We start from the raw sequence: 72,089 nt of genomic DNA, 5'->3' as shown, positions 1-72,089 counted from the left end.
ACAGGGTCATGGTTCGGACTGGTGGTTTATATATGTGTGTGTATATATATATAAATATAGCAGTAGATACATTTCTTTTAATATTTTAGATGGTTATTTGCATTAAAAACATCCTAAAAAAAAATACTTGAGTCTGTTTCACTTGAAAACTAACTTTTGAATTGTCACAAGATGGGCAAAAGAGGATCCTTTGTTGGGAATCAGGGCAGCTCTTGGCTCCCACTGGAGAAGGAGGCTGGTTTCAGGTTCAGAGGCCCCACCAGGAGGAGCACTGGGGATAGACCATGTCCAGCAAAGAGAAGTGATTCTCTCTGGACATCAACAAGGAGACAGAAGATACACAGATGTACATATATATATGCATGCATATACAGTATATATGTACATATGTGTATATACAAGCATACATACACACATATGTGTGCATATATATGCATGTAGATAAGTATATAGGCATATATATAAAACCCACCAACATGAACCATGATATACATATATATGTAAAACACACACACGCACACACTGAAGGTGTGAGCATTTATACTTGGAGTATACATAGCTGGGGGATACCTCTGACCTGGGGCTGCTGAGATCCCTGATCCTTGCTGTGGTTATTTGTATTTACCTGTCCTGTAAAGCACTGCCACTCCCCTCCTGTCTTCTTCGTTGCATGCTTGGGCTTTCTACCCCTATTTCTCTTCTCTCAGCTCCAGGTTATTTTTTATAATAATAGGATAAGGAAGTTTAAGGAGTAAATTGCAGGAGAAATACCCTCAATCTGAGCATCTCATGTCTGCAAACAACCTTGAGGGCAGTGGACCTTGATAAAGTCAAGAGGGAGGAATCCAGGTCTCATTTTAACATGCTTAGGATTAACAAGCCACAAGATATATGCTGAAGTGATGCTCCGGCACCCTTCCAGTCTGCAGTAGTGAGGCAGGGCAGGGGCAGTGTTGTGCGGAGAGAGAGTGGCTCCACGTTTGGGTACCGCAGCACATATGGCGAGCCTGGCCACACGCTGCTCCGGAGCCGTGAAATCCGGAAGCACAAGGGCACACGCTATGGAGAAAATATCAGCTTGGATCTCTAGTTAGCTCTGGGGCTTTCTGTTCAGAGTCACAGCATTACCTGAACTAATGGTTTTTCACAGTGGAAAGGGTTTGTTTAAAAGCCCTTCTCAAAAGAGAAGAAAATAAAATCAGTTATACAAGAGGATGCTGACTGCAGCAGCTACTTGCAGCAAAAGGCTTGTGATTTTTAGGTGAGATGGGAGATGCAGTGGGCAGGGGCTATGGTGCAGCAGTGCCAGCACCCCAGAGAAGTCCAACCATGCTGTACCACAAAACTGTGGTATTTTCTGTTTCCTTGACAAAGAACATCGCTTCTCTTCACTGGACACACTCAATCCCCAGTTTTCCTCATGCTGGGGTCCCTGAACCTGTAACCAGCCTTTTTACTCCAGTGGGAGTAAGAGCTTCTCTGGTCCCCATCAAAGAATTCTCTTTTACTCATCTTGTGACACTTTAAAAGTTAGTTTTCAGCTGAAGCTTACTATAGTAATTTTTAAAAACTATTTTTTAATGCAAACAACAATCTAAAATATTCAAAGAAATGCATCTAGTGCTAACCCCCATGAGTCTTATTTGAGGAGCTATTCCCAGTCTGCACAGTTTACCTGGGTAAAGTAAGTTGTCCCCAATTTAATTGTCAGAGCATCAACAAGAAATTTCATTGTTCTAATCTAGCATAAAAATACATTAAATAGCATTTAATTTTGCCCTTTCACAGTATTAAGTAACTGCAAGAATCTTTTCAAGAGCAATTGCCCACAGCTTTTTGTGCAAATATTCGCTTTACAAAAATCTCATGATGATATGGGAGAAGCAATAGGGGAAAAATGTTTCACTGACAGAATAAAGGAGAAGTCTAGGGTAATACTCAATGCAGCCTTGTTTATCCTGTAACTAATTACAACAATAATCTGTTGTATAAGGGGCGTATTTCAATGTTAAATTTCATAAAAGAGATTAACCCTCAGAGAAAGATGAAGCAATGGAGATTGGGGAGCATTGCAAGCACCCACAGGCACCAATCATCCTTCCTCTCCTCCAGGTGGGAGACTTCAGCTCAGTCCCAGCCACACTCCTGGGCAAAGGGCAAGTGGATTTTGGACTGGCTGATAAATATCTTTGGTTAGTTTATTAAAATCATAGAATCATAGAATGGTTTGGGCTTGAAGAGACCTTTAGAGATCATTTAGTCCAACCTCCCTGCCACAGGCAGGGGCATATTCCACTAGACCAGGTTGCTCAAAGACCCATCCAACCTGGCCTTGAACACTGCCAATGACAGGACATCTACAGCTTCTGCGGGCAACCTGTGTCAGTGCCTCACCAACTTCAGTGTGGAAGATTTCTTCCTCATGCCCTATCTAAAATTAGCCTCTTTCAGTTTAAAACCATTGCACCTTGTTCTGTCATTACTATAAAAAGTAAAAAAGCACCTTGATAAAAAGTTCATCCCCATCTTTATTGTAAGCTCCCTTCATATACTGAAAGGCCTCAGTAAGGTCTCCCTGGAGCCTTCTCTTCTCCAGGCTGAACAACCCCAACTCTCTCAGCCTGTCCTCACAGGGGAGGTGCTCCAGCCCCCTGATCATCTTCATGGCCTCCTCTGGACACGTTTGAGCAGGTCCATGTCCTTCTTATTTTGGGGGCCCCAGAGCTGGACACAGTACTGCAGCTGGGGTCTCACCAGAGCAGAGAGGGAGAATCACCTCCCTTGACGTGCTGACCACACTTCTCTTGATGCAGCCCAGGATACAGTTGGCTTTCTGGGCTGTGAGTGCACATTGCTGGCTCACAGCCATCTTTTCATCCATCAGTGTCCCTAAATCCTTCTCTGCAGGGCTGGTCTCAATCCCTTCATGCCCCAGCCTGTATTGATACTGGGGGTTGCCCCAACCCATGCAGGACCTTGCACTTGGTCTTGTTGAACTTCATGAGGTTCACATGGGCCCACTCCTCACATAATCACACCAGACCTGTACAATAGTTTTGAAATGCTTCAACAACCAAAGTGTGAAATGATGTTAAAGCATCAGTTTGACAGGACTGCACCTTGTTTAGAGGGGAACAGGTTTAAGAGAGCAGCTGTTACTATATAGCAAAGCTGTTTAAAAATGAGAGCCACAGACTGCTTCCTGAGTGAGGACCTTCCCCATCATTCATTTGTGGCCCCAATATTTATTCACATCCCTATGAGTTTAGTAGATGGTCATTCTGCAAGAACCAACTGAGTTACCAGGTAAGAAATCAAATCGCCTGTTCTGAAAAAGAGGTACGCAATATCAGTGTGGTTATTGCTTATGCAGGCAGAGACCAGAAATATTCAGGTAACACCTGTGGTGTTTTCCTAACAATAATGAGAAGGAACTGTGTAGTATTGGTCGCCTGTCAGGTTTACCAAACAGGAAATTTGCTCATAACCTTTTTGACATGTGTTCCCAGAAGCTGAGTGAAAAGGATGCAAGTCCCAAGAAGACTGTCTCTGAGAGAGCCTGTTCAATTAAATCTTCCTCAAGACGTCAATCACCTGCTAAAGGTAACTGCTCCGGGCACAGGAAGTGTAAACCAAGAGGTTTAAATGATCTGGGAAGAGTCAGAATGCAGCAGCTGGAGTTGCTCAAGCCTCTGCTGCTCCAGTGAACGGCCATGCCACCGAGGAGTCATGTTAACAGCCCAGAATGAAACCAAACTAATGCAAATCCTGTTTCCAAATGATGGACGTCCTCTGAACTCTAGCACAAAATGAAGCACTTACACTCCTTCAGATGATGTACTCAGGGATCTATAGGCACTGGATTTACGTTTTCAGGTATTGAACTAATTAGTTGAACGGTGATGCTGCAGAGACCTTGCCAGGTGACCTTGGAAAAGAGCAATGGCTCCCATTTGTTGTTTGTAGCTTAATAATAAAAAGTAGATAACAGCCCCCTTCTCCCATCGATCTGACTCTGAGGATTGAGAGCTCGTTAGGATGAGGAGTACTATAGTTTAGGCATAGAAAACACCAGGTGGTATGATACCTGCATGTTCCAGGACTGCATGAGGCAGTGGCATAATGATGATGATGACTGCAACAACAAGCAGGTGATCAGGGAAAACCTTTTTCATAACACAACCAAGCAATTAAGAAGCATTTGCTCCAAAAGCCTTAATCTATGCAATTTTAGTCAAGACAAATTCTTGTGAAATCAATATTCAAATGCTGTCTGTGTTCTAGAGGGTGAAAACCCTGCCTGCACCTTCTTTCACCGTCACAGCTCTCCAACGTCTTTGGTCTCTACCTAAAAATAAAACCCTAAGCAAAAAAGAACAAGCCCCCCACCAGCAGCCTGGCACGGAGGCAGAGCACAGGCGCTGCCAGGCATGTGGTCTCTTTGTCCTTACAGGTCAAACCTGGAATTGAGTTAAGGATGCCAAGTCTCCAGATCAACGTTTGGAGTCAGAGCTCCTGCTTGCCTGTCTTCTGCCTGTCCCCTGCCCTGCAGCCTGTGACCAGGAGTCCTGCCTGGACCCCTGCCCAGAGCTCAGCCCCACAGAACCTGGTGCTGAGGTCGAGGCAAGGTCTGAGGACATCACTTGAGTTGAGAAGTGCCCTTTCCCCTTTGCCACCATGTACCAAAGGAAGGCAGGAGCAAAACCAGAGCATTTTCTTTGCCTCATGGCCCAGCAGGATTCTCACCCACACCCGTGAAAGTCTGGAAATTGTGAGACCTCGACTCCAGAGCCAGCCCAGGACAAGTGGAAATACGAACTTCTCTTTGCCAATGTTTTCTACTGCGTCCACTTGCTGGCTGCCCGGGGAGGGAGCCTGTTTTCTCAGGAGGATGTGGGAGGGAGGGTTGGCTGGGGTCTGATCCCATTTGCATCCTCCTACTTCCCAAAATCCAGGATAAACCACTGCAGTCCCAGCCCATCTGAAGCACAGCAGAACTATAAAAGCCACGTCTGAGCTTCCAAAGTGGAAAGCCTGAAGTCATCTGCTCTCAGGTGGTCCCCGTTTCATGTCAGGACTGTGCCCTCAAGTCCAACTAGCACTTGATTTTTGTTGGCAGAGGGAGGAAAAGGGAAACTAAAACCCCACACAATACAAGATTGAAAGAAAAAAAGAGAAATGTTGAGGTTTCACATTACTCCAAATCGTCACATAAACAGAGCGTCATTAAAACAACATTCCTGGGAAACTGACCTCTCAGCCATCCTGTTCTGTCCTACCTTGCCCCTGACTCCCAAGTCAAGGTGTTGAGAAGTTACAAATAAAACCGTAAAGGAGAGAAGCTTTGACATGGCTTCCAGCAATTGGGATTTCTGCTCTGTCTCAAAAAAAGTGGCAAATCTGTCACACGGTGCTTACAGGTTATCCTTGGTGAGCTCAGGCATAAGCCTGGTGTGTTTATTAAACCTGGGGCCTGGCAGAGGGAAGATGTCTGTCTGAATTACAATAGAGTTGATTTTAAAACAGTTGGTTTAAAACTCTTCGTCTTGGTTTAGTGAATTACTGAATGCCAGGATAAAGTGTTCAAACACAGTTTCTTGTGTCTAGGTACCAGGTGCCTTGTAGACAGTTCTGGTCACTTCAGCAGACACTTAGGGCTTTGGTCTGACTTTTTCTGGATGATGTAGCATAGCAAAATAAGATGGTCCTGTGTCTGTCTATGAATATGTATGTCTAGATGGATAGACATGTGCACCGTGTAAATATATATAGATATGTTAGGTTTAATTATGTGGGGCTGGCTTTGCTCTCAGTCCCATTCACTAACCTTAGTACCAGCAACCGTCCACACAAGTCTCAAGCCTTCGTGCGGATCCCCTACAAAATTGACCTGTAGAAAGAACAACACCTGTCTTGGTCCAACCAGACATTCACCTCTGGGCCAAGGCTTTCTAGGGTCCCATGGCATGAAGAGGCATGTACATGACCTGAAAACCTGACCATGTTCTTCAGGAAGCACAGTCTGGCCAGCCTTACTTTTAACCAACACTGGGCCGAACTTTGTTTCTGGCCAACAGCAGAACTACAGGAAAGACACTAACAGGAACAGATCTGCTGCCTGCACAGCGAGGAGTTGTAGAGAAACATCCAGAGCCTGCAAAGTTCGGACCACTCCAAAACCTGTCTGTTTTCTTCATCTGGGGAATCAGATCCACAAGAGTCAATATGATGATAAACACATTTATGTGGAGCTTAGTTTTGAGGAGCCAACATTGTTCTTTCCAATATTGTTGTCGTGCTTTCAAAGCTGAGGTGACAAATCTATATATGAAGCTATGGCCACCTGCTGTCAGTCCATGGTCTTCTATGGAGCAAGCAGAGAGTTATCCAAAGGAGTAAGTCTCTTCCACAGTCTTTGCAGAAGCCGTGGTTTTGCAGCCTGAGGGGACCAGAGAGATGCCAGTGACTCCACTCATGTCCATTCACCATGTCCTCGTCTCAGACAGCGTTTGATGTGAATGTCTTCTGTATCTCCAACACATATTGCTACTGAGGGGGCTACATCAGGCACAAGCACATTTAAATCACCTAAAGCCCATACAAAGCCTAGGAGTTGGGCAAACTGGGGAAGTGCAGAAGATAAATCAAATGTTTTGCCATTTTCATGTACATCTGAGCATCTCTGAACTGCCAACCAGTGGTGGCAGGACTGAGGTACCCATAGGCCACTTCATGGTGTTTCTGAATAGACCCTTCCAGCACGATGAGTCTGCTCTTCCTGGGTTCTGAGTTGGTGGGATCAAGCCTCCAGGCAGTCCTCACTAAGGCCAGGTCTGTGTATTTAAAGGTGCAGAGGCAGTAACTGCTGAGGCTTCACAGCGACTCTGGTAACACCATGTATGACCTTCTCCGCCCTGGGGAGAAGGATCCCCAGCACAGAGGAACCATTGCAGTTCAACAGCCTGAGCAATACAAGGGTCTGTCTCCGCACTGCTCAGTGGCAAGTTTTGCCCCTCTTTGTGCCCTTCAGAGTCCCCTCCTTCTTGCCTCCCCTAGTCCAGCACTGGGCCCCATTGCTTCCCCCTCCCTTCCAGCCCCACACCCCTTCCTTTTCCCCATCTATGCCCAGCTGGAAGGCTGGAGGAGACAGCCTTTCACTGCAGAAAAACTTTCCTGTTTATTTATGTTTCCCTCCTGCCCACGGAGATCCCACCAATCTCTGAAAACTGTATGAAGTTATTTGCTTGAGCAAACTGACAGCAGCCTCCGGGCTAAACGTTTGATCCGTCAGTTTTCTGCCATCTTCAAAAACCACCACAGCGCACGCGCGTGCACCGCTGGGCACAGGCAGCAGCGAACCTGCGGCAGATGGGGTCGGCACGACTCACTGCAGGCAAAAGGAGTCAGTGGAGGTGGACTAACAGTCCATCCTCCTGCATGTTATATCTGTCTTGGCAGCAAGGGCATGGCTGGTGTTATCCAGTCCCCAGTGTCCAGGCGCCAGTCTTTCCATCTTGGCATAACAGGAGCAACCAGAGAAAGCACAGAGTGGTTCTGCTGTGGAAGGAAACTAGAGCTGCAGGGGCTTCAGATTCCTTTAATGTCTCTCTTGGTCTTTGGGTCCCAGGAAACCTCCTCCTTCTCCTGTCCCTCATGCAGGGAAGGAGCAGGAACCCATCACCCAGACCTGCCCAAGATGAAGTCTTTCTAGCGCTTGCTGGCAATGTTCCAACTGACTCCCTTCTCTTCTGTGAAAGGTATATTTGAGTGCATATCATCATCTCATACTCTGAGGCTTTTCTATGCACTCACAGAAATTCAAAATGATCACACTAATGCCAGTGCTGTTGTTTCAACACTTACACCTCTGGGATGAATACCGTAAAAATAATGCAGCATAATAGACTTAACTGCAGGGAAGGAAGGAGACAGAGCTGGGAAACTGTACGGTAAGAAGGCTTAAAGTCTACACTGAATAGACAAAACTTTCCAGCCCAGCTTCTTTAAGATGCACATAGATTATCATGCTGTGAATCTTTGGTCCCTAATTGAACAGGATGAACCAACATAGATGAAACCACAGGTACTGTGCATACACAGGGGTAATGAAAAACACATCCATTGTCCAGCTGATACTGAGACATTACATGCTGTACCACAGAGACAGAGAATATGGGTATATTCTACTCTGGAAAAACTTCAATATCTGCTGACTTCAGCATATGACTCCTCCCTGACTGCTGGATCTCGCCCTTCAGCAGCGAGGACAAACTGCCCAAGGGAAATGCTGTTTGTGGTTAGTAGACATGTGAACTTGGAAATGCTCCAGGAAAAGTTATACTTGTAGGAATCAAGCACAAGATCAGGTAAAAAGCCACAGCAGTGAAGAACATTGTCCATCACAAACTCTTTGTTATGACTGGGATGTGGATGGAAGTGTGTGTAGGGGATCCCCCAGCTGATACCGTTCCTGTTGGTGAGCATGACAGCAGCATCAGGAAATCCCATTGGAACCAGCCATGGGGGATGCTGCACAAAGACAAGGGAAGAAACTCTGTCTGCCCCAGAGAAAATTTCATCCTGGCCCCTAAAATGGGCAGAATCTGGGTTGGCATCTTGTAATGATCCTTGTCTGCCATTCTCAGATGATGCCTTTCAGATGGCCAGATTCTGAAGCCATTTCTCAGTCTTTGCTTCTACAGACTTTGGAGGCAGATGGGTCTGGATGACAAGCAAATGAGAACAGAAGATCTTCAGTCATGAAGAGGGTTAGATGTCTACTCCACACTTAAGGATACAATGAGTGGCCTGATTGTCAAAGACATCGAGCATCCAAACTCTGCACAGGGTCATAAAAGAAGATGGACATATTTTACAAAAATGAGCTTTCTAACAGTCTCGCTGGAGAATTTTAAACCTGATTTGGCTGTCCACAACTGTACAGGAAAATCTGTAAATCAAGAAGTTACTCCAGGCAAGATTTAAAATGCTCTAATTGCTTCTTGGATTTATGACAAAAGCACCACAAGAGACAAACTGGTTTCAGTACTTCACTGATATAACTTAGGGAAAAAAATATATTTTATTCTGTAATAAATCATTATTACATTAGGTTTAGTGTTCAGATTTTTCCCATTCACATTGCAGCATTTTATACCAAAAAATGTGTGTATACTTGATAATCAAAAGCCCTCGAAGATCAGAAAAATACAATATTTTAGTGCAGTGAGCTTAAAAAACAACTGCAAAGTGAGACTACCATTTGGGCTTTTGCTGGGAAACATGATGGGGGGTAGATAAACAGCCAAGGCCACTTCTTTCTCTTGCTACCCTGATGTAGTTTGAACTGATCCTGTTTAAACACAGTGGGTTTCAAAGGGTTGGCCCAATATGTTTTTTTAAATGTAGGTTTAATATTTTATACAACTCCTACTGGTGCCCATCAGCCTCTATTATTAGTTGTATTCACATCCACAGAGTATGTTGCTTAATCCCATCATACTCTTATCCACTTTTATAGCCCATTCTCAAGTTACCAAAACTTTAGGAAAACAAAAAAGTGTGGTTATGAACTCCTTGGCAGGTACGATCTCCATAACCTCAGACATTGCCAATGTAAGGATGCAGGACTTGTCCGTAACCAAGGGAGACAAGCAGTGACCGTGGTGGTATGTGGACACCCAGAGGAGCTGCCTATGGGGGAACCCAGAGCTGCGTACCAGCTCTTGTGCTGCCTCCTCTAGATTTGAATAAGTCTTTTGAGCCTGTACAGAGATGAACACCCTGACCAAAGAGAAGATTGTGAGGGCAGACTACATTATGTCCCTGGGTTTCCCAGAAGACATCATAGGGCTCCAAAGGACACCCCATGGGTAAGGAGCCTGAAAGAAAGAGTACTGTGTGCTGTGGGGTTGGGGCTGTGTGGCTGTGAGATGGTGTGAAGGACTTGGGGATGGACCTATGCCCTGTCAGGTGTCCCCTCTTCCTCTCCTCGGGGAGGAGGGTGAAGGTTGGGAGAGGAGAGTGAAGGGTGTAACAGAAGGGTAGAAGATGACAGAGGATGCTGAAGCAGCTTTTCTGATACAGCTATTCCTGAGCGTATTATTCTAGCAGCAGGAAACCAGTCTTCATACCATGTTGTTGCACAAATGTAAGCCTAAACCTGCAGAAAGTTTCTCTGGAAAGGCCAGATTCTCACAGGGCTCAGTAACGAGGCTTCACCGATGAAAGTACCTAGTGCTGGTTTATAGCAGCTGTACGAAATCAGTGTAATGTAAGAGTAACCAGGGGAATATTGACTTTAAATACACTGACTTATTTTGGTTTTAACTGGTATTTAACTGGTTTTAACTTTGGATCAAGAATCTTAAAAGAAGATTTGACACCAGCTTTTATGATAATACTTTTCCCTGATGATACCACACCTTTCCCCCAGTCACCACTAGAAGTAAAACTAAGAATAAAAGCATTTTTTTAATCTTTACACTTTATATTAAAAAATAGCTCTCAATAAACACCTTCCAGGATCACTTTTGACATTAAACATTGATTTCTATGTCTGTTATAAACCTTGAAGAATTGCCTCAGGCACTTGTAATAATCTAAGCATTAGATAGGAGCATTTTCACTATCTAATTATTACCCAGTTTAATACAAGCTGCACTGCAAAAATATTTGAAAAAATAAATTATCTTAAAAAAAGGCCTGTCCCTCAGCAATTCCACTGTTGCTGTTGGAGCCAAATGTGGTACACGCCAACACAGGGAATACAAGTCAGACCACCCAGTAACATGACTTATTTGAAAAGACGTCGCAATATATACAGAAATGTCAGGGTCTTATTCTTTCTAAACAGGTAAAATCCTCTCCCCATTGCCCTTATTTCCAAGAGGAATAACATCCAGCTTCATTCTTTTCTGTTTCCAAAACATGCCTCATTGCTGAGCACATTTCAGACACAACATTAATGAAGCAAAGGGGTTTCTGCAATCCCATGACCAAGGCTGATTCCTGCTAGTTTACATTTGAGAGCCATCTTTTTTGTTGTTGTTGTTGCATTTTTCTCCCCAGAACATGGCTTTTAGGAAATGAAATCTGGGAGCATTCTCCCATAATTCAACTCAAAGGACACCAGTAGTGTATATCCAGGTACATCACCGAAAATTTCTGAAATAACCCAAATTTAGTGTCCTCTCTACTTCATACAGCTGTTTCCATGATTTATGTGGACTTGTTTAATTTGGCTTTATAATTCTCACTCTGAAAAATTATAGAGGAATAAAATACCCAACATAGGAAGTAAAATACCTGAGCTTGGATTAATCTCATCACATGTAATCACATATACTGGAAACAGTCACCCTGAGCTGTCTTCTTGGTGCCATGGAGCTTGCAGTGCTGCTCATTTCCCTGTAGGTATTTGAGTTGAGACCAAAAGGGCTTGTTTCTCTCCACTGACCCTGCAGAGAACCAGAGAACCAGGGTGATGAGTCCACATGGAGACACATATACTGTACAGAGCTACAGCTAAGTGGAGTGAATCCACCTTTCCAATGTCCAAATGATTTAACAGAGATGAAGCCCCAGAGTCATTATTGAAATGAAATAAATCTGCACAGAAATGATTGCAATGGTGTTTGGGAAATGGAACAACAGTGTAAACCCTGAAAGATATGGGGTCAACAGAAATCTTGCCATTCTCTGGGGAAACCTATATGACCTTTCTTGGGCAGGAAAAAGTATATGATGGCTGCATGAGCCATCACTGCTTGCTTGGACCCTATCCTGAAAAGGCTTGTAAGGGCAGCTTTGGGTACAGGTGGCTTTCCTGGGAGCTGCAGAGACAACCACAGGATGGACACACCAACTCCTGCGTGTCTTCCCAACCCCTTCACCAAGGTGAGGGGAGATGGGATGAAGATCACTCCTTCATCTGGGACATCTGCAGGGGAGCTCCTCAGCTGAAGCATTCACAATTGCTGGAGCGAAACCAGTATTTCTGAGGAGTCAGCTGCTTGAGGTGCTTTTGGGGAGGGGCTTCACTCCCAAGAAGCACCCACATCTCTCCATGGCTGTAAGGGCAGTCCGAGTGACAGGCTTGGGTGTGACATTTGCAATGCTTGTGTCCACACTTGGGCAATGCATCACAGCCATCTGCTTGCAACCAAGTCACAGCAGCAACCCCGCCACAACTGGTGAGTGAAAGGCTTCCCAGGGACGGAGACTGTAGGTAAGGGAATACCTTTTATTACACCTGGAAAGGTAGATGAGGTTGTATTAGAGCAGGAAAGGTAGATGAGGTGCATTGTACTCATGCTTTCCTTCAGATCTGAAAGCTGCAGACCCCAAAGACTCTGCTGTATGCAATTACCCCAATTAACCTAATGAAAGGTAGTATTCTCCCCACAAACCTTGCCTCATTTAAATGCTTCAATAAGGAAGAGCAATAACCACTATCACTACAATGATGTTTTTGATACAGCAGAAAGATTTCAAGCTCTCCTTACAGCAGTGCAGCCCAAGAAGTATGAGACCGTGAAAATATTACCTACATTTTCCCAATATATTGCCACACTCTATGCAAAAAGAGCTAAATGTGATTTGGGCTTCAGCTATTGGCAAGAGGATACAATGGAGAGATCAGAAAATATCTCCCAGTGGAAGGCATCAGGTTAAAAAAGGATAAAAGGCTTGCGGAAGGATGGGGTTTAAGATGAATATTATAGAAAAATCAGAAATTCGTGATGGAGGTGTAAATCTCCAGGGGTAAATCAGCACATCTTTATGGATGCTCGTGTTTGCATTAGCCAAGGATCTAGTCCCATGTGTTTGATCAAACGTGGTTTGGTACAGGGAAATAAAGAAGTGTTGCAGAGTGGGAGATAGCAGCTTCCTTCTCTGAGGGAGAGCAGGAATGCAAAATATGCCTAAAATAATACGCTATCCAAATAGTCTTTCAGCCTTTCCCGAAGGAAAAATACACTTCTCTACAAGGAAAGTGCCACATATCTATACAGCCCCAGGAAAAGAATGAGGTCACATCTTTCACTAAAGCTGAAAGAGGCTTTTTTTTTTGGTGCCGCATTTCATCCCCTAACTAGACATGCCTTGCTGCAATGGGGTCCTCGGTATTCATCTTCTTTGGGGCTCCTCACAAAAAAAGTCCAATCCTCACTCAATCTGAAGGGCTAAATCCTGCACCACCAAAGCAACACTGCTATTACAGAGGAAATGGATTTGCCCTCTGCTTCCATCGGTGTGGATTGGGAGCAATTCTCCTCAAGTTGAGGTGAAAACTGTCCCATTGACTCCAGCTGCAAAAGGGTTTCTTGCATGGGAATGAGGGAAAAGAAGCCAGCTTTATAAACCAGATTTTGGTCTCTTTACACAAGGACAATTTGTAATAAACCCTGTGGCTAACATGAAGTTATTGCAGATTTGTACTGGCATGAATGAGGTCAGAAACCAGCCCGGGGTGGCTGGGACAAGGCAGCACAGAGGTGTTGGAGCAGAGAAATTTGCAGTTTGACTTCCTTCAGCCCCTAAATGATCTCAACACGGTGACACCCCGCCTTTGATGTATTTTGGGTCAAATTGATGAGTGTCACAGCTCAGGACCGAGCACATTCAACATGGAGAAAGCCATGCAGAGCATGTCGGAGGGAGCCAGCACCGTGTGCTAATTAGAGCTGTCTGCTCAATGAATTTAGCTTTAACTGCTCGCAGAGTGTCTGCAGCTAGATTGGGATTTCCTCAAATTGATTTGTAATTTGAGGTTACTCAATTAATTTTTCTTTTTTAAAAATTTTTTTATTTTTTCTCTCTGGCTTAATCGCACAAGTGTTTGACTCCCTGTATCCACGCCCTCCTTGCTTCGACGGGTGACAGTGCTCCCTGGCTGGGTGCCCTCTCCAGCATCGCAGCCCTGATTTGGCCACCAGCGGGCCAAACCTCCCAAGATTCACCTGCCATTTAGAAGGAGGTTTCAAATAAGCAGGATAGAGGAAATTCAAACTTTTTTTTCCTTTTCTGGGCCACACAAGCCTTGCCCAAGGCATTATTCATAGAAAAATTAGGCTGCTGTAAGATTCACTGGCGGGGTGCAGAATTTAAATAGAATTTTTGCTTGTCCCAGTTACACAAAGTCAGCCTGATTCCCCCATCCCTTATGCTGGTGTAAATTGGGATTAATTCCAGACACGTGGCTGGGATTTACCACCCACTGGAGGGTCCAGCCCCAGTCATGCAGGCAAGCGGAGAGCCAGGGCGGGTGCTGTTTGTTGGAGGCATCGCGTGGCAGCTGCTTCAGGCAGCCGGTCTCAGCCCCAGTGGTTTGGGTCCTCGCTGCATGAGCAGCATCTTCCTTTGGATGTGAAAACCTTTATGGATGCAATTCAAATTATTTTTTCCAAGCATTTTTTGTGGTCAAGCTTTGACAATTGGCATGTCTGGAGGCAAGAAATGTGGAGGGTGTATGCATGATTGCTGCGGAGTTGTGACCCTGCACGGGCAATGTTTTATGGCATTTATCTCCCACAGCTTCTGACGTGGAGCAACCAAAGGACCTGCTTGCCTTTCCAGTCTTTCATATCTCTCACTGCTTTCAGTTTCACAGGTCAGAGTCATTGTTCTACTACAGTAGTTTTATGCCAGGCAAATTTGGCTCACTCCAGGGAAATGGCACTGTCCCAAAATAAGTGAGGAAACATTTGGGTTTGGGAATAAAATTGTGGTTCCCATACAGAGAGATTTGCTTTTGCAGAGGCTGTACCCAGCAACACAAAGAGCTGAACCTTGCAAGGCTATGTGATCCCTTTGCTGCTGCTGCTCAGCCTTGGCCAATTTTTTTCCAGCACTCAAAACCAAGCATCTGCTGGTGGGAATATCTGGTGCATCCTGAGTTCAATGAGCTTTCCTTTCCCCTTAGGATTGTCCTCCAAAACATGTAAAACAGCCTGGAAAAGGTACCAAGCACTACCTGCCCCCCCCCCCCCCCCCCCCGTAATATAGTTCATAATTTATGCACTTTAAAATGCCAGCAAAAACATTTCTGTGATATTATGGGATTTTTACAATAAAGGTGTTTGTTCTGGTTTCCGTTCAGCCTCTCCCCCATGGCACAAGTGCCCAAAGCTGTTGCTGCCTGTGGCTCTTCCTAGCGGGAGATCAGACCTGGAGCCTCCTCTTGACTTGAGATTTTCAATCAGAGCAATTCCACTGACTTCAGAGAGCTGCTTCTCATTTCCAAACATATGCTTAGGAATATAATCAGGCTTACAAATCTCTGCTGACGGCAAAGCCGAGTGCCAGCTTCCCTTAACGAGTAATGCAAAACGCTGCTGGTGGAGGAAAGCAGCCTGCACAACCCCACCCAAAACTCAACAAGCCCAAAGCCAAGCACAGTCCTGGCTTCATCCTTGGAAATGAGCATTTTATGGGCAGGATTGGAAATTAATTGGTACTTTGGCACTGCAAGAACATGATATACCCACAGAAAGGCCACATTGTGGCAGTGCCAGAGTAGCTATGCTGCCCGTAGGATAGGAATGGGTGTAGGGCAGGAGTGTTTCTGCAAATAACCAAACCCAAGAAAGGAATTGTGTGGACTTCACCAGGATAACTCATGGGAGGTGAGGGTTTCTCCCACCCACCTCTGAGCAAAGGCTGTCCCTGTGCTTTTCCTCACACAGGAGAAGGTGGCACAACAGGTCTGAGCCAGCAGATGCAGTAATAAGCTGCTCTCACTGCTCAGCGTCATGGTGTTCCAGACACAAGCCTCTGCTGACGGGGATCACCGTGCTTGTCAATAAAACGATTTGTCTGCTACCTGGCTGCTGCTGGATGTGGAGAAAACATGGCTCAGACTTTTGTCAAAGTTGCAGACACTCTGGGCAGGATTTAGACTGGTGTCTCCTTGTCGGGGTCTATGTGTGAGCAAAATGCACAAGCTGCAGCGGCAGATAGCGGAGACCAGTGCCAGTGAAAGTGTGTCCCAGGACACCCATGTGGTGATGGTAGATGTCACCAAGGGCCTACAAAAGACCGATCCTCTTCTGGACCAGCAGCTGGAGATTGAGTGGGACTCCATATGGGGAATCCAGAGCCCAACCTCATGTGGATGCCCACATCCAGACACTAGTATTTACAGATCCCTTCATCTGCCAGTTGTTCCCCTGTCCATGGTGTTTCCCCAAAGACAATTCTGACCATTTCTTACCACTCTTACCATTTCTCCCATGAATGCTTGGCCACTGTTCGCAGCCACCACAGTGGTGCACAGCTCCAGAAGAACAAGACAGTCCCATCTTGTTCAAAATTCATTAACACACACACACACACACACCCCTGCCCCGTGGAAATGGTAAATCATCAGGGTGGACCATAGGAGTGATGGAGTGGTTCTGCTCTCTTCAGAGACTTGAGGAGAAATTAAAAACATTCAGGATCACTCATGCGTGTGGGATATTCATTCAGTTGAAGCTTGCTGGTGTCTTTGGCTGGACATCAGAGCACGGTCTGACTCAAGAGGGAAGTGTGACCCCATGGCACGTGTCTGCTCCATGCTGGGTGGTGACTTTTGGGGCAGGGCACATCTGTGTGCAGCCAGGCATTCACGGCAGGATATGGAAGGCACCAGTCAGGCACCAGTGTGCTCAGGCACAAGCAGGACATGACATGGGGTAGCTGAGGGGGACACATTGGATTGGCTTGTGTCCTGGGAGGGTGGCACTGGGCAGCACTGCATTGCCTGGGGTGGGAGCAGCACAGCATAGTGCAGCACAGAACTACCCAAAAGCTGTGGCTGAGTCCCCAACAGGTGCCAGCATGCAGGGCTGCTGCTCTCCTGGTTGTACTGGCACCATGTCCCCCACCTGCACGAGGCTGAGCGCATCAGCAGCACCTCCGAAACCACCAAGACCTGCAGGACCAACGTCTTGGCTGTGTGATGGGCCATCTCACTGCTGCCTCAGGGCACACCAGGGCCCCAGGCTCACCCAGCCCTACTGTACATCCTCTCCATGTCCCCCTCTGCCCCTCTCCTCCACTGAAGAAAATGGAAGTTGCCTTTTGTCTGGCAGGGGTCAGACAGAGCCGGTTTGTTCGATAAAGCTTTAACGCTTTGTGAACACGCAGAAAAGCTCAACCCAGGGCCCTTTGACAATCTCCATTGTTTTGCAGCTAGGAAAAAAAAAAAAAAAAAGAAAAAGAAAAAAAAAGAAAGGCTGGTTCGATTTAAAACACCAAGTTCATGGCATTTCAAAGAGAAATGATACACAGTGTATGGATTTGTGTGATACGGTGAGATAAAGCGGGGAATAAAATGCCAGGCAGGAGCATTACAAACGCTGCTCTCGAGGGTGAACCTGGTATTTTGCCATCTGATTATTTTAAGAGGTTTCTGTCTCCACAACAAAATCTCTGGCATTAGCTTCACATCCCAACTCCCAGCATTTAGGGCAAAATCTGGGAAAGTAAAAGGTTTGAAAAAGATGAGAGAATAAGCGATACTTTGCCCTAATGTCTAATGCGCTGGAGAAATGGCTTGTATATGTGTGTACAGTCCGCTTCATCCACACTGGGGTTCATTGTCTGCAAAATTCTTAAGGCACATAATGCACCAGTTGTGAAGCAAAGCTGAGATATGGGAACCCTCCCCGTAGTTTATTTAAGTAATAAAATAAAATTAAAAAAGAGACTCCTGAAAGAATCATACGAGCTGGTGAGGAGGTCAGTTGACTGAATATTTAATTTATTGAGTGTGCAATTGCCAAAATAAATAACTCAGGGAGGAAAGCAATAGCCAGGAAATTGTGGTGGTTTTTTTTTTTTTGTCTCTGGTGAAGTTTCCCTTGAGTGATTTCCTTTGGAGGCTGCTGCTGCCGGTGGAGCGCATCCCACTCCTCCGGCTCCGGCGGCAGCCCAGGCACTGGAGACGCACTCCTCTCGGCCAGCCTCCACCAGAAGAACAAAAATGTGTCATTTTACTGTCCTTATAATGCACGGAGGAAATGGGATTAGGTCCAAATAGCAGCAAGGTAAGTAGGATTAATGGCTGGTTTAAATAAACTGTGCCATTCTTTATAATGCTTCTCGATATTGTTTCCGCCTGGTTGTGCTGCACGCAAGGCAGCGCGTTGCCGTGCCCAAGAGGTGCACACATAGACAAGGTCGGGGGGATTGGAAATGTATACTGCTTTGGGGATTTTTTTCTTTTATTTTTAATAAGAAATCTGACTTTTGCTGTTGTGAGGTGCTGAAACCCCTGCGGGAGGGGTGGAGGCAAGGAAGGATGGATGGATGGATGGATGGATGGATGGATGGATGGATGGATGGATGGATGGATGGAGAGATGGAGGAATGGATGGATGGAGGGATTGAGGAATGGAGGGAGGTAGCCTTTGTGAACGCCTCTTGCCCCCTGGCGTCCCCTCGCTGCAAGGACAGCCGGGGCCGGGGGGGTCGGGAAGACCAGGGAGGGGACCGGGGAGACGGGGGAGGAGACTGGGGGGACGGGGGAGAGGATGACACCGGCCGTCTCCATCTCCCATCGCCTCTTTCTCCAAAAACCCAACCAAAAAAGCCAACCAAACCGACCCAGGCGACACCCCCGGGCAAAACTTGTTTCTCCCTCCCCAAAGCACGTTGTAAAAATAAAGAAAATCCTGCCTAGTTCCTCAAAGAGAGACTGGGAGGGCAGGAAAAGGGAGGGGGGGGGTGGGGGGGTAGGGGGGAAGAAGCAATAAATTTAAAGAGTTGGTTGCTAGGAAGGGAATGCGGTGGCTTATTTGGCATTTCTATTCTCTTTTGCATAGTCTCAGTTTCAGCTGGGAGACCAGGAGGTATGTGGTTGCCTCCATTAAATCTGTTTCTCATTGCAGGCTGACAAGATTTTAAGAAAGGTTCCTAATGACCGATGCAGGCTGGCATCGCAGCTGAGTTTTGTAATTAAACGTTACTGAGCAGCGGCAGAAGCTGGGGATAAATGTCAAGGCTTTTTTTTCCCCTTTTTTTTTTTTTTCCCCGCGATTTTCAGAGGAGAGGCTGGATATGTCACACGGAAAATGCAACTGCCAAAACAATCTACCGGGAGAACATCAATAAAAATAACTTCCACAAACTTCCCTAGTGAGACAAGGAAATGACACTTAGTGGCTCACGATGCTGAACATCTCCCAAATCCACCCAAAAGCTGCAACTACCAACAGCCCCGTTAAATCCCCCGTCCCGCTGCAGCAGGACCTGGGGCGCTGGGTGCATCTTGCGGTCGTTAAATTGAATTTTACCGAGAAATGATGCTCGGTTGGCAAATTGACAGGAGGGAAAAAAACAAGAAAGGGAAAAAGAGAACTGCGAGTGATTCGTGTGTGGGGGAAGAGAAGCGTCAGGGCAGGAGCTGCGGTGGCAGTGTGGTGTGCGCTGCCTTGGGGTGGGTGCGCAGGTTGGGGGGGGGGGGGCTCTCTCCTCGGGACTGCCACCTCCTGCCCTTGTGCCCCAAACCCTCCGTGCTCTGCCGAGGTGGGATCAAATCCTATCCAGCTAACTTGGCTGCTGCTTCCCTTTACGTCTCTCTTTCGGCTTGCTTATTTGTTTTTTCTTTTGGATTTTTCTCCTTCCTTCCTTCCTTCCTTCCTTCCTTCCTTCCTTCCTTCCTTCCTTCCTTCCTTCCTTCCTTCCTTCCTTCCTTCCTTCCTTCCTTCCTTCCTTCCTTCCTTCCTTCCTTCCTTCCTTCCTTCCTTCCTTCCTTCCCTTCCCTTCCCTTCCCTTCCCTTCCCTTCCCTTCCCTTCCCTTCCCTTCCCTTCCCTTCCCTTCCCTTCCCTTCCCTTCCCCTCCTTTGCCTGCCCCTGCCCCCCCCCCCCCCCATCCCCTTGCTCAGACCCGCCTAAATTCAGCACCGCTCCCGCGTCCCTCCGCAGCGCTCCGCGGGCCTGCGCGGTGGTCTCGGCCCCCCCGCACACCCGCGCATCTCGGCCGGCTCCCAGCCGCAGCCGGACGCCGGGGGTGGCGAAGCACCGCGGTTCTCTGCTCGGGCGCGCAGCTCCGGCCGCGGGGCAGCGGGCTGTGGCCGCCGGTGCGCGCCCGCGGAACCAGCGCGGCGGTTCGCCGGCAGCGGCACCGCCTCCCCGGGCCCGCTCCACCGCCCCTCCCCGGCCCTCAAACCGTGGGAAACAGAGGATTTTCCGCCCCCCTCCGCGCCGGCGAGAGCAGCGGCGGTCGCCGCGGTGATGCCGGGGACTCGCCACCCTCCGACAAAGTTACCCCCGGCCCGGCTGCGCGCAACCCGTCCCCTCCGCGCCTCCGCGAGGAATCGATCCAAACTCTTATTAATTTATTTTAAACCGCATTAAAACCATTTCCCTCGGCTGGGTGAGAGCTTGGGTTTAATTCATTGAATATGCATGCGAAAAGTTTAACGGCGGCAGCAGCCAGGGGTTCAAAATTGCGAAGTTAAATATTTGTTTTTAATTTTCTGGCTCAAAAATTTTAACTAACAGGCAGGATTCCCGCCGCTCTAATGTGCTTGCATAAATGGCTTTGTTATTACTACTTTCCTGCTAAAACAACATTTGCTTCTCGTCCTGACACATCGTGTTTGAAATCCGGGCAGGCGGGCGAAATCTGCCATCTAATATGTAAAACCTGAAATGAGCCTGCCCGGCCGCGGAGCCGCCTCGGAGCAGCGCCTTGCCCGCGCACTGCGCAAAATTAACAAAACGTGGCACTCCTATTAGTTTTTAATTAGATTTTCTGATTATAGACATGTTTAAAGGACAAGATTGCGTGTTTATGGAGGGAGATTTCCTCAAGAGTCTATTTGATTAAGCGTATTTACAATAACTCCGGTGTTTAAACATTGTCACATTTTAGGGGACAGTTTAATGAAAGCATAATTTTAAGACGGGAAAAAGTTGCAGAAAACCGTGCGCTCCAGCCTAGCTCGGGCTTATTTTATTTTATTTTATTTCATTTTGTCTTATTTTATTTAACCTTATTTTACCTTATTTTATTTCAGTCAGACACTACAACCAATAAACCACAGAACCCCGGGCCGGTGGCCCAACATCCAGACAAAAGAGTCTTTGTCACCGGATCCCCGCGGACAGGAACCCTCAGGCCCCGCGGAGCGAACGCGCAGAGCCAGGGCTGAGGGTGCGCACCCGCGCCCCGCGTCCACGGCCACACTGCGCCCGCCTGCGCGGGGGAGCCGCAAGAGGCGCGGAGCCGCGCTCGGCAGCTGCCGCCTCCGCGGGCGCGGCCGCTCCGCGGGCGGGTGGGAGCCGTTGTCTGTCCCCAGGCTGGGGGTGCTGCTCTCCCGGGGGGGCACAAAACCCTTTTCTCCGCAGCAGCCAGCGCGGCTGAGGGTTCTATTTCTATCTATTTCTATTTCTATTTCTATTTCTATTTCTATTTCTATTTCTATTTCTATTTCTATTTCTTCTGTTTCTGTTTCTATTTATTTTTTTGTGGCGCCCCTTTTTCGTTAGGGTCCGTCCTCCCCCACCCTCTGCCTCGGTTTCTTCCGCTCTTTGCCTTGCAGCGCTCCACCCGCCGCCACGGAAATACTGCGCCCGGCCGCGCAGCCCTGCGCCCCCCCGCCCAGCGCGCTGCCCCCTGCCCCGCAAAGGGCCGGCGGTGGGGGGCGGTAGGGTGCGGAGCGGGAGGAGCGGGGCTCACTGCCCGCCCCGTCGGCGCGGAGCCGGGCCACGGGGGGCCCGGGGCGGCGGCACGTTTTGCCCTGGGGTACACACGCTCTTCCTCCTCCTCCTCCTCCTCCTCCTCCTCCTGCCCTCGGGGCAGTAGCCGGGCAGGGGCACCCACACCCCGGGGCCGCCCTGCAGCCGGTGCCCGCTGGGGCAGGTCCTGCCGAGGGGAAGGGAGTGAAATCACCCCGATTGCTGCTCCCTGGCACCCCGACTCTGACATCCCCATCACTTTATTTTTTTGATTTCCACACCCCCCACCCCCCTCGATGTATAGTGTCACCACGGAGGAGTGTCTTTTGGGTTTTTTTTTTTTTTTGAACGAGGAAGGCTTCCTCCAAAAACACATTTCCCTTTTTGACTTGGCTATTAGATATAATTTAACATAAAACACCTGTTATAATTACTGATATACAAGGGGTCCCTTGTTTTTATGAGCTATCTAACAAGTGCTAGATTTCAAATTAACCACAAATGTTACACTGGAATTCATTTCGCTGCACTAGAAAGGAGGGAAGAAGTGGATTTGAGGATGGGGGGATGGGGTGGTCCCGGGAGCCCTGTGCCCAGCATCGCTTCCGTTTGCCCAAGTTGGGCACGTCGGGCAGAAGCATTGCCCCTGCAAAGCCTATGAAGGCATTATTGTAATTACAAAATATATATATATAAACCTTGAAAAAAATACATGAACCTTTTCTAAAGTGCTGTCTCAGGGGGGGTGGTGGGGGGGTGGTGGTGTTTGGAGCGGCCTGACCCATCCTGGGACAGAGCAGCACTCAGCCTCCTGCCCACTGCCTTTGCCCAGCCATGGGAAATGGAGGGCTATAAAAAAATCTATTAGAGATGAGTTAATTAATGGTAATTGGAAAAGGGACCTCCCCTACGTAAAATCATCTTTCTCCAGAAAAGAGAATTTAAAAATAATCTGAGAAAAAAAAAAACAAAACACCCCACCATAATGACACATTTGAGTAAAAGACTTTGGGTTTATTGCTGAGGGGAGCTGGGAGGGTGAAAGTTCCCCCTAGCCTCAGCCCCGGCCTCACTCCAGCCACATCCTAGTGATGGGAGCAGTTCTCCTCACACACTGCCTGGGCAAAATCTCATGGTCTGTGATAAAACCTGCCTGCCCGGCCACCTCTGGCTGCAGCCCTGCTTTTACTTGTGCGTGACTTTACCTGGGGAAGAGGGACCTGGAGAGGCTCAGTCCCGAGCGCAGGCTCCCGGGGATGCTGCTGCGGAGCTGGGGTCCCTGCTCTCCCTGCCAGTGCCGCCACTCCTCCCCTCCTTCCCATCCTTCCACTAGAGCTTCAACTTTTTAGGCCTGGTAGGAAGTAAATCCTTTTAATGAGTCAAATAATTTTGGACACGAGAAATTTCCCCCCTCTCCTTTGTAATTAGAGCTGGCCGTGTGTCTAAAATGATCTGCTTTCCAGGGGGAAACAATAATTGAATTGTTGGGTGTCTCCCGAGCTTTGCAGGGCTCCGGGAAGGCTGCGAGGGAAGCTGAGCCGTTCTCTTGTTAGCGCCTGCAATGAGAGCGAGACACCCTAGAATTCAATTACGCAGCTCCTCCAGGAACCGTTATAATTATAACGTCAAGTTGTTTTTTAAAATTTCATAATTACGTTTTAGGATCCTTGCGTGGATGTTTGGGAACCCACCTACCCAGCCCTTCCCCCCCGCGTGCACCCTCCTTTGCCACAGCCTCTTCCCTGCCTGTACATCGGTGGCATCCCTCTCCCTGCACCCAAGGGTGCCTGGGGTGCCCTCCCTCCACATCCCTGTCCCTGGCACCCATGCCACGGCCCCACTGAGCCCTTCTCTGCCCCCTGTTGCCAGAGTGCTGTGCCATGGAGTCATGGCGTATGCTGCAAATGGGCTGGTGACACGTCCCCCTGTCAGATCTCCTGTTCAACCCCTCTGATTTCACTGCCTGAAAAATTGATTCCCACGCATGCCAATTCGAGAAGAAAATTGGGAAGAAGCAGATCGGAGACGCCAGTTACTGATAATTTTATGTTCAGCTAGTTAGAAATAGGTGTACAACGTTTCCCTCCCTTCAGTGGCACCGGAGGGGGGAGATTTGGAGCCTGCCAGGCAGTGCTGGGGGATTTAGGAGTGGGGTACTCAATCTCAGTGCTGCCTGTGCTCAGGCTGGCATCTTCACCTTCAAAAATGCAAACATAAAATACTGAAAAACTCTCCCGTTCCTTTTGCAGGTGGAAATTAAAAGCTCAGGAGGGCCTGACATGCCTTGCAAGCTATGGCTGGGAGCAGCATCATGTTTAGATGGTGGCTGAGCTGCTTTTAGGCTCTATTTAGAAAAGTGAATCAGACTGCTTGTATATTTTACATTCCTGCCGAAAAAAGCAAGCTGTGACTCCTGTCTTGCTGCAGAGCCCTTGTTCAGTGCTTCTTCTCTCCCCAGCCCTCATCCTGTGCCTGATGCAGACCCTCTGTGTCCTCCTGGACACATGCCCGGGGAAGTCCCTGCTCAGGAACTGCCTGACCAGATAGTCATGCGTGCGGAGACCAACCCTGGGCTGATACATACCAGGATTGGATGGAGATCTCCTGGCTGTGCAGCGCTGTTTGCAGGTGTTTCATGAAGGAGCTTCTTCTGCGAGATAGGAAAGAGGAGACTGAGAGAAAGTGCAAAATGACAGAAGAGAAGACCAAATAGAGGGAAGGTGGAAGAATCATTGGCTGCTTATTCAAAGAAATAGTGAGCAGAAAAGCTAAGCCCAGTCAGACACAGTTAGAGCACAGGTCTTGCAGCACAACCTGTTTTCCAGGTATGTGCTAAAATCCCTGAGTCCCACTCTCCAAGGGATTCATTGCATCCCAGTTTGGTTTTCTTTCCTGAAGCTGAACAAGATCCAGGAATGTTCCTGAGTTTCATCCAGTCCAGTTTCAAGTGTCAAACTGGGAAAAGGATCTATCTCAGACTGTGCTGTGGACACTTTGCACAGAGCTTCTTGCCAAGGTGGACTGGGTCCCTCCAGAGGTGTGCACCAAGGAGTCTGCTGTATGTTGGCGATGCCATTTTTCCGTAGAGGGAGAAACTTAAGCATGTTTTTAGCTCCCCATACGCAGCAAAGAGACACAATGCACAGGGCCGTGCACAGCAGCAGCAGAAGGCCTGGTGTCCTCCCCTCCTACCCCATGGCCACTGCCAAGAAGGTTAGACAACCCCAGGCAGAAAGAGGAGATATCAAAATGTATCCTGGTAACCACCCATCAGCACCAAGACACAGGTCCCACCAGAATAACCTTGTTTTAATAGAGCATCTTGCACTCAGCTGCTCAAACTAACTTCTTGTGGTCTTAACCCTATCCTAGTTGAACCAGGACACTTCTCCTGAGCTTAGACTCAGGTCCTGAGGAGGCTGGTGCAACACCACTGGCTTTATAGATCCGCATCACTGTCTGGCCAAGGTGCAGAAGATAAGGAGCGTGTCTTGCTCTTTGCAGGTCGGGGTCCCACGTGTCACTGGGATGGGAGAGCAAAGAGGAATATGCAATGACTGTGCTGATTTCAGACCGGGAATAGATTCACTTTTCATTCTCTCAGACAAGCAATTAGAGCCGTCTCCCCGAGCAGTTCCCACCCAGCAAGGAGTTCCAAAATATGAAAATTCTTCCCTTTCATATTATTTTCCAGATGTTCAGTCTTCACTTCCCTTTATTAATGCTTCTTTTGCCAGGGTGACTCATTTAACAATTAGCTTAGGCATAGGGTGTAGCAGCTGTTACAGATATTACCTGTGCCTCTAAGGCAAAGCTTCTTACTGTTGTTTTTTATCCATCTCTCCTTTCCTTCTAGGCCTTTAATAACCTGTAAGAGTATCTTTAAATTAATGGGAAGCTCTGATTCCTCAACCAGGTCAACAGATGGCTCATTTGGACCTGCCTTCAATTAAGCAGGTGGAACATGCCCAAGGAGCAGGCAGGCAAATGCAGCTGTTCTTTCCCCAAGTCCCACTGCAGATCTGATGGGAATGATTCATTCTCTGACTCTTTGTGAGACTACTTGTTCTATCAGCCTCATAACTTTGTGTTTGAACTTTCCTCACCTGGCTGCATCTTCCAGGAGATTGCTCCTTCTCACAACCATGAGCTGTGGGTGTGATGACGCTGAGATATCTATGCATTGTTGGCTTCAGGGTCTACTACCAATATTTGATTGTCGGGCAAAATCCTGAAACCCTGGTATTTCTCAATTTATATGCTGATTGACATATTTGGTTCACGTATTAGTGGACATTGAGTGTTGGGCTCAAAACTTGAGCCTAATGCCATCTGAGATGTCCCACATTCTGTGGGGCCTTCAGCTGCTGCTCTTGGAGGCTATGGGATGTCTTTACCAAATCTATCAGCTCCATAGCAATGCCTTGAATATCCTGCAGTGTCTAAAATCATGGTAAGGTCTGTGTTTTGCAACTGTGTTCCACCAAGAGAATCCCTAGTCCCCACATCGTTATCTTCAAGTCTGTATTCCGTAAGGACTCATTCATACCAAGTGATGATGTCAGGATCTGCCCTGGTGATACCAAGTGCTTTCTTTGCATGAAAAGAAAATAATTTGTCAAAAATCCGAATAAAATCATCAGGACTGGTTATCTGTCAGATACCATTACTATCTTCTTCCACTTGCAGCTGATAACTCAGCTGCTTATTACTGTCTGGCTCTTTTCCTGAGGTATTTATTCACTCTTACTCAACTTGTGCCAAAAGCAAGATGCTTGGGAGGTAACCTACAGGATGTTTGGTAGGAGGATTACTGAATGGCCAATCAAAGCTTTAAAAATTACTCAGGCCACCAGGAGGGGACCTCCAGCCCTGAGCCATAACAGTCACTGTGGATCCACTGCAGCTGTTGCTCCCTTCTGTGAGCAGAACTCCAGACTTGGAGCTGGTTGTGATGCTCAGCACATCTCCAGTCCCACTGACTAGGATACACCTCATGTCCCTTGTGTTTGAATCCCTTCTGGGATCAGGACTTCACTGACTGCACCACCTGGGTGCTTCAGTAATGCAAGGAAAAATGCTTAAAACCAGAACGTGCAAAGAAGTTCATTGCCGCAGAGCTCTGCATGGAAATTAAGCGCTCTGCTTGTCTGGACAAGATCTCCTGTTGCACAAGAGAGCCCTTGAAGTTTTGTTTTTTGCTCTGTTTACTTTGCTAATGCTGGGTAAGTCAGCAGGGTGTGTATTCCTGGTGATTCTTCCTTAGCATAAGTGCTGCACCTCTGTTAGCTCTACAGAGATTTTTGGGCTACGCTGTCTGCTCCTTGCAAGGCAAAATTCAGAGTGGGCTTTCATGATGCTGGCTGGGATGTGTTGAACCGCCTTCCTACACTAGCTCTCTTCACCTCTTCCACCAGATCATCATCAGCAAATTTCCTGAAGAAATCAGAGCCCGTTGCGCAGCCCACCAGCATGGTTCTAGTCAGTGCCCAGTCTCCTATGCTATGGGGTCCTGGTGAAAAAGATCAGCAGCACAGATCCCCACCAGAAGGACCCTCCACCCTTCGTCTGCCAGCTGCACACTAGGAGTGATCAGGAAGCACAGACATGTTTTCTTGCCTTGGATGACATCAGGTTCAAATTATACCTAGCAATAAATTCAAGAGTAGCTTGTTTTTATAAAGCAGCAACAGTGCAATAGGTACTGGTATTAAAAGTTGAATGATGGCTTGTAGGTTTCAGAGTTAACACACAGCCTGAGGTATCCCATCTCCAAGAGCTGCTGCTTGAAATCACGGCAGTCTCAAGTACAACATGAAAGCTATGTAGCTGGCACTGCAAAGCTGCTCTTCTGAGCCAGGGCAGAACAGGTGAGAAAAATTTGGGGTTCTCTTCTGTGTTTTTTAAAAACCCTTCAGTACATCTTCTGAAATGCAATTGTCAGAACAAGGCAGAGACTCTGCAGAACGACTCAGCTCCCTGCTTGCTCCCCAGGCACTAAGGTGGGGGATACGGATCCTTCCAGCAAGCTGACTTTTTTATTGTGGAAAGAGGTTCAGAGACAGGAAGGAAAAGAGGGGAAAAAGGCCTCGAACAAGCTGAGAGTAAAGTCTGAGAATGAAAAGGTCCAGACAGTGCAGCATTCAGATACAGATAAGGTATAGGTATCTGCTGCCTTTGTAACCACCACTGGGGTGGCACAGAGAAAGGTGAGGTCCGAAGGGTGATGAACCCAACATCAAGCCTGGAAGAAGCTGTTTAACCGAGGAGCATGAAGGAAGAAGAAAGCGATTACCCTAGGCCAGGAAATAAAAGATTGATGAAGGTAATAAGTGAGCGAGGTGATGAGGAGTTTTTTGAAAAAGTTGGGGTTTTTTTCAAAAAATGCTGTTTTATAAAAACGAAAGATAATTCCTAAGCCAAATTTCTGTAACATGAAAAACAACCAGGAAAAAAGTTTTGAAATTGAAATTGCTTATCCCATTTCTATATTAAGAAAAAGTGGGTTAGATTTTTGAATTGGTAAAACATTGCAGTATTAGACAATTTGGACCACTTTTCAAGGGTCAGAATCAAAACAACCCATTTGAAGATGGTAACAAGTGTTTCAGTTAACCCAAACATTGTGCTTGGATGTCCTGTCTTTATGCAAAAAAATAAGGGTCTGGTCTTGTTTATACTGCAGTCAGTGGCAGATCTCCTGCAGCCACCTTTGATGGAAGACTTTTGTCACCACTGAAGACATGAACAGAGAGTGCTCTGTTTGGGCAGCTGCCCTCACATACATGTCAGCCTGTGGTGACAAGAAGCAATGTGAACCCCAAAAAACCCACATCATGGGCCAGACAATGGATTTCAAGTGATGAGTGGAGCACCCTAAGATGTCCAGGAAAACCCGAACCTCAGTGACCTCTCAGTGATCTCACCATCTCCTGCTCCTAAATGACCTCTGTTTGTAACATAACATCTCCTTTGTGTCCAAGTCCAAGGTTTAGAAATCCCCCCCTCAAGAAGAGAGATCACAACCCACTTGTTCAATCCTGCATGTCCCAGCAATTCTTTGGTGATAAGTAGGAAAGACTGTAGGTACTGCTGGGCATGTTCCCAGTTGGCTGCGGGCCTTTCTGCATTGCAGGATGAAGTCCTTCCCAGGCTGTGGTTGTCCCAAGCCACCTGATCCGAATCCTTTTTATGTCTCTCTAGTACGCTGCAATTTAAAACGCAGCCAGAAAAGCCACCAGACCTTCTGTCTTGAAGAACTCCACAGCCACAACTCACATTTCTGCAGGAACATCTCAGCAAGCTTTTCTGTCACAGGCCTTAATGGACAGGATCTCAACTCTTGTGAATCCAGGTTATCTTATTTTAATTTTTGGGCACCTACTCTAAGATACCTTGGAAGGATGAACTTACTGTGCATTCATAAGTAGGTAGGAGACACACACAGCCGTCAGCAGGACTTTTATGTATATATTTTAAACTGAAGCTAGTTCAGCTTGATACTACTAAAATATAGCCTTCAAAGGCTTTCTGAACAGGGCTAATAATATTCAGGGTGAATAAATGTGCCCTCTGTGAAGTCAGTTAGCTTTTGCTCATACCATTAACATCAGCCACTGTGATGGTGCTAACCCAGATTCAACCCTGTGTTCAGGAATCGGCCCATACCTGTGGTCCAATTCTGCAAAATGCAAGAAAGTGTGCTCTTCTATCTGGAGAGAGTGGGTAGAAAAAAACCCTTTTCTCTCCTCCATCCACCCAGCAAAATGTGGGACAGCTGTAATTCATTCTATTCTAGTTCTTGGTGTTTGAGCTACTTGGCTGCTTTTGACCAGTTAGAAAACAAATAACATCAGCACAAACAATACTCAACATCTATTCCTTTTGGCAAGAGGAAGCCTGGAGCATCCTTGGAGCAGCTACAGGGGTTGCCCTCCCCTTCCTAGCCCCAAGCCATGGCAGGCTGGCCCAACAGATACCTGCCTGCCTGCCTGCCACAGGGCACTGCTGGAGCCACTGATCAACAACTGAGCTGGGAGAAAACTGACTTCTGTGCAAAAATGCTGATTTGTAACTGGTATTTTAATTCCGAGGAGACATAGCAAGTTGGTGTAATCTCTGAATCACTTGACTGATATTTAATATAACAATAGCACTCAAACTACTTAATACATAGGCATGACTTACTGTGATATAGAAAACATAGTTTGCAGCTGGAGAAAAACTAAGTAAAACTCAGTACAGCTCTGCCATTTATGACTTTTTGGGCAGTAATGCATTATTTACAGAAATTATCATATGTACTTTGAATTCTGCCTTCAAAAGTTAACCAGAGCAAGCCAGAAGCACCATCACAACCTACAGGCTTTCTTATCACACAGACAGGCACGAGGACTGTGGTTTTGCTGCATATGTAGTTCATCTGTCCCCTTTTGTAGCTCATGAAGACAGAATATTATCACTGCACAACAGGATTTAAATGCAGGGAGAAGACTCCAGACTAGGTATGGGGCAACTCGTGTATTTAATTGCCCACAGAAATAACCATCACCTATAGGTACCTTTCTTGACCTTTTAGCTGGAAGAACCTGCTATCACCCACACCTCTCACTGGTTTCCAAGATAGGGCCCTCAGTGATCTCGTATGCTTTGTTCAATTAGACCAGCATGTAATGCTTTGTTCTCATGAAATTTGGAACTACTTTTATGAACAGTAAGGCAACTGGGATTTCATTTCCTTACTCATCTCAATATGTTCCTGTTGTATTCAGAGAACAGACTATGGGCCCTCCTGTGGCTAATTTAGCACCTGCAAATCCCTATGCTTGAAAGCCAAAGGCTAAATAACCTGCTGAAGGAATTTGCAGGAACCATCACAGGTCAAATCATCACACTGGCTGCGAAGACTTTCTTCTTTAGAATCTTTGTACACGCTTTCCTGCCTCAAAAGGACCCCATTATGTCCTAGTTCTCAAAGATCAGGCTGTATCCCACAGCTTTTTTTTTTTTCTAATATGTATTTTTAGTTCCTTTTGACAAAATCTGAGCACTTCCAAGGAAAGCAGTGTACCTGGAGGATGCGAGCCATTACCAGGCCAGAGGTGTTAACGACTACCTCCTCCTCAGCTGCCACAGAGCACGCTCTGAAGTTAACCAAACACAGGCTATTCAAGCTAAAATAGTTAATAAGTTCCTAATGAAGCCTTCAGATAAGCCAGCACACTCTGCCCTAATATGGATGAAGACTGATCAAAAAGCCATTCTACTCTGTCCACCACAAGCACAGAAGCTTCTAGAAGTTTGAAATAACTATTTAAGCGCAGGAAAACTGAAGAATTTTTGTCTAAATTTGCAAGATGTTATCTTCCCTAAATCAGATGATACAACAGTTTTCCACTTGCTCAGCCTTATTAGCTGTGCTTACTTATTCTTACTGTTTGCACTCTTTAAGATGCTTCAGACTTAGTAATTGTTACTGCATATAACCAAGCCACAACAGGAATTTTCATGGTTACACTGCCCCCTCCATATTTTGTTTCAAATTATTAATTTCAGCATCTTGAAAGACAATGGGAAGATTCTGCACTTTAAGTCACATAACATACACTTATATCACTTTTTTGGTACAATAGCAAGACTATTTTTCTTCAACTGTATAACCCAGGCTGGAAGCCTCTCTAAAAGCTAATCTCTCCAAGTTCAGTTTAGGATTTTTTTTTAAACCACTGAGTATGCATGACTGAATATTTGTTATGCAGCCATAACAACTGTCCTTTTCAAGAAAGATTCCTGCATAATGTGAATACAGAGAATCCAAGGCAAACATGACTTGATCTTAAAACTTTAATAGTAAAAAAAGTGTAAAACCAAACACACCGCTGAAAACTTATCAGTAAGAATGAGAATTTAAGTGTTCAAATTCAGAATAGTGCAAATTTTCTTCACTCCCCTCCCCACCTCTTCCAAACTTAAATCACTTTGGTTAAGATACTCAGAAGTATTGGCAAAAAATGAACTTTTGACTTACATTTTTGGCTGCATAATTTCTAACACATACAGATTTAGTTTCAGTCTTTACAAATAAATCTTAAATACTTGTCTATCCATCAATTATCTGTAGAGATGACTGTCATCTTTACTTACATCTGGTTTTGTAACATTTTGAGATTGGTTTCAAGGTTACAAAACTGTCTCCCCAACAGGTAGCATACTTCTTAAAATGGCTGAGCTGATCCAGTCCTGATCTGAGGACCTAATTTCTTCAAGTGGTACTATAAAATGTGACTATTTAGGTTTTAAACATTTGTGGAAGGATCTTATATCAACGAAATTACTCTCAATTTACACCAAAGCAAGATTAGAATTGGGGTCCGCTCTGTAATATAGACTTTGTGCTAAACTTTTCCTGCTACAAAAAAAAGCACAAGCAGCAGTTATAGCATTCCCTTAGAAGAGTGAAAACAGCTGGAACACTGCTACCTGGCCTTGATATCTTTTTCGATGGGTCAGTCTTTAACCGATGCCTCTAATTATATCTGAAGCCATGTAAGATTGGAAATGAACAAAAAAAAATTTGCATAATACAAAAAGGCAAATCCATAAAAATTTACAAGTACACCATAACCACAAAACTGGAGTATTTCTAAAAATTTGGGTTCAATGAAAGATACAACAAAACTAGCTTTACTAGTTAAATAAATTATTGCTCCATTTGACTCCATGCAGCATTGAAATGAACTCAGAACCCTTTTCTCTTTAATCTCTCATAAAAAATGATCGATATTGAAGAGAACACGAGGCTCAGATTTACTGTACATTGCACTTCAACTTTAAGACCTAATACTTGCTATTTAGGTCTCCTGTGGTCTAAGCTATCAAATGAATACGTTGTGCTCACCAGAACTAAGTATTAAGAAACACCAAATGTTTAATGTAGTGACATAAGCACTTTTTTTTTTTTAAGAAGGCAATCACAGATTGCAAGTTCTATAGGGCTGTGAAAAAACAAGTAGTGATCTCTTTCAGAAACTGAACTGAGAAAACAAGCTGTTTGCTATTCTTCATATACAGTTTAAGTCACATTTTAGGCCCGCTTCTGTTTCCAAACATTTCAGTCAAAACCCTGACTCAAACAGAAGCAATATCAAGGACACCTCTATGAGGAAACTGCAAATCTAAGGAGTTGGGGGCATGTACTCAACGGCCAAGCAATGGCCTGCAATGCACCTGTTTTCAGTGACACCAGACATATAAGATATCCAAGACCTTCTTCAGTGAGATACTGAAGCATACGTCTAATATTAAGCAGGAGTATTCACATACACTTAATTTCTTACTGAATTGGGGCCAGAACTTGATTCTTGCAAATCTAACTGCAAGCTTCAGAAGTAATGAAATTTCCAGTCAGAATTTGGTAAAGTTCACGTTCGAACAAGATTGTCTCCAGTGTTCGCCTATCAATTACAAAAGTAAGTGACTTCCAAACTTTCATCCCTCCAACCCTCACCACTGTCAAAGACAGAAACTTAATGCAGCATTACAAGTAAGGGCATGATTCCTTCATAAGACTCCTAAAAGCATTAGTGCAATGCCTTTAATCTGTTTCGATCACTCTTATTTTTAAATAACCCTATTCCTTAAAGATTTGGATAAATACTATTCCTATTAAACTATACTTCATCATTGTTAAGCACCATCGATCTACTTCCTTTGGGCACTGATACAAGAGCTTGTAATTAAATTTCAGTTCCAAGGCTTTAAAATATGGCAGCTGCTTCAATAACTTACACTAGAATCTAATACTTGGAAAACTGCCACTTAGCCTGAACAGCTGTATGCAACTTGGTGTTAAACTCTTCCAGAGAACAGCCATACGCAAATGCTTATGCGGTAAATCAGGGTAAGATTTCAAGATAAGCAGTTAATTTCATTTGGCTATTCTAAGAGAGGATTAATTTTTTTTTTTTTTTCCACAAGTCATTTGTGCAGTGAGCCCATAAAAAGATTATTTTTCCTAAATAATCTTCAATTTAAAACAGGAACACATCTTCATAATGTTGCTTTCACACTGGCACCGTGCTCTCTTCTTCAAAGATTTAGTCATTGTGTGGTTTCTCTGGAATACCCTATGGATAAAAAAAAATACCAAACACATGTTATATTTTAATGCCATCTGATAAGTGACTACATTATGCAGTATTTTCAATGATTAAATAGTCAACTAACTTCAGTTAGGCTGAGAGTGACCTAGCAGACATGGTTTCTTATAAAAGCTCAACAACAACGTGCTCCTTAACTGTGGACAAAAAAGAAAAATCACTATGGGCCTATGCTGCCTCAGTCAGTGCATCTGATGAATCCATCTACCAATCACACTGCTTTTTATAAGACTTCATTAGCTTTCTTCCATGTCTCAGTTTATTTCTTAGCAGAAGGTACACAGTGCTTCACTTAATGGGTATTAATTCAGTTTAACAGCCCTCTCTCAAACTGTCTTCACGCATAAGTTGCGTTATTTTCCAGTCAAAGGCTGGCATCAGATAGATTTACTCAATTCCTCCTAAGTCCTTTTTCTAGTATGAAACCCTATAGTATGTCAGTGTAAGAAATTTCACCAACTCTTCTTTAAAACAAAGCTTGTAATACAGTCTTCTCATTCTAGACTCAAAATGCATATGTATTTTGAAGTAATGAATGTGTTCACAGTTCTGCAGCCTCTTGCAGTAGCAAACAATAGATATTTGTGAGGTCTAAGTTCTGAATACCACCCTAGTTTGCCAGATGTTGAGAATGACGGTTGCAACTCAAAATGAAGTGTTGTCATCCATTTAACCCAACTGATGAGCACTGACTGAGCAACTTTAGGTGTCAATGAGCAGCAAGAGCTGGTGGTGGCAGCAGCACCTACACCTCTTCTTTTGAAATCATGCTATCCAAGAAAATGTTGGATTTCACCCTCAAGCTGATAGCAAAAATAACCAACAAAACAACCCCTCCAAACCCTCTGCTAACAGCAGGTTTCCTTAAAGGTAGCAGTACACTTGGCTACTGCATGCAAGCTCACTTGAAATCCAGTGACTGAAAAGCAGCAAGCATCTTCCAGCTAATGTTTCTCAGGATGGGAGGGTATGTCTTGGGGACACTTCTCAATCTACTTCTTATTTCCTTTCTAACTGCAAAAGCTAGACAGGGGCTGAGGCAACTTTACTCCACTAAAGTAATGTTCACAGCTGCCACTTCTACTCTAGACATGCCCAGAAAAGATCTACTATTTGATCTGCAACTGACAGGTGCAGCCAAACAGCTCAGGGACTTAGGACAGAATACAACTACAAGAATAACTTTTTATTCACGTTTAGTTTTTAAAATGTAATATTCCGTCTTCTTGCCACATTCACAATGTCTGACAAAACTGACTGATGCTTTTGGGTCATCTCTATAGAAGAAAAACCTAGTTGACTAAATGCTACTGCTCTATTTTAGAAGTGGAATTCTTTGAATTTCCAGCACTGAATGCTTCACAGTGACTTGCAGAAGTTTTCCTATGCAAATGTTTGGCTTCTCCAAGTTTTTCCAGACTAAGTCATGCTAGTGTAAAAGACATGAGAAGACACTTCTGGGTAACCATAATAGAATGCTTTACCCTGACGACTTCCCTTTTTCTTTGTAAGGAAGATGGCAAGACTGACAGGGAAGTTGCAGGCAGCAGCCAGTCTGAATTTAACTACATTCAGTGAAATAACAGGTGAAAAGAAGTCAAAAGGAGAAAAAGCCCTATGTGCCTAAATTTATTTTAGCTATTCCTTCTTTAAGGCTCCCTCACTTCACCTTCTAACATTAGCATAGCAACTGTATATGCCAATGTGAAATACAGAACTGTAGCATATAACTACATAACAATATAAATGACTTTAATTTTATTCTGAGACTGACTGCAAAAGCAAAGCTTAAATAAAACTACATTAAATATATCTTTTTCACTTGATGTGAGTGGCAAATTTAAAGAGATATTATATCCTCTCTTCCCCCCATACAGGTAGTCCTAAAAAAAACCCACATGTAGATCATATGCACCACTGGGATATGAAGGCTAAGTAACGAGCTTGTATTTTAAAGAGCCTCAGAGCAAATCAAAATTGAATGTGAAGTTAAGATTGTGACCATGGTCCTGGTAAATCTGTAACTTGGTATCAAGTCAGCATGAATGAAAAACTTCAAGAACAGAAGTAGATTCACCTCATGCCTTTTTTGCTTTAAACAGGCTTTTCTCTACAAGAGGTTACTATTAATTTAGTGTAACTGAGAATCAGTACTAAAGAAATTGATCTTTAAATGTTAGCCAGTGGTGGTCAAGCAACATGGCGCTCTTCCCCAGCCTGTCTGCAATCCTGTCCATCTGCAGCATCAAGCTCAGACTATCCATGTTAGAAGTACATTAGCATCCATCCCCCGGGTTTGCAAGGCTAGGCAGAAGAGACAGAAGGCCTGTTCCAGGAAAGACAGCTAGCTTTAGACTCATTGTTTTACTCATTTTTGGTTCTGTGCCAAAAGACAGCTCCTCCCCCTTACTACACAATTCAGAGACTACTGTTTAAGGAACTCCCAAGTCTACAAATGCCTTTCCTTCAGCAAAAATTAAAGGCAGCTAAACCACAGCAGCCTTAGAGAAGTTAAATACTTGAAGGATGTCTTCCAGGATAAAAAAAAAATGTATGTAGCAAAGAAGAGAGAAGTTAAATCAATAGATTATTAATTATTACTATCCATCACTGTCAGAACACTTTTCACAACCAAGCCTCAGGCTAATGTACAATCATACAGCTGAGTTTACTCTTAAGTATGCTACAAGGAAATAATTAGTTAAGAATCTAGCAATGATAGGCATTTACACCATATTATCCAATATATGGAGCAATACTTAAGTACATCTTAAGTGAACAGAAAGACCATATTTGATTCTAGGAGTGGTGGAATTTAATGCTACATAGGGACATTTACTTTCACCTACATAACAAAAATGCTTTATTGAATAATTAGAGAAAGTCCATCTGTGCCTCAGTTTTCTAGCTGCCTTAGATATTATTTCAAAGTACTGACAGAGCAGAAGCGATTAAAATTCTCTGCAGAAGCAACCTTCTGATTCTAGTCTTATTTAAGCTGTTGCTGGAAAAAGTTAAACATAGAAGAGACTCAAACACTTGCTAAGACAATTCCCACTCTACCTGCAACACAGGTTGTACACTTACATTTCAGCTCTTGGGAAGACACCTATTTATCTCTGTCAGTTTGTGAGTCATACCCTTAAAGGCATAGTTTGTGCTTGGACTAACAACAATGGAAGCTATTTGGACTGTTAAAGGAAATGATAATTATACAGTAATTACCATAGCCAGTTGGCGTCCTATGTTTCCTACAGTCACACCTCCTGAGAAAAATATACATGGAAGCCAAGAACGGATGTAAAGAAAATCTGGGGATGTATACCTAGCGAACAAAAGGAAATAGGTTAGAGACAAGGTATTATCAACACCTTATGTACTGTTAACAAGATGCTATGGAATTATCTCCCGGGGACCAAACAAAAAAAGCAGTAACACAGGAGAAGAAATAGGGAGACCAAATGAAGTCTGTTAACTTAATAAGATTCTAAACCCCAACATCCTAGCCACCAAAGTTTAGAAATTATCTCTCCTGATAGCCAGTTAATGATACACCAGGCCAGCAGAAGTTCAGTTTACTGAACTGTTACTATTTCAACATATATCCCAATTTGTCTACTCCCCACCCTCCACCCAGTTCTCAATCTGATCATTTGGAACAACTGGACAATTAGCTGCCTTAGGCAAACAAAAAGTCGTCTTATAAGAACGTGCTAAACACATTAATAACTAACTTCCAGTGCATGTGCACCCATTTTTAGTTAACACATCAGTTGAAACAGTATTTTAACAGTAAAACTTACTGATAAACACCATTATATACAAGAAACTGGGTTATCAGAGTTGCTACAAATGCTATTGTAATCCCAAGTCCGAGACCACTTCTTGAACGATCAAATGTCCACCAAAGACCCAGTGATAAGGCTGCTAGTGTCAGGGACAGCTGGACGTTGTTCGCAAAATCTAGTTTCTGGAAAAAGATGTTAAGGACAATCTTTTTAAGTCTGCAGACATCCTGCTGCTGAAACTGGACACAGGAGAACAGAAACCAAAAGTGAGCATGATTCTGTATCTCTAAATACCATACATCAAGGATCTGGTTTCCAGACCCGATGAGCCATCATAGCTCTTGGCAACTTTGACTGGAGTCTGAGTGCAAGGACAACATCAATTTTTGCCACATTGAGCATCTAAAGAATATACTATATGGCAATATATTTAACTTATATGGATTTTTTTCTCAAGTAACCTAGTTATCCTTGCTGATTTAGGTTTTCTGCTCAAACCATCAGTGTCCAACACAAAGAACACTCTTACTGAACAGTTCAGAGTACATTGATAGTTAATTGTGTTAACTATTAGACACAGATAACATACAGATTAAAATAACACAACTTACACTGTTATGCTTGCAGTTAAACCAGACATACTATAACATCTATCCCTCACACCTCCCAGAACCACCCCCCAACCACTTTTAAGTGAACTGTGTTATCATCTTAAGGTAACTATTGCAGCGTACTGCATGTCTCACAGAAGTTTGTCTCTGACAGTAGCGCCATCCTTACCTGTGTAGTTCTCCCATATGTGAATGGGAGAGACTGTTTCATGACAATGGACTAAGCACATCGAGCAACAACGTAAACTAGTTCAAGGATACAGCACTTGCATGATTAATGCCAACAAAAACTGCTATACATCGCATTACGCTGGCCCACTCTCTCTTGAATTTGTGTGGTTCCCCAAGGTGGCTGTCAATGCAGGGATACAGCAGGCCAACAACAGCTGCAAGAGAAGTAATACTACTTGTACTAACTGTTACACAACGATTACTTCAATATTACTAAATACTAGTTCGTAAATAAGCACTTGACATATTAGCAAGGTGCTTATCACACTACTGTAAGCCTGATGAAGACAATTATTACCACCCTCCCCGGTTTAGAAAATAATAAACCCTCCACTCTAACAAGCAGTATTCTGTTTGAACCTTTAAAAAAGAGATATATATATTGCCACGTCAATGTATCTGACTTCAAGCTCCTTCTCTCCCATAAACATACCTTATTTGAAATCCTGAGCACATGCTTGTTTTGTACCAATAAATAACAAAGCATCACAAAAAGCTTAATTACAGTGAGGAATGGAACATGCATTTATTCCTCACATGCAGGGCAGATGGGTTTATGAACTTGACTCATTAGCTGTGAATCAGGCCCTGAATGAAAAATTTTCCTGGACTCAAAAGTTTCTTGACAGAGCTGCTCTCCCTCCTTCTGCTGTGCTGCAAGCCAGCTGATGCTCCCATCCAGATCAGATGCATTTTGACACCAAACAGAAGCAGAGCCGCACTTAAAGCACTTGCCATCAGCCATATGTATGTCAGGGAATAATAACCACTCATACTACTAACTAGACAAAGTTTTTATCCTCATATAGCATTTTCTCAGCCTTATCAATCTGCAGTTTGGTTGCAGAAGACAGACACAGGCTTGTGTTAGCTCCGTGGCTAGCACAAACACTACATGAGTTTCATTCTTCCAGGTCTTGCTACTCCATGTGTTGTCATCAACTCCAGGGCTAGGCATGCTGCTTTAACTGATGTATGTTTATCTCCTTTCCTACGAGTTTTTTTCTCCCGCTTAAACTCCTAAGAGGAACAACGTCTACATTAAGGCACAAGACATGCCACGTACCAGGACTTTTTTACCTTACAATTCACAGCTAAATGCCAAAGTTTAATCCAGCTGTGACAGGGCTGTGATAACTCTCACTGGACCACTACCTGTGGCAATCTCTTTTTACTGCGCAGTTTATCATTCGTTCAAGTTTATGGTTTATCATTCATACTCCCTTACTATGAGGTACAGATAACACGTGACAACATCCCGGCATTAAGAACACCCCAAACATGGAAGAATTGTTTAAAGTACTTTCAACGCAAATTAAAAGAAGATTACAGCGGGTTTATTTCCTAAGATTTAACCCCTTTTAACCAAGGTAAAAGGGTACTTGGCGCTGCGGGCAGGGGGCGAGCAGCGGGAGGGTGCGGGCAGGGCGCCGCCGCCGCCGCACGTGACTTCCTTGTTTTCGGCCCAGCCCGTGGCCAGTTCGGGCCGGCAGCCAATGGCGAGCGCCACCCGCCACTCACCAGTTCGCCGGCAGCCAATGGGCGGCGAGGGGCGGTGACGCGTGGCCCCGCCCCCTCGTGCCCGGCCGTGGGGCGGCGGGGGGAATCCCGCACTGAAGTCGCGCTGTCACGGGAGAAACACGCCGGCAGCTGCGTGGGGAGCGCGTGTTTCCCCGCCCGCCTCCCCGCCACGGCGCTGGAGCTGTTCACGCGAGCTTCCAGACCGCGCCGCGCGAAAAATACACTTTGCCCACATTCAGTGTGCACCGGCGCAAAAAAAGCGCCTTCGGACACGCGGGAAACGCGTGCGTAGCTCTTGCACGTGGATGCGGCTGGAGCGGGGACGCAAGCTTCCAAAAGGCAGAGTTCACCTCGCTCACTGCAAGCGGTGGAAGTGCTAGCTCCCCCCCCCCAACAGGTCACTAATCCAGCCCCACTGCCTCTCCTCCTCACTGGAGGGGGTAACAATCAAAAAAACCCCACTCGTGGAGGTCTGCAACTCACCTGCTGCTGTCCCGCAGCACGGGGGCACCCACCAGGCGGAGGAGAAGAGAGTGGAAATCACTTCGTCAGGGAACAGAGTCACATTCCTCTGGATCTGCAGCAAGTTCAGCACCAGGGCCATGAAAGCACCGACGACGAAGAGCACCACGACCCTCTGCACCAGGTGCTGACTCCAGTTCAAGGTGCTGCTGCTGCTGGTGGCGGTGGTGGCGGCGCCGGGGCTGCGCGCTCCGTGACCCACCAGCGTCAGCGAGGGGCCGGAGACGGAGGAGCTCAGCATCTCGCCCACTTTGGCGGCCAGCCCGGCAGCCGTGTCCCCCAGCTGGGCTTTGTGCCTCCCCCTGGCCGTGCAGGAACAGCTCCAGGCGCAGTTCTCCAGCCGGGGCATTGGCTTCACCGGAGTCCTGGAACACACGCAGGGGACAGGCTGTCAAACCCCCAGCAGCGGGTCCGGCCGGCCCCCCGCCCCCCGCTGACACACACCGCCGCCGCCCCCGGCACCACCCGGGCTCCCGAGGCGCCGGGCGCTCGGCTCCCAGCCCGACGGGCCGGGGGGAAGGTGGGGGCGCTGCAGGAGCGGGGTGACCGGACCCACCCGAGCGGCCGCGGGGCAGGGCTGCGCTGGCTCGGCCTGGAAGCGGCGGGGCCCTCCCGTGACCCGAGAGGCTCGGCCCCCGGGGAGGCCACGGACAAGGAGCCGCCGCTCCCGTCAGACCCACCCGCGCTGCCCCCTCTCCCTCGGAGACGGGCTTCGCTCCTCGGCTCGGGGCCGTAAAACGGCGGCCCCCTTCCCCAGCCCTCTTCTCCCCGCCGGGCACCGTGGGCGCGGCCCCCCGCCCTCTCACCTCAGGGGGCTGCGCCCGCCGCCGCCTCAGCCCGTGGGGGAGGGCGAACGGCCGCCGCTCCGCCGCCTCCCTCCCGGCTCGCCGCCGCCGGCCCGCGCCCCGTGTAAGGTTTATAAGCCCACAGCCGCAGGTGTCACGTTACCCGCCGCCGACCTACCCGCGGCCGGAGGCAGCGACGGGCCCGCCGCTCCGCCACCCCTCCCCTCCCCTCCCCTCGGGCCGGGCCGTGCCGGGCCGCGCCGGGCGGGGCGGGGCCGGGCTCGAGCGCCGAGCGCGGGAGCCGCCGCGCCAGCCCCGGCGCCCGCGTCCAGTCGGGTGAGGCAGCGCAGCCAATCCCGGCCGGGCGGCTGATATGACGTGCGGGACACACCACCCGCCTTCCCCCCGCCCGCACCGCCGCTGGCGGCGGCAGGACCGCGCGGCGCGCCGGCCCGGACGGGCGCCCCCCCCTTTACCCCCCCTCCCCGCCCTGGGCCGCGGCCAGGGGCGGGCGGGCGGGGCGCCTGCAGCGTTGCCCCGGCACCGGCCGTAAGGTCCCGCTGAGGGGGGACCCCCGAGGAGAGCCGGGGCCCGCTGCACCCCCCCACCCCTCCCGGGTGACAGCGGCCGTGCTGATGCCGGCGGTGGGGCTGGCGGTGGCCTCTGCAGCCCGGCCCTCGCCCAGCTCGCCCAGCTCGCCCAGCTCGCCGTGGTGGGCTGCTCCCTTGGGAGCAGTTAGTCACGGGCAGGGTTGAAGGCACCTGCTGCCGCGTCTGCTGAAGAGGAAGGGATCCGTGATCCTGGCTGTCGGGAGTCCAAAACGATGGTGTAAGGAGATCCCGCCAAACTCTGGCGCTGCGTCAGCGACCAGCCACGGGGTGCCCGGCAGATGCCAGACTCCTGACTTGGCGCTGACAACCTGAGCAGCTACTCTGCCAGCACAAGCAAAGCCTGGGTCCTGACGCTCCCGGCCTGGTGTAGCGTCGTTAAAAATACACTTGAATGCAAATTCACCCCCTGGTTTCTGCAAAGGTCTGGAAAGTGGCCTAGCAGAGGTAGTTAACTGTGCGTGCAGTACTTCATGTTAGAATTCGGCATCAGAATTTCTCTACAGGACAGGACTCGGCTACTAGCCTTTTTTTTTTTTTTTTTTTTTTTTAAATGCTGGTTGTCCAGGACATGCTGGAGGCTAGTGTGTTGACAGTATGAATAACTGGATTTCATGGTTGTTTAGCTGGCCTCACTGGAGCCAGCAGGGCTTCTTTTTACACGAGGTATGCCCTCTTTACAGTTGGAAAGAATGTAGGACCACATGGCTTCCCAAGCAATGACACTGAGGATTTAAGAGTAGGTGCTAGTCACGCCTGTGATGGACAGAATGATGCTTCAGGTTCTTGGACTGTCAGTGTTCAATGATGGTTCCAGCTGTCTTTCGTTGATATGTTAAATGTAACAAATAAAAAATATGGAATAAATTAAAGATAGGTAAAGAGGTGGGTCCTCTGTATATCATAAAGAGTAAAATTCATCTGGGATATGGCTATCCCTTCTGATCTCTGATCAGTTCTAGCTGGGATGCAAAGAGTTAGGATAGCAGAGCCTGCTGAGCAGCGTGCCTTCAGACGACATACTCGACTGTCTTCGTGATGGACACATTGGTAGTGCCACTGTTGGAAGTGACAGAAGAGCCCAGTACTTTTAATACCGACTAACTTGGGATCAGCCCAGCCCTGTCTCGTCAACTTTACTGCTGGACCACCGTAAATGTGTCCTCTGTACATGGAATTGTAAATATTCAGTTTCCATCGCTGTTTTATCTCGATTAATGTATGGAAACAGCTTTTGGTTGTAATCTCATGCACTAAAATTGTTTGGATTCTTCTGTCAGATATTCGAAGACATGATTTATTTCCCTCTCTTAGTATTTTTCTCTGACCCAGTGGACCTACTATAAGTTCAAGTTAAATACTTTCAGAGAAAACAGTCTTAATATATTGTCGGCATTTTATGGGTTCCTCTGCAGAAACATTTGGTTCGTTTCAGGAAATCACATGCAGACATGACACTTCCCTTCAATGACTACTGTGTATGAGTTTTGAATTGACGCAGGCAATTTATATCCCTGGACCGCTAAGCAATACCTTTGGCGGCTCTAAATAAGGGCTAGAAGTCATTCCCTGGGAAATTTTCTTTCTTGTTGAATCACTTTGAGACTTAGAAACAGGACTCTGGATTTGAGATAAAATGACCCATCTGTGTAAGAAATCTCTCTCTGGAGTTGACCCTTGGGAAACAAATATATTTCATCTTTGCTTGTGCTGCATTTCTACTTTATTTCAAAAGATATCTTTTCGTGTTGCAATTTTTTTCCCCGAGTCATACCCATATTCTCAGTGTCTGGGCAGAGTTCACATTCCCTTGTGCTGTGTCTGCTAGCTTTCTTTCCTGAAAGAACCTCTTAAGCATTTTTCTCAGTCCTGTGTTTTTTCTTTCCTCATGGGTATGTCTCTTTTGCTACTTCCTGCAGCATACTTTTTTTCATATTCATAGTATCATGTGGTGGTGCCCTTTTTTCTTCCAGGCTTCTTTCAGACGGTAGAGACCAACATCTGAGATGGTAAAACTTATTGCAGCTTTGCCTAAACCAGTGGAATCAATACAAATCTAGGCTAGTTGAGAAAATGGCCCTAAGCATCTTTTTCCTGAAGTCGCCTGCTTAGAATAAAAGTTAAATGCCCCTTATGTTCGTCTTTACAGTCATATTGCTTTATATTTCCTTTTAGAATCCTAGAAAGGGTTAGGCCTCTGCATGCTTTGAATAATGCCTGAAATGTTATGCTTAACAGTTATTTCTGTATGTCTTTGTAAATTTAATGACATAGTTATTTTTATCTCATACCTTAGCAAAGGCAGCAGAATCTGGAAGTACTCAGCATCACTACTCATTACATAAATAAATAATTTCACCTGTTCTTTCACGGTTTTTGTATTAAACTCCGTGATGTTCTGCAGTCTGACAATGTGCTTGTCTCACAAAGACAGTTTCATGGGCCTCTTACGTGGGAAGCTGACTATACTTGGACATTTAACTTCTCTTCCTACTTAAACTAGATCAAAAAATGAGCTGGCTGCTGATACAATCTCGGAAGGCAGCGGCAGAGAATCACAGAGCAAGACTCGTATTGTGCCTAAAGCTGCTCTCCTTCTGCTTCACTGGAGACTTTTTGGAATTTATTCACCTTCAAGACTTTCTCCTATTGATACAGAGAATAGAAACCTTCCCAGTCATAAGCTAAGCCTTAATCTCCTGTGTCCCTGTAAAAGGATTTAGTGACATGCATTGTTTGATTCCTGATGCCAACCTTATGTACAAGAGTTCAAAAAATCTTTTGACATCAGCAGCAGTTTATGAGACTGAGTTCTCTGCTTTACCAGCGGTCTCCAGTGTAGCTGTGTGAATTCTCAGGGGTCTGCAGCGAAGCCTGCAGATTGCATGGCGCCTTCTTGGAGATCAGCGTTCCTCAATAATAAATGGCGTATGCTGAGTTCTGTAGGATAGTTTTGTGAAATTGCCCGAGTCTCAATGCAGGAGCTCATTGAAAGCTAAAAGGAGAAGGACAGGGAGGGATTACATGGTACAATAAGCAGTACGTGAAACGTCCAGGCTCTGAACAGGACAAACCCTAGCTGGAACACTCCAGGCATGTAAAGCAAAAGGGTAAAACAAAATGTGTTGGTGGTTAGTATATAATAATGTGAGTCATCCACAGTGAGCAGAACTTAAAACTCAGCTGCTTTTACATAATCTGAGGGTGAGAAACTATAGTTGGAGTCTGAGCATGGAAATTAAACCCTAAGATATCCTAACAAAGCTCTATCTTTGTGTAGTTAATAATATTGTAGTGGGCATATGACAAACGTTAATTGAAGTTTTTTTGTGTAGTTGCCAACATTTCTCTAGCTGCTTTTTTACCAGAACAAAACAGAAAGAACAATTATATGTAGGCTGCAGTCTTCAAGTGTCTATAAATTCATGTAACAACTATCATATAATTAGCTCATCAGCATCCTACATGCAGCTGTGGGTACTGACTCACTGTCAATGAACTTTTGTCCTGACACAAAGACAGCGTCTTTGCCTCAGTTTCAACTTCATTCATTGCCATCGTTCTGTATATTTCTGTAGCAGCGAGTTCAGTGACTTTGTACTTGATATTCAAGATGGTGATTTAATCTGAACTTTTTAATGAAAAAATACTATTTGCTGGTTATATTCTTGTTGAATAAAGTACTTCTTTGATGATGATGATGATAGTAGGTTTGTGAAGCTGGCATGAGCTGTGTTACTGAAGCAAGCTGGTATATCCAGGTGTGGTTAAAAATTGTTGGAATACTGGTCTTCCTATATTTACATTTATACATGTATTTATACTACCTCCAGATCTTTAAAGATACTAATTAGAAGTGGTGTTTCCATCTTTTTTTTTTTTTTAACATTAACTGTGATGTAAAAAGCAAAGGCACTGTAAGGCGTGGGATTCCTTGAAAGTAAGCTTATTGGCTATAATGCCTTTATAAATAATTATCTAGTCAGTCATCATATGAGGGGATGGCCGGTTTCTTATAATGGTAGTCCAAGTCATGATAGTCTAAAGAATAGGTGAAATAAACAGAGGTATCATGATAAAAAAGCCCAGAAGGAGCATTGCCTTTTATAGGCATTTATTTCTTGGTGGAAACATTACTTGCACGAAGAAGAAAACTAAGCAGATTTCAGTCACCAATCAGGTTTTGCAAAAGGGCTTCTCCAAGGTGTATGTGCAAGTATGTCCATGGTTAATTTTAAGCTCAAATGGTTTTTGTTTGTTTGGCGACTTGGGACTCGATCAGTCCAATATAGGATAAAAAGGAAATTTCTTCAAGAATTGCAGTGTGAACTATGTTCCCCTTACAGCCTCTTCTTGTGGTACACAATTCCAGCACTTTTTGTCCTCTCACAATAGCAACCTTCCCACTTACTCTTGTCATATGTGCCTGAGGAAAATGCTTCTTGAATTCATATGCTAGCTTGTAGGGTTAACCATGAAGCCACTGCAAAGGAGTTGCTCCCCCAGTACATGCTTAAATCTTTAGATTTCGTCATGCTACAGTGTGGGAGATGTGTAGGGATGCTCTCCTGTAGCTATTCAGCTTGGAATTAATAGTTCCACTGGGGAGGAAGGAACTTTGGAGCATCTTCTTTTTCCAAACTCTTCCTGTTTTGTCAGGTAGAAGGACTGTTCCAATCTAGGAGAACTAGCTGCAGCCTCAATGTCTGATGAGATAGCCAAAGTCTAAATCAGATGAGAAATTCCCTGCTCTGCCCTTTCCTTCCCTGTCTTTACAGTGATAATAGCTATAAATAGCAGAGCTATGGCTACCAAGAATAGCCTCAGTATCGCGCACATTGGTTATATCTGTACATGTTCATGTCCCTTAAACCCTGGAGCACAGTGGCCAAGAGCTTTAGAGCTGTTGCTACCACACGAGAAACACTTTTTTCCAGAGCTTGTGACATAGGATGGTTTTGCCCAATTCACCCTCACCCTGTTTTTTTTTAAAAAAAAGTCCTTTAAGACATCTATAACTCATTTTCCAGGACAACGTTACGACTGCATGAAAGAGGTCAGAGGAGTTGCCCGAGTACAGCCAACACCTCTTCCAGGCTGCCATCTTGAGAGCGTGAATATATAGAGCTAATCTCACTGTGATTTTTTCTCCTATCATGCTGTAGAGTGATATATTCACAGAACAGTCTTGGTTTTGAAAAGGACGTTGGGGAAAAAAGCTTGCCAGTGTAAAGCTGCCAATGCAACCAGGAAGACTGATGCGGAGGAGAAACAACATCGGAGAGAGAATGCGCGCATGCACTAGCGCATGAAAGGGTGGCTTCTGTGTTGCATCATGATGTGTAAACATTGCCAGTTTTCAGGCAAAATCTTAAGATTTCCATTTCAGTACTCTTAAATGTGGTTCACTATACCTAGGTGGTAAGAATTGCTTAGGTATGTTTTCAGATTGCCAAACTGAACTTTAAAAAGTGCAGCATATGGGAAGCCTACAGCTTTGCCCAGAGCAGCGATACTTTAGAAACTGCTGAAGCTAGGTTATGCTGAAAAATGTATTTACTTAAAGCCAAACCCTTCAGCTTTTGCTCATAAAAGGACACACTTTACATGTAATAATGAGATCAGGCCACCATTGCAAGCTCAAAGGACATAATTATGTGCTAAATTGTACTAGTTATATGCTAATGTAACTCTTGCTATCATTGTAATGCAGGATTGGACCTTATACAACAGCTTCAGATATGCCACAGTAAATTTTACTATTTTTACAGATACTGCTAATTTAAGATTAGTCTTAAATAAAATACTAAGTTAGGATTCTGCAAATTTCATCTTGTTAATGATCTGAGATCTGAGCTGCACACTGCCAGCTTCACCTACTTACTTTGGGGTGTTGCTTTTGCAAAGTGCTGAAGGAGTTCAAAACACATAGGAGAACAATGTTTAGGAACAGGCACTGTGCCCACTCCGTTTGCTCAGATTAAGGTACATAATGGAGGTGCCACAGTTAGTAGCTGTTGCTTTCAGTTGCCCTTGGAGAGAGCAGGGGGAAATGGCACCTCCAGAGGGCTGCTGAGATCCCAGTTTGTCTGGACCGGCCTTGGGAAGCGCCCTTTTCTCTCCTCTGCCTGCAGCAGAAGCTTCTGCTTTCTTTAATCAGAGGGAAGCAAAGTAGGATAAATTCAAGGTTTGAGGTCAGAGGGCAACTATATGTTTCTACCCTGTTATCATACAGAAATGTTTATAGGTCCAGAACTCACCCATGTTTCACTGTTTGGTCAGGTTTGTTTGTGTATTGCCTCACAGGGTCAGGTGTTCATGACATTTGTAAAGATGAGATCGGTGCCTTCACGTCTATTGCAGAGGCTCAGAAACTGTGATTGCAAAAATAACCTCATGGCAAGCAGGCATTAACCTCTTGGGTGTTACTAGTTCTTATGTCCCATATCCAGCAAGTGAGAAGCAAACACAAGGAATAAAGAATGAAAACCTCATGAGAGGAAACAGAAGAAACAAATAAATATCAAATGACTGAAAATACAATGGCTTTGTGTCCCATTTGAGAAGCTAAAAAGTCTCTGCATCCCATCTGAGAAGCTATCAGTCTTCTCATTAGCCAACCTTGGCATCTATTCAACTGAATATATATTTAATTTTCTCCCATTCACTGGAGGAATCTCAGATGGAAAAATCAGGCAGGCATCTATCCCCTCCTTCTCAATCAGCAGCACAAATATCTGTGGATATCAGGGAACTTGCCCCTGTTTTTTAACATTTAAGAATCTGCTGGTTTTGCTGCTTTGTGGTTATCTGGTTGCCTGTGTTTGCATGTGGAAGTCTTTGTTCTTGCGCTGTGTTGTTTCTCTGGAATGCTATGAGCAGTTGTTTTTGTTTGTTCACACCCGGGTGGAGCTGTCTTAATTGGGTAAATATTTGCAATGTTATACTCGCATGCACATAAGACAAAGAGGGACAGATTCCTATTGACATAAATGGCTTTTATGCCAGCCCGGCAATGTAAAGGCTTCAATGAAACTCATACCTACAAGTCTACTTCTCATGGCCTGACTGTATAAAGTAGGTTTAGTATAAATAACTGTCATGTCCCTATTTATTTCTAATTACAGATGGACTATATTTTCCAGTTGGGAGGCCTTGTGATTACAACCAGGAAGGGGGAAGCTGCCTTATTCACTGACTTCATGCTCAAAAGTGCTTGACTTCTACTTAGTCCTGTTGAAAAACAAGACAGTCATTTACCAGCCTGTCTTTGGACATCAAGGGTAAGTTTTCCACAGATGTAGACATTTCCGAAGCGAACATTAATACGTCCAAATGCCTGAAGCTGTTTTGAAAATTGCGAGCTTGTGGTGCTCATGGAAGCTGTTTGTATATATAATAAATACCTTGTCTAAACCTTACCAGGTGACTATTGCATGTGTTATCATTAGCTAAGCTACAAAGTACATTATAAAGATCTACACACATATGAACAGACTGTAATGAAGAGTTATCACTGAAGAGGCTGTTAATAGGTAATTCAGCCTTTCTTTGTACAAAGGTTCATAAAAATGGTTGTGACATAAGGAAAAGTGAAACTGAACTCCACAGTTGAGGTGTTGTGTGGACATGACCCTATTTCAGGTTCTGTGTAGCTGTAGCTATGAAAGCCTAGAGTTTATCATGAATTGATTTATCCCTCCTAGTTTTGAAAGAATTGCATAGTCTCGCAGTGCCATTTCTTCACATGTGCCTTAAGGGAACAAGCGTCTGTCAGTAGGTCTAAGAAAAAACTTTAATGTCTTTTATTTTATTTAGTAACAATTATTTTTCTTGTTTGAAATTCTGACTATATTTCTTCAAGGTTGAGCTATCCATTCTTGTCTTCAAAAAATAAATAGGAATAATTTAAGAGTTTCCCTTACGTAGGGCCAAACTTTGATGCTCTTACACTGTCTGGTATCTTACTTCATCGTTAGTTCCACTGGGTTCATTGATACTAATTGTGCGCAAAGTATCCCTCAGACTGAGTAGAACTTCTCAATCTGTTTTAAGCCTTTAATCACCACAGCGTAGCCATCCACTTCTCCAGGCCTCCTTGCCCTTTACTGCAGGTCCCAGATTTTTGTCTGCCTTTACAATGTGTGCATGGAAGCTCAGATTGTTCTCTGGGCAAGCATTCACTGACCAGGCATTCAGCCCTGTCTCTACTCCTGCAGAGTTATTCCTGTTGCCGGTCCCTGCAGTGTGCTCACGGATCAACCTGTGTAATCATTCTATGAAGCAGAATGGGGACGTGAGCCAGGTAACATATTGCTGTTTTCAGCTGTATCCCTTCTCTGATCTAATCCACTTCTCATCCATCCCTAAGAATGGCATGGTGAGTGGGAATAAGCAGCTACAGAGGGATGGAGCCTTCCGAGGTCAGTCATACCACTGCCTGTTTTGCCTTTGTCTCACTTCAGTTCACCACCAAGCCATTTCACAAGGCTGTGCAGAAAGTTTCCAATGAGCTCACACTTGTCAGCTGATGGCAAACTGACTGTAATTTTTCTTGTTGTTGGGGTCTTTATAAGCTCCTTTGTAGATTCTTGTAAGCTTATGTCAAGTATATCCCTCAGTCATTTGTGTAACTGGCATTTATAAAAGTGCACGTATGATTCTGCGTTTTTCCTTGCTACCTTCATTCTGAAAACATCTTCAACTTTATTTGCTTAGTGACCTTTATCCAGTTGTAAAATCAGGTTAAAATTGTTCAGTGGCTTTAAGGGTATAGGATAAGTAGGAAAGTGAATACTAGACAAGGCAGCAAGGCTGAATAAGTATTTTAAGAAAGCAGGCTAAAAATGGTACCTCTTCCCTTCCCAACCTGATACTAGTAACATACTAGCTATATACAGACAGTCTTCCTTGTGATTTTAAGATTAGTGTTACCGATCCTATTTCTTGGCAATGTTTGTTCCTTCTTGTGTGCAAACCGTGTGTAGTAATAATACAGTGGCATCTAATCCTCATCTTCTGGCAGCCACCCATGGAAATTAGTTCCTCCTTCAAGTCTTGCCTTTTCTCTGGGTGCTGCGTTTAGTGATGCTTGGTGATATGTGTGTGAGTAGCCTAGGACATTTCTCACTTTCCATCAGACCTTTATCCCACCATCACTGTGTTTTCTGAATACTTCCATCTGGTTTTGCCTGAAGATTTGGACAAAGCTTTCTAACCTGGATTATATATGTATTTCATTGACATTACTCTGAGTGCTTATCTGAGTTGGGCAAGCAGAATTTGTCCTGTTGTTTGGTCTTGGGATATTAGTGAAGACTCATTTAAGTAGCAGAGATGCTTTCATGAGGTTGGGGAAGGAATGTGTCCTTTTATACTTCTACTCACCTGGATCTGCTAAAGTCAAGTCCTGTCCATTCACAAGAGAAATTTTGTCATGAATACCTGGTATTTGGATTGGCAGCCAGACAGAAATGCCTAACTGCCCAATGACTTTCCCCCCAAGCAGAAGTTAAATTTGCACTTGAAAGTTTTAAGCGCATGTTTAAAGTCCACAACCCAATTTGCTGAGCGAGGTCATTAACATTTTGGTTTGTATTGGGAAATACCCTTTACCAATAAATTTCAATGGGTAAAGCAAAAACCTGGGTTTCTTCCAGAAGATTCATTCATGAAAAATTCTATTGAATGAAAAAGGAAATTTACATTTTTTTTAAAGATTTAGTATATCTGGCATGAGTGTCTTATTCTAGACTAACTCCATGTTTTACAGATAACTATTAATTCAACTGATGTTTGAGATAATATAGTAAATGCTGTAAGAATTATTGTCATGTCTTTAATATTCCTGTCTGCATAACATATCCTGATTCTGGATAGCTTGCTGCTATTTCATGTTGAAGATGAAGTATGTCAATCAATACCTTTCCCAGGGGAATAGAGAGAACAAGGACTGGGAGAAGGTCGTTCAGCAGACACACTCCTTGTGTGGAGCAAACTTGCATAATACCTTGTCTTTAAGTGTTCCCAAGCAGTGGAGCATGTCATTGCTTTTGCAATAAACCATTCTTCAGGAACAGATACAAACCAGCTGAAAAACAAATTCATAATTTTATATAATACTGTCCATCAAACAACTTTACTCAGTCTTTTTGAAAGGCTAGTCTTCAGCATGAAAAAAATACTGGCAGAAGTACAAGGAGAACAGAGAATATTTATGACCAGTGGAAGCACAGTTGGCCTTTTGCTCTAGAGAAATGGCTTGGTGAGAATATCTGCTTAAACCAAGCATTAGTAAAATAATTTGGACCTAGGTCTGAGGTAATGAGGTTTAGCAAAACTGCTGCAAAGGCTTTTTTGCTGCCCAGAGTGATAACTGAATGAATGCCCTAGGAGTCTGTTGTGCGCCAACCTGCAGCTGCCTAGTTGATCATTCCTACCTTTTGGGCAAAACTGAATTTGTTCTGAAGTATGAAATTTTTAGTTCAGGTCTTCTACAAAGATTTGTTCCCCATAGCTAAAATCCTGTTTGGCTCATCTCTTGCAGTTCCTCTCCTGTTTATTGCGTAGTACATCAAGAAGGCAAACAAAGCTTTATCATCCTCTGGACAGCTATTAGGAAAAGTTTCACTGACTCAACTGCTCAAGAGAACAAAACCCAAAATTTGGCTCTTTATTCCAAACTAACACACATAAAACGTCTCTGCTTCCTAGGCCCACAGTCCCACAAAGTAGGCATCAACAAGAAAAAATACAGCAAACTTTAATATCTATGACTGGATTAGCTATTGTATCAGTGTTGCTAGTGACCTCTCCCGCTGTTAACCACAAATTTTTCTTTTTATTTCCCCAAGCTGCTTGAGCCATAGCTGTTTCAAACTGATTTCCTATTTTCTTTCCTCATTTAGTCCATCTGATAATACCACCAGACATTATTTTGTGTCCTGAGAAGACTGAAAGGGGGAGGATCCAAAGCCAGTTTAAATTCACTTTGCTTGCCCCTTAATCTGTGTCAAGTTATGCTGGATATGCTGTTCCGAGAGACAGCTCAGGCTTCTTTATCTGTCTTAGTAGCACTGCTTTACTTTTGCAATCAGCAAACAAGAAGCCATGCCTTAAATAAGCCACTTCATTATCTTTTGTTTTGAATTTTTTTTCCTAATTTTTTATCGCTGATAATAATTAAAACATGTATTTTTCCTTGTAGATCATAAATTGAATGGACAGTTTGTAGCCATTTGTCTACCATTTCAATGCGGAAATCAATTCTCAGTTATCTACGGATGGCTTGTCTGGATTGCGGATTAACCAGGCTGGGGATGCACTGACCTCTGTTTATTTACTACGTGGAAAGTTGACTTTGGACCAGTAGGCTGTATTGATTCAAGCAGAGTGTTACATGAACATCTGTCAAATCCATGGCTCCCTCCAGTTCAGCAGCAGATTATCTGTGTCACGGCTGTGTGAAGGCCTCTCCAGTAGCCTCTGCAGGCTCTGACAGCAGTGTGCAGAACCAGCTGTCATGATCAGACTCTTAAAGGAGCACTGGAGAGAGCAAGGCAGAGATAGAACACTTCTTTTCATGCTTACCTTGAATCAGTCTGGGTTTATTTATGCTCTAGGGCCTACGGTGGCAGCTTCTCAGCTATCTGAAGCTGAGGAAACAATCTTCTTTTCTCCTTAAGCTACCAGCACAGGAGAGATTTCCAACTTTAAATGAACTAGTTAGTTACTAGTTAGTTTAATTTCGTTAGTACTAAATTGAAGTAGACTGAATACACTGTGCTTGTAAGCAAGGCTGCTGTTTCCAAAAAGTGGTCATGGCTAGAGCAAGCTCTAGCTCCATGTGTTTCCCTGCTGTTGGCCCCAGCAAAATGGTTTTCCTTTTCATCTTCAGCAGCAAACGTGGGCTGATTGACTATAATTTGTATTTCCTTTAAATTAATAGCTTGTGTTGAGGTTAGGCCTAAGTGCAGGTCATGGGTTCAATTTTAAATTTTAGTGTTTAAATAATAGACTCCATATTAAAAGGCATCAACAAAAAGGATCTAGTTTGTTTTGTTTAATTGAAAAAAATTATAGATTGCATTTACCTTATTATCTTTATCTTTTATTATTTCAAAGAGATTCTGAATAAAGGTTCTATCTCAACTTCAGCCATGCTTTTGCAATCTTGTAATCAGTCAAACCAGTAATTTATGTTTCTGTTGAAAGCAGGTGAGAAGTAATTAACTCATGTATTGCTTCCATGTCTTTTCAGGTCTTTCATTTTTGGGAAGTATCTGCACTAGCAGTTTGGTATTTTTTTTCATTTCAGACTCTTCAAAACTCCTGAGATGCTACAGGAAAGCCAGCACTCTTGGCACTGTACAGGAGTGCTTGATGCCTTGCAGAACTAAGTCCTAGGAGTTAAATCCCATACATGTTGATGTTGTTGGCCATATTCACATTTACTTCAATGTGGGAATTGGAATCGCGGGGTAGCAGGATTATTCTTCCCACTGAATTAGTGGTCCTGGTTGTTAGGATATTTCCCCATTCTTCCATGCACATCCAAGAGTTGTTTATTTGTCCATGTGTACTTCTGGCAGTCTGTATTCATAGATGACCTATTTCTGCAAGAATCAACTGCTTATGGCAGCAGGAGGGTTTTATTGGTCCTTGCTGGGCTGGTGTGCTGACACCATTGCAGTGAGAGCTCTCACGGTCAATGACAGTGCAAGTCCTGGCTGAGCAAACCCATTTCCTGCCGAGTCTGCAGAAGCTCCCATATCAGCCACTTACTAGCAGTGTGTACGCGAGAGGATGGGCTCATACAGGCATGTTTTCTATTAACAGGACGACTCCAAGGCCAACTAGCAAGTGTGGCCAGTGTAGTGATGTAAGAGAGGACTTGCTGTGCAGAGCACACTAATACAGGAACAAGAGCACCCTCCTTTTGTCCTGTTAGCCTGGTACTGAATCACATATAACTCACCGTTTCCTCTGTAGTTTCGTCTTACTCAGCTAAAAAGTTTAAGGGTGTGACAGATCAGCAGAGGTCAGGTGAGACTGGATGGAAGGGGAGGAGTTGCTCTCATTTAGATTTTTTTTTTCCAAAACAAAGGTGGTCACACCTCTAATAGCTAGACTCACATGTGTTTTCAGGTAATCTTAATAACAGGTTGCTGGAGTGCTTAGCTTGTTCAATCCATTCAGTAATTAGAGCCAGCGCCGAAGTCATAAAATTGAGTGTGGGGTGACGTCTTAATGAACATAGTAATTTGGCTCCAAGTCCAGCTCTGTACAGCTTCCTCATGCATGACTTCCTCTTGAATGGAACAGGGCAGTCGTCAAATACAGCAAGTATGTGTGGCAGCTGAGGACAAAAAATGAACATCTAAGCGAACATCAATAAGGTTATTTCGGCCATGCAGGTTGAGGAAAGCAGCACTAGCAATACTCAAGCTGGATTAGTCTCAAAGTGCTGAGAACTTTGTGTTTTTATTCAATATTAAAACTGATACCTCCAGTAACATCCACATTTTTAATGACTCAGGGAAAGAAGCTGTCTACTGAATCATCAATATCCGAACCTGAAGAACCTAAATTTTTTTAAAAATCTGAATATAATTAAGCATAGTCTTGTTCTTTTCAGTAGGCATGAAATAACCACAGATAATGAGATTCCACTTACTTAACAGTAAAAAAATTACTTGTTTTAGTTTTCTACCACAGAATCTGAAATGTGCAACCTACAACAGTCTGTTGTTTACAAGGACTGAGAAAGGGATAAAATAAATAACTAGAAGAAATGTGTACATAAAATAACTATACTAAACATGAGGACAACATTTCTGGTCATAAAGTTCCTAAACCAGAAGTTGCTAGAAGCTGGGAAAATATTCCGGGGTGCAAACTATGCAGGTTTGTCCTGTTCTTAACCCATTGGCTATTGCCAGATACTGGTCCAGCTAGACCTTTGGTTTGATCTAGGATGTCTGTCTTCTGCACTCAGCATGTTGCCCATCTTCTCTGAACACCACAAGCAGTTGCAACAGATGAGACAAATAGACAAGTAGGTGTCCCAGACTGTCCCAAAAACATTTTATAAAAAAATCACCAGGTAAATATTGTATGAGGACATGACTAATGCAAGAAGAACAGAGGGTGGAAATTCAAGGAAAGGCAACAATTACTAGTATCGGAAAATATGTATTTCCCAAGAATGTAGTCAGAAAGTTCCCCAGGGGTAAATGCTATCTAGTTTCATAAGTAGACTGAGTAGGAGGTTGGAAAATGCTGTAAAAGAAACACTCTCACATTTTCATGTGTTGACCTACCAACCTTTTCTTTACAACAAATGCTTTGCAAATAATTTTGTTTTTTGTTACAGCAAAAATTGTTCTGCTAAAATGCTGACTTCTCTGTTGTCCAAGCCAGAACATCAGCAGACTCAGGGATTACCCAATATTTGCCTGCTTAAGTGTTTGCAGTAAGTGCTGGCAAAGGGGAAACACCTTTTTTGGATATCTAGACTACTTTTATCATACCTGCCAGATTGAGAGTAGCTATAGATGTGTGGAACAGCTACAGAGATACAGAAAGAAGGACCCTGAGGCCTTCAGTTTAAACTCTAGTTCTATGCTTATGCCTGTGTTAATCAGGAGTAGATACCATTATATAGACCTAATTTTAAACAAGTTTACCTGAAATTTAAGTATTGGATGTACTAGAGAATTGTGCTGTATTCTCTGCTATACTAAATGCATATTGCTGTCTTAATTTTGGTGGAATCAGAACACTTTCCAGTGAATGACAATAGGAAAATAGGAGCTGGATCCAGAACTTTTCACCTCCAATTTATAAAACTCACCAGGAAATATGTTCCATTTATTTGCCAATGATGACTGTTATCCACATCGAAGTGGCAGCTTTTACCATCACAGTGGCATCAAGCTAATTTGCCTCTCCTTCCAGCTGATGATTCTTTCCAGAAGAAGAAGACTAAAGAAGAAATCCAGGCAAGCTTTCCCTCTCTCTGGTGTGCGTATTGCGTAGCCAGAGGACTGCAGTCACACTGCAGGTGCTGAATTTAATTTTTACAGACAAAAAAGTAAGTAAGATCACAGCTGAACTTGCTAAAATGCTAATTCAAAATTGATGTCCTGTTAATCTTTTTGCTGGAATGATATCTTGGAAGAGTTGAGAAAGTCCATAAGCTTTATAGTAATGATGAACTGCAAAACAGCTGGAAATAAACAGTGGAAAGGGAAGCACTTTGTTGTGATGTGGCTTCAGTTGCAAGAGAAGCTACTGTGATGGCTCTGGTGCTATCATCATTCTGATTTATCTTTGATTAATGCATGTGGAACCTCAGGAGTCCTGTTTTATACCTATTTCATAACTGCCTGGAGTTCCTCGTTAAATAATCTGGCTGTGAGTGGTTACAAAGCTGTTCTGCTTCTCTTAACATTTTAGAGGAGAAAGAATTTAGCATTTTCCCATTCTGCACTATAACAGTGGCAGAGGCATACATCTTGCACCCTATCTGTTCATTGGGCATTGTTACAGGGCGTGAGAATTAAAAATGTCCACTGATAACTACAACAGCTTTTCTTTTAAATGTCCTGAGTGCCTCTCCTTCTCTCTGCCTCTCCCCTGAGCCGCAGCAGACCTCATCGCTGAGCTGGGACCTGTGCCTGGGAGACGAATGCCTTTTGGATGCTGCAGCACAAGAAGTTGTTTCAGGTCTGCTCGTGATCCTCCTCCCCTCGTGAGGCTCAGGAGTTTCTCTTCTGGTACTGCTCTCTCCTCCCTGGAAAGCCTCCACTACACACCTTGGAGTTGGGGACTCCCTGCCACTCCAACGCTTCCACTCCCACTCCATTTGGTACAGCCACTGACCTCACAGACGCTCTGTTCTGAATTAGCACTTTTCTGGGGAGACAGAGGTGCTCTGACCATCAGGGGAAGGAGGTGAGACAGAGTGTGGCTGCTTTCCAGCTCTCCTCTCTGTGGCCACAGCGGTGGAGCTGAGTGGCCAGCGACCACCAGCCAGGAGGGAGTGAGGGAGGCAGGTTGGGTCAGTGCAGTGTGGTGATGCAAGGTGGTGTAGGAAAGGTGCAAAACTAATATTGCTGGTCTAGTGGATACCGTGACACTGTGGCAATATAAAGTTCATACATAATTCATAAATGTCATATATTAGCACTGTTTGTGCCCTTTGCACTTATGGCTGTGATACTGTAGGGATGCTGCATGTAGTCTCTTATTCATGGAGAATTGATATAGAAGCAGAAAACCCATTGGTATTTCCTACTATTGTTGGTGAGGGCGTCAAAGAAAAGGAAAATATACTTCAAGTGAGAGAAACAGAGCACTGAGTGACTCTGAAGCATTTGCCGCCACTCACAGATGTTTCAAGGGCAGCTGTCTCCTGGCCCGGACTGTGAGCACACAGGGCTCTAACTCAAAGTGCAGGAGTTGTTGGAGCTTTTGCCTTGAAGTGCTGGTGCAGGTGGCAATGTGCAGGTGCGAGAAGGGATGTCAGTGTTTATTTTTTTCCTTAGTGGTGAAAGGCAGAGGGTTGGGCTGCTTGCTTCACCTCTTCAGCATGCAGGGAGTCTTTGCTGCACCAACAAAACTCCACCTTTCACTTGTGGCTGCAAACCCCATAGTCGCTCAAGTCTGCATGTTTTATTCTACTAGCTAACAAGTTGCAAAGTTTCAGTTACTTTTTGTCACCCTGTTTTTCATTTCAGTCCGCTTGTAAGGATGGCTGAAAAGTTATCTTCTGCTTCGATTTCCTTATGCTGTTGCTGAAATTAATTGTTAACGAAGTTTCTTGTGGGGATGTTATGAAAATACAGTATGATAGTAATACGTTTCTGGCATGATTCGTGGTTACCGGTGGAAATATTTAATGATGTTTTTGTATACATATAGTAATTGCTTCTTCTATATAATAATAATAGGTGGCAATACAATTACGCTCTTGTTCTTCTTCACAGAAGAACGTATGAGAAATGGGCACATGAGTGGAACAGAATCAGAAAAGCAGAATGTCCCTCATATCTTTTCAATATTAATCTACTCACTTGAGATTCTACAGTCTTTTGAATAACACTAGACTTTTATAATCAAAGTTATTGTGCAGCCTTAAGATAAACAATTCATAAGATAGCTAAAGTTCATTTTCATAACAAAACTAGGCATTAAGGAGTTATTCCTAAGGCTTTCCCTAAAGATAAAGACTCTGAGGACTGCAATACATTGCAGATAAATCCTCCTAATATAAAGCAATATATTCTCAGTTACACAGAGATGAGCAACACTCAGTTTTCTCTAATAAACTTCTGCTGGAACCTGGCTGCTGCTGAAAAAGCCTGTCTTTTTGAACAAAGAAGTCCCTGTCTTGTGAGAGCTCATTACCCATATGATAATACTATTCATTTCTCTTGCACAATTCATCGGAGGGGCAGCAGGCTCCTTGCAAACATCTAATTAGGTCTCGCTTCATCCCTGAGCAGCAAGTATTATTTTACCTATTTTACAGTTACAGAATTTGGGCAGAGGGGCTGTGGCCTGTGCCCAGAGCCACCTGTCCTTAACCTTCCCTGGCTAGGAATAGACCCTGGATGTCTTTACTCTCAGCTCTCTGTTCCAAGCTGTAAGCCATGACTTCGTGCAGAAGCTAATTAAAAACTAGTAAAATGCTTTGACAAGCTCTCAAAAATGTTACTGGTATAGCAGATTTCTGCTGGGATCAGAGTCAAGTTTCTAGCACTGCTGTAATTGTTGTCTGCATTGCTTAAGCTTTTCTAAACCAGTCAGAAGACAAAAGACATGCCTGAATTCCTGATACATCACAAAGTTCACCACAGTTCCTTGCACTGGTGTTTTTACTGGCACCCTGGCTCCATTTATCACAGGCATTTAAAAGTGCAAAACCCTGAAGTCAGTAACACAGCTTCTTTCAGTTGCATGGATGCAGGCAAAAGTTGCTGGTGTCTGCATAGGAAGATTGAGAACTGGTATAAGGTCAATTATTTGTTGTTGATTTGTTAGCTCTAAGATTATTTTATTTCTTGCAATCTACTTTTAAAGCTATAGAAAGCCCTTAGAACAAATATCCTAGGCAATTTGTTGGAATTCTTTGCAGCTCAGCTGTCAAAACAACATGAGTGCCCTTGTGTTTGGATCAATGTTAAATCATAAACCTGTAGCTTATACATTTTGTTAGGGGATGGAAAGAATTAATCTGCAGGGCAAGTTCCCTTGCCAACTTTGGAAAAAGCAAGTTATGCAGGAGTTGATGAGAAGTGAAAATCACTGAGGAAGTGGATCTTTTGAAAGGAAATGTGACGTTTTCAGTAAAATCCCACTAAACCTCCACATCTTGACATCACGTACGAGTGAAAGTGATCCCATTTCTGGACCTATGGCAGCAGGGTTTGCACCAAGAGGCAGGGTGCTGCCCACCTGCAGGATTGTGCAGTCTCTGCCTCTGTTCAACCTAGGTGAAAAATATATTAGAAGATCTCAGATGTAGAGGAGAGGGGTCAGGATATCAGTTAGAGCATATTTTTCAATATCAAATTACTTGGCGTGACATTTGCTAGAGCAACCCCATTTAATTCTCATTTTGGTGTAGTGATAACTTGTGCACCAGTGTAGTCATTTGCAGAGCCCCGTGCCATGCTTCAGCAGGGTAGTGCTGCCAATGCTGCAGCACATTCGTCATTGCCCAGAAATTGTTACTTGCATGAATTTTACTCCTTCTCTAGTCAAACTACAACTGTTACTCATTTTAAGGCATATTCAGAGCAAGGATTCAGAAGAAGAATTATACAGAGCACTTTTTCAATTTGGGGAATGGCTGAAGACTGAATGGGGTGAATTTTCTTAGCACATAGATTTAAAAAAAGCCAGCAGCAATCAGCTAAAAAGGCAGAGGGTAAGTTAAACTATCACCTTACCCTTAGCTACTAATCTTTCACCCTTTCAGCTTCCAGTGAGAGCATTTCATACTGGCTCTGCTGCTGCTAGGAACCATGGCCATGCTACGTGTAGAGTGTGACGGTGTGCTTTGCAGAGCTGCCTCACCTCTGAAACAGCAGCACCATGGGAGTGTCGGATGATGTGTTGCTCTATCGGTATTGCACTTGGGCAACGTGGCGGTGTCTAATACTCTTAGACAGCTGGATCAATAAACAGTGCTGCCAGCTATTGGCAATGATAAATCTCCTCTCCATGTATACACCCTGTTTGGATTCCACCGTGATTTAGGATCTCGGCAGTTGCTGCAGGACTGTCTGCTTTCAGTCAGTTGGCTCTGTGCCCCGTCTTCCAGTGTATCAATAAATCAGGAAGCCTTCCACTAGTTTCTCAGGATCTGCCTGTGAGATACCAGGCTTAACTCATTAGAGCAAGACTTGAGGGATATTCAGTACCTTGTGGGAACAGCTTCTCTATTCATAATGACACCCCACACTATGTCTGTTTGGCATAGTGACTGCTTTCTTCAACAAAGTTCTCACCTCTCTTACCTCTTTCCAAAGGTTTTTTCTTCTATTTGGCTGCCTAAAGTAGGCAGAGAGTGGTGCTCTTCACTTCAGCCTGTTCATACAGAGGGTAAGCTTGGGCTCATTAGTCTAATAGGTTTCATTGCCAATGTTTTGTCTCTTGAAGCTTTTATCCCTGCTTGTTTTTTCCACGAATAGCTAATAAAAAGTATTGTTTTAATAAAAGACATTATGTGTTCCTACAGGCCTTGGTTCCTCTGATCATCAAAGCGTCATGGCAGCATGAATGTTGCTGTGACTGGGATTTTTACCATATATGGTAAAAACCATAAATGGTTATACCATTTTTGTATAACCTTGTTCAAGTAGGATTAGTAACAAAGTATTGCTGGTGCTGGTGGAGCTGCACTTTAGTGAGGCTGGTGAGATTTCAGAAAATCCTCCATGTAGATATAGCCTATGGGAGCAATTTAACCTTCGTTAAACAGACAAGCAGAAAGCCTCGACAATGTCGTGTGTGATGTGAGTGACTGCTTGTGCCAGCATCCTTACAAAGCTCTGCTAATGGCTTTCAGTCCTGCCCTCCAGCACTGCTATTCTTCCAGCACAAGGCCCTTTGCTAGTCAGTCTTTTGCTGTGATGTATTATTTTATGGCTTTAAGCTGCTGCTTTGCTTTTTCTTTAAAGTACTGGTGTTTTGACTTCAAACCCAGGAAAGTTCTACCGCAGTTTAGATCAACAGATATGGGTAAGGACTGTGGGTGAGTCTGGATATCCACGAGCATCTGGCCCTGCCCTGCTTTGTGGCACAGAGCTACAGTCAGAACTGGGCAAGGAGGCAGTGCCGTGCTCCCAAATTAGGACAAAATTTGCTTTGTTGCCATCCTTCTCTGGTAAAAATTATTATGTAGGTCAGTGAGCAAGAATGAATCATGCCATGTGCGCTGTACTTATTAAAACCATGTTCTTTGTATAAGGGCACATGCAGTTTCCTGGTGAGACCCACCAGGAGCTGGGGCTCAGACAGGGATGTTTTCCAGCTAAATGCACAAAACTTGCTTGAACCATGGGATAACTTGAATCCAATACTGGTTTTATGCCTTCAACCTTGTCAGGAGAGAAGAAAGATGGTTGCTTGGTGGAGGTGTATGTGCAGAACTGAGCTAGTCCAGATTTCAGTCCCAGTTTTTTCATAACTTCTCTTTTCTGACTTCAGACAAGTCACTTGAAATCCTGTTTCCCTGCCTGTTTGCTGGTTTCTGCCCAGAGAAGACCTGAACACTGCTCCTGGTCTGAACTGAACCACAGCCTGCTCCCAGTGATGCTGGTGCAGATTAGCAGTGAACTGGGACCCTAAACCAAATATCATTCTGGTTGTATTTGTGCCTTATCAATCAGATGCATGTAAACAAATACCCTAATCTGAGGGAAGTTTTTAAGAATGGATGCATGGCTGATATAAGGTACTTGATAGTACAGTGAGGCCTAATGGGAACTGCTCATTCCCTTTATCTCCTGGATATAGAGTTTAGCCAATGTGTTTATTGATTTTTCTTTCCTGGATGTAGTGGCAGCTTTAGCACTAAAACATTATCCTCCAAACAACTCTGAAACCCAAAAGTGAGGGTAAAATCTCAGCTAACATTCACTGTCTGCAACAGAGACCTAGCACTGAGCTACCCAGCTTAGGCTCCCTTTTGAGCACAGCTGTCTAGATTTAGATTTTACGTTGGAGGAAGCTGAACAGTGCTGTAGCCTCCACACACTGTATTGCTGAGCTCCTTTGGTTTAAGTGAATCTGGGTGACTACCTCTGGCATTGGTGGCTACCCTTTGCCAAGTGGGTCCCACATGGATGTGCTTGCAGCACAAAGGACCTGAAGCTGTCATCACAGTTCTACAGCAATGGTTCCTTCAAAAGGAGAAAACAACCTAAATATGGTCATGTGTATCTGAGCAGGGGAAACAGAGACAGGGAAATAACCGGACAAGTGTAGGCAGTTCTGCCCAGCACGTGGTTATTTAACATGATGAGCCTGCCTGGGTTGTGTGTTGGCCACTGTGTGTGGGGGGAGGTTGAAGTGAGTCCCTGTGCCTTGCCCAGGCTGGGGGACAGGCATGGGAGCAGGGCAGGCTTCGGATGTTTTCCCCTATAAGTCCCATGTCACCTGGCAGCTGGAAAGCGGGACCTTCTCCTGAACACCATCAGCTTTTTTCTTAAGAGCTTTTTTCCCTGTTAATTGCTTTGTAACCAGTTGTGATTAGACAGTAATGATTCCTGGATCTAATGATAGGAAGTACTCATTAGCACATGGGCAAGGGAGCAGTTCCCCAGAGCACGGACATTTACCAAAAGGGAATACATGAGACACGCAGGTTTCCAAAACAGGAAACTGAAATTTTAGGATATAATACAGCAGCATATTCTCCATTACCATCATCTGCTACAGTCCAGAGGAAGACACAGAGGGAATCAAGTCTGCATAATATAAACTCACATAATTATAACAGTATCAACCTGAATTTAGCCACTTTTCTTGGAAACAATTGCCCCCAGATATTGGCCTTTGACTGTAGAAAATAAATACTCATGGGAGAAGCTTTCATTTAGACAGCAAATTAGAAGCATAAATTAAAAAAGAAAAGCAAGTCACTTTGAAAGTAGCTACCCTTGGTGTAATACGGCGAACATCAGTGAGCTCTGCTCCATGGCGAGGACGCTGGGTGCTGCAACCAGCTAAATGAGCATCATGTTATAGTAGCATCGTCTGTGTGGATGAGATGAGGCAGTTCATTTAATTATGGAGAAGGTGGCAATCCGGGAATCAAGGGACAGTGTAATCTTTTGGCATTGTTTTTTCTTTGTAGTTAAGTAGACAGATTTGAGTGGTCTAAACCCCCTGAAATTCACAGGAAAAAAAAAAAAAAAAGGTGGGTGGGGAGGAGACAGCTCTCCCCGTGAGAGGCAGACAGCGCAGTGCTGTGCTCAATCCCCACCGAGGTCCCTGGGACATGTGGACATGCTCCTAGCTGTGACATTGATTTCCAGAGCAGAACTGCCTGAGACGATCCTGACACGACGCACAGAAAGCACTCCCAGCTTGTTCTTAAAATGCAAAAGCAAAAACTCATTCCTATAGAGAGACCTCCTTCCTCCCATACCTCGCAACCCTCACGCATGGACTAGGTGACAGATGGCCTTGCATTGTGCTCTGAGATCAAAGCATTTAAAGAGTCCAAAATCAGGAGATTTTACAAAAAAAATAGGCAACCAGCCTATGTCTGACCTCTACAACTCTGTGGGCTTGCAGTGTAAGCTTTGCAAGCACTTTTTCTAGTTGAAGTAGCAAGAGGATAATTTCTGGGACCAGAGGCAATTATTCTGGTCTGGAATTTCAAGATGATGACTTTTACCACAAATGCACAGAAAAAAATTTGTTACAGTTTTTCACAATAGCAGGGTCCCAGGAAAACATTTCCTCAGTCACACTAACGGGGACCCAAGTTCTAAGTGGAGAAGATATTCCATTGTGTGAGAGGAGAGAAAAATGAGGAAAATCAAGGTATTGTCTGCCATTGTTATCTGCTGGAGGCCCAGCTGAATTTCTGCAGATGGTAGATAGCTTTGCCAGCCTTCACGACCCAGTGGCTTTTCTTCGTATTTGTTTTGTCTTTAGGGAAACGTGCAGCATTTAGCAATTAGATGTTGATCCAACTATGCAACAAGGTCAAGGAAAGCATTTATGTTCTTACAGTTTTTTTCCCCTAACATAACTAGTTTCAGAGAACATGGTCATGTGCCTGATATTGTGTCAGCAGTGGAGGAAGAAGTCTGTGACTGCAAAGTTTACAGTTTAAAATACAGAAAAGGCATTTACTGGGAACTGAGAGAAATAAGGGATGCAGATGAAATAGGGGCTTCCCAGGGAGCCCAGGCAGCAGAGACACCTGGGAGAGATGCTGCTATTGCTTTATGAATTCTTACTAACTTCACTAGGGTTTTGCAGATAATCTCACAGTTTGGGCCAGAGCTGGCAGTGGTAATAACTTGAAAATTAAGAGCTTTTTAATTATGCCTTTCCTGCATGTTATCTTATGTTGTGCAGTTCAAACAGTTGTCTTTTATTCTGCTTTGCTGCTTTCTTTTGCATCGTCTAACTTTCTGCATATCAATCATTCTTCTTTCCTTTGCACAGTTGCCGCAAAACTTTTCAGCATAAATGCCATGATAATAATAAAAACCCTCCATTTCCCTGGTATCAGGAAGGATGCAAGAATTAAATATATGTCCACTGTACTGTAATACGGATTGATTTGAACCTAGCTGAAAGCCAATAAGTAATAAGGATTTGTTGGCTTTCCTACCTCTTTGTATGACAGCAGTAGAAGATAGTATCAAAACTCACATACTGAAACACTCAGTTGAAAATAACATTCCGAGCAAAATTAACTGGTGGTGGTTAAAGGTACATCCAGGCTTGGGTCTGGCCTGAGGACCTCTGCCAGTGCAGAGAAGCCACCTGGATGTTGGTGATAGTCATCTTGGTGGAAGATGATGCAAACTGGTCTGCAGCTATCAGAAACTCACTGTGAATGCGGAAGAGGAGGATGAGTTCATGTCTATCTCCAGCAGGCATGCCTGTGATCCGGGATGCCAAGTAGAGCCATGGGGCATGCGTCAGAGAATTCAGATGTTATCACTGACAGGGTGCGCAGGAGTCAGGATCTGAGGCCAGGAATCAAATTCTTCAGGGGAAGACTGAGGGAAAGGAGAGCAAGCCTCTTGTGGAGCTCCTGTTGTCAGTAGGCTCTCATCAGACTTGGGAACTTTTCCTCTTGTACTCTGTAATGAGTTTTGCAATCTGATTTTGCTGAGAAAATCTCACTTTGGTAGGTCAAGGGTAGACTCTTCCAGAGGCCCTGTGCTGATGTTGAGTAACACCAAGCGCAATGCTCCTGAAGTCCACATCTGGAGCTGTTTTAATTTCCTGCAGAGGAAGAAGCTTCTCTTTGTCAGGGAGTGAGATCCCATCTGCAGCAACAGGCTGTTCAGCAGCAGGGTTTGAAGCAGAGGGAGAAGCAGCGGCTGATATCTAAACCCAGTGGGAGTTCAGAGTGCATGGCTGTGATATTGCAGGAGGTGACAGAAGAGAGGCAGCAAAGCCCTCTTTTCAACACTTCAGGCCATGTGGCACAATGGGCTGATTTTTGTATTTTCTACTTTAGTTCTGACAGCACCACTGCAGAGCTTTGGTTGAAACCCCAGCAAAAACTCAGTGAGAGACACTGCCTCACTGAGGCAGCACAGAGCTAATGTTCTCAGTGAGGCAACGGCTCCCCTAGATCCCTGGAGGCTTCATGGAAGAGGCAGTTTGGCTCCACAGCCAAGACCTTGCCCATATGTAGGGAACTGATCCACACCAAGAGCCTCTCTGCTTTCCCTTGTGTGAGGCAGGGATTTAGTCTCTGTCAAATGCTTGAGCCAAAGAGGCTTTCCCCAGCTCCTTGGTGATATGCTGACTCTATCAGGAGATGATACCTGGACATGCACCTTCCATCCCGCTTCCTCTCCCTCACCATTCTGACCCCATACCCTAGGTCCCGTGGAAGAGTGCAGTGGCTGGGAGATCTGCTGCAGTGTAGCCTGGACCTGATCTGGGTGACAGGGCAGCAGGGCTGCAGAGTCCACCATCAACTGCATATACAAGCAATTCAGTATAAAACCCCAAAGGTCTGGTGAAAAGAATTGCTGTTTTCCCCTTTTCCATGAACTTTTTTACCTTGCTTTGCCTCTTCTATACATGACTATGTACATGCACAAAGTCCCATCTAAAGGCTTCTTGAAATCACAGGAAAGACTCTCTATGACCCACAAGGGTGCTGAGTTGGGCCACGTTTACTCTACATGGTTCCTGGGCAACCAGTCAATGGGAGTGGTGTTTATGAAAGCTGGGCCTTCTCCACCCAATTCTCATGGAAAGCAAAGGTGACAGCAGAAGTCATGCAGGATAAAGGCCTTGGATAAAGCCGTGTTAATCTTGGTTTTACAACAGCTTTGTGTTTTCTGTTCATTTCTCTTTCTGCAAGCCGAGGTTCATAAAAGTCTGATGAGGCCAACAGGAGTCTCTCCATTATCTTTGAAATGAAGAACCATTGTCTTGGTTCTGACCCTGAATCATCTTGTTGCCTGCAAGACTGAGCTACGTGACTGGCAAAATGGTTAACTCATTGCTTGTCATCCTTGCAACAGCCTGCACGTAGGACATCATCCTTGCCCACTGTTTTGTCCTCTCAGTCCCCGTAGCACACTGCAGCCTGGGCTTTGTGTGGTGCAGGACGGCTCTGCATCCTGGCATGCTCTTGCTGTCATGCTGAACAATTTGCATCAATTTTGCCATGTCTTCTGTATTTCTCCTTATAGATCACCCTCCCTGGAAGGTTTATATATGGTTTTGTGACAGTCAGGCTCCCACAGTGTAGAGGGGCATAGCCACAGGGTCCTGTGGTTGGAAGGTGGGATGGAAAGGAAGAGTACCATGTCTATCTGGGCAACACCTACAGACAATTCCCTTTGGATAAGGGGTTTTGCCTTCAGTTCAGTGACCAAACCCTTTAGTGTGCTGGCCATAATTGCATTAAAACACCTGCTGGAAGATCTAAGCTATATATATGTGGTCTGTGTTCCCTAGTTAGAGTCTTCTGCCTTATTTTTATTCCATCCCACCACTGGTACTTCATTATGGTGGTCTGAAGTATACTTTTTAAATAAACAAATCAGTACATGCAAATTAGCATCCAGGAACTGAAATTGCCTAACTTTAAAAAAAAATAGTTTATTTTTGAAATCTTAAGAATATCTGATTCAGATGACTTGTCTGACATGGTTCATACTAGACTAAGTGTAGCTATGTTAGAAGTAACCTTTGCATTTTTCTAACATATAGAGACTCGATTCACTGGAGTATTGGAAAAAACCAGTCTCTGTGCTAAAATACCTTTGGAGCATATTCTCTTTTAAGGCAAACATAATATGGACTAGTACTGATGAGAATATTCTGCTCTGATGAAAGTCAGAAGAAAGATTTTGTGCCAGCAGTGTTGATCTGCTCAGGAAGATGAGGAGTCTGGGGGGGCTAATGCTGCTTTCCAGCAGGCTTGTGCCTCTTCAGTTCAACTGTGATAAACTGGCTGCTCGTCTTGAGCTGGCATCTGCCTGTCTTGCCTGTCCTGTCACCGAGTCACTCTGCTGAGCAAACTGCCGTGCAGGAGCCCTCCTTCCCTGTGGACGCTGCCTGCCTGGGAGCAGGGCAGTTCTGCTCTCCAGGAGAGGTGTGATGGCGTGATGCTGAGCTGGTCAGAAGTTGTCTGACAAGTCATTTTCTAGAAAGTGCTAATTATCAAATAGATTTTCACTGAAACACACTAGTTTGAGAAATTTTTGTTTTGTACTGTCCTCGTGGCTCCTCAAGGAAACCTTGCACCGTGTCTGAAGACTTTTGTTTTTACGATTCTGGAGTGCTCTGTTTTTCTAGATGACTTTTCATTTCAGCTCTTAACGTTTTCAAGTGATATAAAACAAAATATAAAGTCAAATTAGAATTTTTCACTGTGTCAAAATCCAACATTTTTAGTAACAAACACACTTCCTTGGAGTTTGCAGGAAATATCAATATTACTTTCTTTGTTACATTTTCAAAAATAGGGAAAGGTCCAAATCATGAAATTTGCCATGAAAACCAGATAATGAGTCTCTGTGGACTTTAAAAGGAGTAACTCAGTTTAAAATAGTATTTTTTTCTATCCTTTTTTTCTCTCTTTGTTTTAATTATTAGTGAAAATGCTCTTGCAGGATCAGGACCTATTTAAAACATAAAATCTGCTATCTCCTTGACACATATTATCTTTTCAGCTCCCCTGAAAAGGCTGGGCAAAAAGGAAAACAGCTTAGTGCTCTTCAGTATTCTCAATTTTGTCATTTGGGATACAGCACTTTTGGGGACAGCTGTAAATCAGCCGCTGAGCCTGGAACTTCATAAAAGGACACCTTTTTTTTGGTGTAGATTTGTATGCTTTAGCAAGTATTTGCATGGAGCTTGAAAGTAAATAGGAAATATTGTTGATTCGTAGTGTCAAGCAGAATGGGGTCATGGCTGGGCTTTTGATTTACCAAATAGTAGCAAAAGAGTAAGTTTGGATTACATATATTTTGCCTTCTTGCATGGGAGTAGATTTCTGTACCCTCTAAACCACAATGGAGACACTCTCTTTTTATTAGGATGTAGCTTTCCCGTCTGAAATGGTTGAGTGTGGCCAAAGCAAAAATCCCAAGCATTTGGGCTGTTGCTCAGCTGAGTCTCCTCACCTTGGTGCTTGCTTGGAGCCTGTTGCAGCTCCCAAGGATGGTGGAACAGCTCCCACTGGGAGCTGGATCAAGTTTTGAGCTGCTTCTTGCCGCTTGTTTATTTGTCCTATTCTCCCAGCTTGGCAGGTGGCATTTTATCTCAGTGATTCATTCTCCAGCACATGCATTTATCTGGGCTGACATTTTAATCATGCAAATAAGGATCTCCTTAATGAAGAAAAAAATTAATTTCACAACTGTTGCTACAGACACAGTGACAGTCCTTCTAATGTCATTACATTTATAATACAATCAGTGGCTTTTCCATAATTACTATAAACTCATGCACTTAACGTCGGAGTAAAGGTTACACAAAGAGCTGTATGACTCCTCTTGTTCACTCGCTTTTTTATCAAGAGTGTTTGGCACTCTTCATATGTCCTTCTGTAATCTTTTGGTCATCACTGCTTCATTGCTTGTACTGCAGATGGCTTTGCCTTTGTTGGAGGAACAGACAAAATAAGTGGCAAGGAGACAACTCTTCTGTGACCTTTTGTGGCTTCTTGTCTTTCACATCATAGTCTGCAGAGTAAACACAGTGACTCACTCTCCTGCAGTAAATAGCTGCCTTCTCAAGGTTTTTTTATTTGCAGGATTTTTCCGTTAAAAAATCTGTGCTCAAAGAGCAGCAGGATGTGAGCTATGAGCAGCCACCAAGCTGGTTTCTACCTCTGGATCATTACACATTTGGTAGGCAATAAGTTAAAATACCCAGACAAGGACCATACCCTTGTAGCACAAGTTCTTCCACAACATGCTGTCACATGTTTCATTTTTCAGTTCTCCCCCAATGCAACATATCAGTGACAAGCTTAAAAAAACCCAGTTATATAGCCAAAAAACAGTCAGAAGAAAGGACATCCTAAGGAGGAAGGGTGCTAAAATGCTCTGAAATTAGCAGAAAACAAGGGACTTGTGAAACCGAGGTGTCAGGATGCTCAGCACTATCGTGCAGCACCAGCCTGGGATGAAGAACAGCTGTTTCAGACCCAATGCCTTCACTCTCCTCTTTTTCTTCAAGATGCTGTGACGTGCCCATGGCCCAGGTAAAGAACACCTTAATACCCCAGAGAGAAGAGGGTTGGGAACAAGGCTCTGGTCTCAAGGTGATATGAACCACCCTCAGGTTGTGTTACCTCTGTGGAAAAGTGTTTCATGGTTGGGTTTTAGGCTTGTAATCAAGAGAGGGTTTAGAGGTGATTGAAAACATCTCTCAAAATAGAGCTTTTGCTCTTGAGCTCAGAGCACTTCCCACAGGCACTTGAGGTTGTTCCTTTAAAACATTTCATGTGTCAATAATGTCAACCTCTCATTTCTACCCAAATGGGACAAGTTTCCTTGGTGGCAGAAATATAGGAAAAGCAAAGCTCAGCTGCTAGGAGCAAAACTATCAGGAGCAACAGGTTTGCTGCCAGACCTTGGGGTTTTTCAGAAGTAAAAGAGGAGGAGGTGTTTAAGAGTAGGGTCAACATAGCACTGAGAGATATGGTGTTGTTGGGAACTGTCAGTGTTAGGTTAATGGTTGGACTGGATGATCTTCAAGGTCATCTTTCCAGACTAGATGATTATGTGATTCTGAGGAGAACAGTAAATGAAGGGAGAATAAGTAAAAAAAAAACAGGGAAAGGGCTAGACAATATTATCAGGGGAGGTTCACATTGTCAATGGGCAATTTAAAAGCTCATGCCAGGTCACTTCGGCCCATACCTACACTGATTAAGGCCATGGTATATTTAATTGACTGATCTAAGATGGAAAAGTCCTGGTGTAAAGCAATATTGGAGCTTCATCGAACAGATAAAACCTGTATCTGCACCAGCAGCAGTCACTGTGTATTGTACAGGCTCAGTAAAAGCTCATTGGCACTAAAAAAATCAGTGCTTGCCTGATGCTGGGCACACCCCAGGTGCTTTTTCCTTGCAAAGCAAAGCATCTCTGATGAGTGGGAGGGGGGCTGGAACATGTTTCCTGTGAGGACAGACTCAGAGAGCTGGGGTTGTTCAGCCTGGAGAAGAGAAGGGTCTGTGGAGACCTTATGGCAGCCTTCCAGTATTTAAAGGGGGCTACAGGAAAGATGAGGAGGGACTCTCTATCAGGGAGTGTAGGGATAGGATGAGGGGTAATGGTTTTAAACTGAGAGAGGATAGACTCAGATTAGATATAAGGAAGAAATTCTTCACTGTGAGGGTGGTGAGACACTGGCACAGGCTGCCCAGAGAAGCTGTGGCTGCCCCCTCCCTGGCAGTGTTCAAGGCCAGGTTGGACGGGGCTTTGAGCAACCTGGGCTA

The 72,089-nt window shown here is 44.5% G+C and overlaps 1 protein-coding gene across 1 annotated transcript; it reads right to left on the bottom strand.

Annotated features, from left to right (window-relative positions):
- Positions 1 to 31,497: 31,497 nt before the first annotated feature.
- On the bottom strand, positions 31,498 to 41,454 carry INSIG1 (insulin induced gene 1). The gene is made up of 6 exons (XM_074899915.1): positions 41,310 to 41,454; positions 40,465 to 40,868; positions 38,491 to 38,615; positions 37,634 to 37,800; positions 37,056 to 37,155; positions 31,498 to 33,797 (listed from the first exon to the last, which is right to left on the bottom strand). Exons 2-6 carry the CDS (start codon positions 40,850 to 40,852, stop codon positions 33,768 to 33,770), a joined length of 810 nt encoding a protein of 269 aa, XP_074756016.1. The 5' UTR covers positions 40,853 to 40,868; positions 41,310 to 41,454; the 3' UTR covers positions 31,498 to 33,767.
- Positions 41,455 to 72,089: the final 30,635 nt, after the last annotated feature.

This window comes from Athene noctua, chromosome 2 (assembly GCF_965140245.1).
Source record: "Athene noctua chromosome 2, bAthNoc1.hap1.1, whole genome shotgun sequence".
Classification (NCBI taxonomy): Eukaryota; Metazoa; Chordata; class Aves; order Strigiformes; family Strigidae; genus Athene; species Athene noctua.
This window is presented reverse-complemented; position numbering and strand designations above follow the sequence as displayed.

Excerpts from the sequence above, each read along its gene's own strand:
- INSIG1 (XM_074899915.1), bottom strand. The coding sequence starts at position 40,852 with ATGCCCCGGCTGGAGAACTGCGCCTGGAGCTGTTCCTGCACGGCCAGG. Across the intron at positions 38,616-40,464 it reads GTGCTGCGGGACAGCAGCAG|CTGTTGTTGGCCTGCTGTAT; the intron begins GTGAGTTGCAGA and ends CTTCTCTTGCAG. Across the intron at positions 33,798-37,055 it reads TAGGACGCCAACTGGCTATG|GGTATTCCAGAGAAACCACA; the intron begins GTAATTACTGTA and ends TTTTATCCATAG.